Source organism: Haemaphysalis longicornis, unplaced genomic scaffold (genome assembly GCF_048455015.1).
Source record: "Haemaphysalis longicornis isolate Haplotype H1 unplaced genomic scaffold, Haemaphysalis longicornis Haplotype H1 scaffold_16, whole genome shotgun sequence".
Lineage (NCBI taxonomy): Eukaryota > Metazoa > Arthropoda > Arachnida > Ixodida > Ixodidae > Haemaphysalis > Haemaphysalis longicornis.
Window position 1 is genome coordinate 19,265,516 of NW_027526266.1, and position 72,089 is coordinate 19,337,604.

The 72,089-nt window shown below is 45.7% G+C and overlaps 1 protein-coding gene across 1 annotated transcript; it reads right to left on the reverse strand.

The window, feature by feature from the left end:
- Positions 1–15,675: 15,675 nt before the first annotated feature.
- LOC144166054 (uncharacterized) lies at positions 15,676–56,247 on the reverse strand. The gene is made up of 2 exons (XM_077695716.1): positions 55,386–56,247; positions 15,676–15,833 (listed from the first exon to the last, which is right to left on the reverse strand). Exons 1-2 carry the CDS (start codon positions 56,245–56,247, stop codon positions 15,676–15,678), a joined length of 1,020 nt encoding a protein of 339 aa, XP_077551842.1.
- Between the last annotated feature and the right edge of the window lie 15,842 nt (positions 56,248–72,089).

Genomic DNA, 72,089 nt, shown 5'->3' on the forward strand with positions numbered 1-72,089 from the left:
TATTATATGGGCGATTTCAAAATTTCGCCCATACGTGTATGGAAGGCCATTCAAGGTTGTAACAGACCACCATGCGCTGTGTTGGCTCGCCAATTTGAAGGACCCCTCTGGCCGTCTTGGGCGGTGGAGCCTGCGCCTGCAAGAGTTCGACGTTACAGTCGTTTATAAATCAGGCAGGAAACACTCCGACGCCGACTGCCTGTCCCGCGACCCCGTCGACCCACCACCACAAGACTCTGATGAAGACAGCGCGTTCTTCGGGATCGTGACGGAGAGCGACCTAGCCGCCCAGCAGCGTGCCGACCCCGACTTACGCGTCATAATCGAGTACGTCGAGGGATGCAACGTTGCCGTTCCTAGGACCTTCAAACGCAGCTTACCAGCATTCAGCCTCAGAAACTCCGTCCTTGTGAAGAATTTCAGCCCCGGAACAAGAGCGAATTACCTTCTCGTCATCCCCGCGGACCTTCGTGACGAAATTTTGGAAGCGTGCCACGACGACCCGTCTTCCGGACATCTGGGCACAGCCCGCACTATTGGAAAAATCAAGGCGAGGTACTACTGGCCCGGCCTTACCTCTGACGTCACCCACGACGTCCGGAGCTGCCGTGACTGCCAGCGACGAAAAACGCCGCCGACAAGACCCGCCGGACTTCTGCAACCGATCGCCGTCCCATCGAGACCATTTCAACAGATTAGAATGGACCTTTTAGGCCCGTTCCCTACGTCAGAATCACAGAACAAGTGGATTGTCGTAGCGACAGACTACATGACGCGCTACGCAGAGACCGCCGCTCTTCCGAGGGGGACTGCGCAAGAAGTGGCGAAGTTCTTTATAAGCCAAGTTGTGCTGCGACATGGAGCCCCGGAAGTCCTAATCACAGACCGCGGAACGGCATTTACTGCGGAGCTGATGCAAGGAGTAATACGCTACAGCAACACGGATCACCGAAGAACGACGGCGTACCACCCCCAAACGAACGGACTAACAGAACGTCTGAACAAGACAATCGCAGATATGCTATCAATGTACGTTGACGTTGAACATAAGACTTGGGACGAAGTGCTCCCGTATGTCACGTTTGCGTACAACACGGCTTTCCAGATGACGACGCAGCTGACGCCCTTCGAGCTTGTCTACGGTAGAAGGCCGACTACGATGCTCGACGCCATGCTTCCGCACGTAGAAGACGACGACCTCAACGCCGACGTCCACGGATATCTTCAACGTGCGCAGGAGGCCAGCCAGCTCGCTCGAGTTCGTATAACGGACCAGCAGCTGGTGGATGCGGGCCGCTACAACCTCCGACGCCGAGACGCCGAGTACCAACCAGGGGATCGTGTGTGGGTTTGGACTCCCATCCGACGACGCGGACTCAGTGAGATGCTCCTGCGACGGTATTTCGGACCCTACGAGATTCTACGACGTGTTGGCCAACTTACCTACGAAGTGATCCCCGATGGTGACTCCGGCACATCACGACAACGCACGCGGCCTGAAGTCGTCCACGTAGTTCGCTTAAAACCTTTCTACGGACGATGACGAACTTTTATTTTCATTTGTTCGGACTGTCGCTTATGTTAGCATCGTGTCGATGCACTCTTAGAGGGGGGGGTAATGCCGCGAACCATACATTGGGTTTGTTTATTTGTGTTTTGCTTTTACCGCCCGGCTTCGCCGGTCTGTGTTATCTCTGCGCCAAGGGAAGCGCGTGTTCCATTATTTCTTTCTGTGCCGCATGTGTTATCTGTTGTGATAGGGAGAGCATTCCGATCTAACGTGAACAGCCCAGAATGATCTTCGTGGATCTACTATGTTCTCGATGCGAATTGACGTTTCGAGAACCACGCGCTCCAAAAGATAAAAAGCCTGTCGGACGCCGGGGCATTCGATTCGACGACACTCGCCTGTGCAAGTCACTTTGTTGACCGCTGCTTCGCCGCCTCTGTATTCTTTTGAGTTGTTAAGGGAGCACAAGTTCGCCTCAATAAACGTGTTTTTTAGTCAAGACAACTGCGTCGTCCTTGTCTTCGTGACAATATATTTCTGCATACAAAAGTAGCCATCCCACACCAGAATCGCTGAGCAATTATTCATGCTTATATACTTTCGCGCACTTTGTATTCCTTAGATATTAATGGGGCCCTGCAGTAAACCGGTTATAAAAACCTTATTTAAAAAGCTGTATTAAATTACGAGTAAAAGTTAAGCCTGCATTGTGTAATTGTTTATCGGCTTATAGCTGTAACTGCATTCTTCTGAATATGTATCTCTTGCAAATAAAGCTGAAATCCGCAGCACGGAACTGAAGCGTAAATTATCAATTATAAGCGGAGGAATTATAGATATGATGGTAATATAAACATACACAATGATTGCTTAGTTTGTATATTTATGGCTACAAATTTACTGTGCTATCTTCTGTTGCTTCACGTGGAGAGAAATTGCAGAACATACAATGAAAATGCCATAAAATACTTTATGTAGTCGCTACGTTGCTAACATAGAGCTAACAAAATGATATTAACCTACGGACCCACCTTCGAGCCAAAAGTGTATGGGAGATGCCTTCCTCCAGCTGTGGACATAAATAGGCTGATAACAATACCGATAATAATAATACTAATAAAAATGACAATAATCACAATAATGTAATGATAATAATAACAAAAACATGCTACGAAAACAAAGTAAACGCAGGCATTTAAAACATCATAAAAAGTGCCGATAACCTCAAACGGTTCTATTAGTTACTGTATATGTTGCATCATTTACATTTTTCTACATACCGTGCATTCACCTGCGTTAAATAGCAAAACACATGTTCGAAGCGCAATAAATCAATAGCGCCCGTTAAAACAAACGTGTGTAGCCAATGAAGACATTCGATTAATTACCAGATGCTCTGTCGCGCATTCCTTGCATAATTCCAGAGTCAAAGAAGAGAATCAGAATGTAATAAATAAATAGAGCATGTGTATGCTCACTTAAATTATAAACTACTCTTGCAACAGAATCCTGCTATTTCGTGCAAGCGCAGAAAAGCAAATGAGCAGCATGCACATCGTAACTTTCGTCCGCCGAGATGAAAAGATTTTCATGCGGGCTGGCGCGAATAATTTCGACACCACTCAGTACATAACGATCTGTGATGATGCCGCGTATCCATTCATGCGTCTGTTTCGAAGAAACGAACTTTACGGTGGTAAGAACGGCCCTCGCCGCCACAGGAGATCATAGCATACCGGTGGACGCGACAAGCAATGCCCGTTTCGGCGGTGCGAAGTAGAAAGGCGCCCTTGCTGTTTTCCACTCCCGGTTGCGCTCGTATTTTCGCAATCTCGCACTGCAATTATAGGTTCACTTGCATGTTAAAAATTTTGTAATTAATAAGTAACCTGGTAACAAATATAAAACGCAACAACCACGTTCATTTATGCTCGTATGTAGTACAGCCCCCAAACGTTAGCATCGTTGTAGTCACGGGACAGAAAAACACCGGAGTTTCATCCCCCCGGTAATGACCCATTCCTGTTACTGCTGCCGTGCCCAAAGCGTATCACGTCTTCATAATGTGGTTATATCGCCCCCTTCAATTATATTGTGTTCTTGCTGGCCAGTGATTTAAAAAGCATTCCTCGTCCAAACATGGCCGGAATCGGCAAACTCTCTGTCGATATGAAGATCATTACTGAGGAATCTTTGCTGGCCATTCATGGCAAGCTAGATAAACTAACCCAACTAGAAGGAAGAGTAGTAACACTCGACGACCGAACATGGCAGCTCAAAAGCAGCATAATCCACCCCTCACGCCAAAAGGACCATCTTGAAAACTAAAGTTGACGCCCAAACATAATTATCTATGGTTTTCTGGAACCCGACACGAAACTGAGGCTAACCTTTTGAATGAACTATCAGACAATCTTGTGTGAAAGAAACTTGGCGTCATGGTTTCCGGCATTCAGATCAGAAAACACGCCCAGTTATCCTAAAACGCCTTGAATCTTGAGGTAAAGTCGAAATAATTAAAAACTGCCCCGAACCCAAAGGTTCGAATATATCGGTAAGCGAAGACTTTTCGGCAAGGATTCGCAGCGTTAGGAAAAATCTGTGGGACAGTTCAAGCCTAACCGTGACAGAGAAGAGGAGGTAAAGTTCATTTTTGACAAAATTGTGGTTAATGACAAACTTTTTACTTGAGATGATGAAATTAGAGACAAAGTTCCTCTAAGAAAAACATGCCAAAAAACGTGAGTGAGTAATTCAATACATGACTTCATTAGACCTGGTGATCATGAGCATTAATGCAAGGAGTCTGGTTAATAAGGTGTAGGATCTTGAAGCTTTCCAGTTTGAACATGACCCTCAAGTTATAGCAGTCACGGAAACATGGCTTTGTTCCGATATTATTACCTCGACCATATTTCCACCTGGCTACACAGTATTATGCAAAGACAGGGGCTGTAAAGGCGGTGGCGTAGCAGTTTTGGTGAAAACCCATATACTTACCACTCCTCTCACTGATGTAAGTGGCGCAGAAGCACTGTGGTGCAAAATTAAACTTAGTAATGCCGCACTTTATGCCGGACCTCTATGCCGGCACTCCACCCAATTCGACCACTGAGTGTCTCAATAAAATGTCAGATTACAATCAGCACAATGTTCACCCATGGGATAAAATTATACGTATTTTTGACTTTTAGCTAGGTGGAATAATATGAGAGGCTCAAATTGTGAATCGTCAGATAATGCCCTTGGGCAGGCTTTCTTAGACACGAAGGTTATTTTCAACCTAAAACAAGTCATTCTTGAACAAACACGGGTAACGCCCCACTCGCAGAATATTCTCGATTTAAAGTTACAGAAATAGAAATAGAGTACAGAAATACAGAAATAGAAATACAGAAATACAGAAATAGAGTGGGAAATTATTAATGGTATTTCAGACCACAACAAAAGCAAATGCTCTCTAATCTGGAATGAGGGATTGCGCATAGAAAAAAAAAATTCCCCCGTACCTGCCCGAAAGGAATCGTGCAGAAATGCGAATGCATTGGGTGCACCGATGAGTGTGTTGCGAGTAATGGCGTAATTAATGATGAGAGTGTGAACGTAATCATTTATTCATCAGCACCTGTTTGTGTTATCGTTGTACCTGACGGCCACAATGATGCCTTGTGATCGCTAAAGTGCACTGTCAAAGGGTCTTTGAGAAGCATACGCGCGTCAGAGTTTCGTGTAAAGACCAGATCAATGCAACTCCCGTGAATGGTAGTGGGGCACGTGTCGAAGCCGGCAGAGAGACAATGCATAGAGTGCCTGGTCTGCATGTACTCGACCAGCCACTCGCCACTCTTCTTGCGCACGTCAACGTTGAAGTCGCCAACCAAGACTATGGGGTCAGAGGGTTTGGAGTGCACGCGCACACTTTCCATAGCCCCGTCCAGCTGCGCGGCAACGGCGTCTCGAGCGAGGTTGGGCGCGAGGTAAGCGGTCACCATAAAGACTCCGTCTCCGGTGTAGGCAAGGGTGTACAAGTCCTTGTGCGGAGACGTGTCTCGAACGGGAGACGTGGCAACGGCGTGCGATATCAAGTTCTCTCGGGCGTGTCCTCTCCCCTTGCCCTCCGCTACTCCCGCCCGAGCTACCACCTGCTCCGGTTGCTATGCGCGCCACACCTGTTGCTAGGGGCGAGGAGGAGCGCGGAGAGATAACACCTGCGGGCGCACGCCGACGGAGCACGACAACCCCCGACTAAGAAATGCATTCGCATTTACGACGACGACGACGACGAAGGCAGAACTACGAGGCGCGCGCTCACGTGCGCTCGCGCAGGAGGCATGCGGGCGCACGCCGGCCAACGGAGCAAGACAACCCCCGGCACGACGACGACGACGACGAAGGCAGAACTACGAGGCGCGCGCTCACGTGTGCTCGCGCTGGAGGAATGCAGGCGCACGCCGGCCAACGGAGCAAGACAACCTCCGGCTAATAAATGCATTCGCATTTAGAAGAGAGAGCATGGGTATACGAGCGGGCGAATCAGACGATGTCGGTATTATAGATGCTTTAGCCTTATCTCATTCCACTTTCAGCAGCTACTTTTTGAACGTTCCGTATCACCGGATGAGCTTTGGGAATTCTTTCAAAGTACTGTTGAACGCTGCTATTTGACGTATGTTCCAAAAACGTTAAATGAATCAGACAAAATAATCCTTGGATTACACGAGACATTATCCATTTAAAGCGTAATATCTGGCGACTTCGCAAGTTGAAAAATAAATGTGCTTTACCCCTCCATGTGCCAAAAAAGGAACTTTCCATTAAATTAAAAGTTGTCATCAGAGACGCGAATCGCGAATATGCTAATGTAACAATAAAGAACTGTATCGCGTGCTGCCCACAGAAGTTCTGGCGTTACCTCAATGATTAGGAACCCTCCCCTCTACCAAAGTAAAACCTTAGATGAAGCTAATACGTTAATTAATTCTTGAAATCAGTGTTTGCCGTAGATGATGGAAACCGCCCGATAATATTACGGCCAGTACAAGCTACAAATCTGCAAACAGCTAAAGTTACCCTAACTGAATCCGCAATATTTTCTTTATTACTTACCCTGAATCCTAAGAAATCTTGTGGACCTGAACACATAACTGATGCTTTTCTGCTAGGGTATCCGGAATGGGTTTCAAAGTATTTGCTCTCAATATACAAAAGGTCAATATATTTCGGCGTGCTTCCTAAGCATTGAAAAATAGCAATACTTGCATTGGTACCTTTAAGAGCACTGTGCAGTCCCTACAACTGCACAATTTTTTATGCTATTCAGACAGCTAGCAAAGAATTGGCTGTGGCTTAACTCCGTTATGCCTGGGTATGCTTAGCGAGAGGTACAGTTGTTATTCTTTAGCTTGGTTGTCTGTGCGGATACATTTTTTTCGTTCAGCTTGGTACATGAGTGTTTAGGTTGGGTTGCTACCTCTTGTTATGTTACTGTTTGATACGCCAAGACCATTCTTCTTCTGACACCGAAGCTCGTTGCCTGCTCCTGGTTTTATTCCATCATGGAACCGCAACCCTTGTACGAGATGCCGAACGACGAACCATCCTCATCTGAATCCTCTCGCCTCGCCGCTTCGTACTTACGACGCTTCTTGAGGCGTGCGGCTCGCTCTTCATTCCTCTTCTCGTCTCGCTGCCTCCTCTTGGTACCGTTCTGACGAAGGAGCTTGGCTTTTTTCAGTCTCTCCGACTCACCTTTGAAATCTGACGACAAATCCCTCCGATCAACCCCTTATATAAATACGATGTGACCCCGGCTCCTCTTCTGTTGTTCAACGCGGCTTTTGCGTGAAGTTTGTGAGGTAGGAAGGGTACCAAGTCTGCATATCATCCCTAAAAAGTGTCAAGACCTCTTTTATCAATGTAAGCTACGTACCAAAGTTCTACGTCTTCTTCAGCTTGTTTTACGACAGTTTCTGTACTGAAATGCTCCCTAAAAGAAACAAATATGTAAACAAGGAAAAGCGCGTACACATAAGTTAACAGCACAAAATATGTTTCCTTATTTGGATTTGTTAAGGGAATATTTACATGCATCTGCTTGCCTTTTGCTGTCTCTGCCTTCAAGAATGTTGAGCCACCTAAAATCCATGCGTCCTGACACAACCTACATACGAACAATTTAAAACTAACTTCAAGGCGCAGGAGAGACTCGCTCTGATTTGAAGCTATCTTGACAATCAACTTGTCTTCAATTATCATATCTTACGTTGGACCCACAAACTGTTTAAATACCTTCTGTATAGCAAAGACACTCCCGGGAGTGAAGTGCTGGGCAAAAACTCCGGTATAAGATTGACAATTCGGCTGAGATGGCCCCTTTTGGTTGTATGGCGTACTTCGTCTACTAATCAGCTGTATTGAGGCCTGCTGTGTACACGGGAGATCAGAACACGAAAACCCACTGTTGTTAAAGAAGTGCTAGGCACACGCTCCTATGTTAGATTTACTATTTCTCTGGGATGACAGCTATTTTTGACGCGTAGCTTTTCTCGACCTCCCAACGCGCACTTTTGGGGGTGATCTGTGCGTGAGAGATCAGTACACCAAGCACCTCTGTGGAACACCCGTTACCCGTTACCCGTTTCTGCACTTTCTACTGTTGAATCCGTCGAAGCTTATTTTATCCCAAATGCTACTGTACTGAGCTGATGCCTTACCCTTGTTAAATGCATTGTTCTTTCCTGTATGTTTTTTGTTTTGTTTTTATCTTTATACCTTTTATTGTTCCTTGCAATTGTGACTCAAGTATTCTTGTATTTTGTAGTTTCTTGTCCACTCCTGCTTGGGCTGTCAAGCCTGCAGTATTGAAAAAAAAAAAAACACGATGCTAGCTTCGTGATGGCAAAGCTACCACCACCCGGCTGTGCTCCTGTGGATGGGATGATGCAACTGCACACCACATGCTGTATTTTTCTTAGAAAATAACTTTTCCGTGATGCCTATTCAGAGTTTGGAATAGGTATCCTGTTACCACACATGAATGTGTTCTTCTGAGGTGAGAGGAATGAAACTCTCGCCTCTCGTGTAACTCATCTAAGAACTCATTTTTTTCTTAGGACTAACGCTTTGCTTTATAGTTTGAACAGTCCATTGTAAAATGACCGCCAAAGGAAGAAGAACTTTCAACGTGAGGCTGAAGCTGCTCGCCTCACACAAGAATAAACAGCTAATGTAAGCCAAAACCTTTCTTACAGTGCCTGTGTTTGCTTACCTAAAAAACGGTAATTAAAGCAATTTATTTTGAATAAGGAACGTTTTTGGCAGCACGTTTTACATATTCGACTTTTTTAATTTTCTCGAAACGTTCAATGCTAGTGCGAAACTCTATTTCATATTATAGCCGTTAATACGAACAGTGTTGCTGTCGAAATAATTTTGCCCTGCAACCAGCACACTTCCGGAAAATATTTTTTAAATTAATTTTGCAGCCAATGTTGCCATGAGCAGCACATGCCGTCGCAGCATCTGACGTCATGGCGAAGAGTACCTGCCACAGAGAAAGAAAATTTAGAAGGCGACATAACGTCAGGCAGCCAGCCTTCAGAAGTCCATCTCCTTGGTTACCGCTCTCTCGAGGTTTCCCTTTCACAAGCCACCGTTTCCGCCCAACATGTGGCGTGTACGTGTCCCGTGATGCCCTTTTTGTAGCTTCATGCAGGCGTTTTTTAGGTTCTAGCCGGTTCACTCTCAAATGGCGGTGAGATGTGGCACAGTGACGTCCAAGCCAATATTTTTTTTAGACTGCACTTCGCGCTTTTCCAGTGGCGCCGTCTCGTATCTTTTTCCCCCTTGGTGTCTGCCGTCGCACTCCGCCAGATATTCCATGACATACCATCATCTCCTGCCAGGGAGTAGGAAGTCTACCAGCAATTACCATTACTTCCCAACGTCTCTTCCAATACCCTCAATGACAGTACATTTTATAAGCCGGCTTACAGACACGACCATCATTTCCGGCTGCAATGAACCTCAATAGAATTAGCTACAGAAAAAAAACAAGGCTAGGCCTTTTGCGATCGACTTACTAGGAGTGTCCCGCCGTGGACGTGAGGTTGTTGAGCTTTATAGGGACCGGTCACTGCTCAGAGGGCGCGACAAATAAGTTCACCTAGCGCCGCCACGAGGAGGCTTGAGCTAACTTTATTTATTTATTTATTATACCTCAAAGGCCCCTGTACAGGGGTTTTACATGAGGGGTCGCTGACAGCCAGACCGCGGGCGCGCGTTCATATATTCGGCACCACTCGTTTGTTTGCTTCTACAATTCCGTAATTGTTTTTGAAAAGTGTCCTGTGCTTGAAAACTGTTCCAGCTAATAGTTTTCCCATATCTCAAGTGCTTCTGTGCGATTTTAGGACAATTACGGGGCTGAACTACTACTGTCGGCCTCGCATGCGCGAGAAGCTGGAGAGATTGCACGTTCCCGTGCGCGTGTACGCCGTGAAAGAAATTGATGGGACAGACATCGTTGCGAATTCCAATTCTCAGCAAGGGAAGCTTATTTACAGCGCCAACTGAGGTGAGTATATAACAGCGCTCCACGACAGAAGCGTGCTTGTGTTGTTTCCTTTGTTCGCGCAACCACACTGCAGTTACTTTTGGGTTGCCCTTCTTCAGCTCGGTTGGTGTTGTCACTAATTAACAACAGATCCCAAACGTTATTATCAGATGACATAGTAAACACAGTTCCACACAGTTGGAAATCTGCGGTGGAGCTGCGGTTGTCTTTACGAAGATTTCGTTCAGTTTCGGATTCTATCTTGTCAGTATAATGTTAGAGTCACCTTAGCGGTAATTGTGATACAGCTTGTTGAGGCCGTTCAGAATTCTCCAAAAAAGCATTTCTTCTTCTTCCCTATCCTTTGCTCAAATATAGTAACCTCAATTTTCAGAGTACGCAAAACGCATTAAAGAAGTAAGCGCGAGTGAATGCAACCTTGCCTTTGATAGCCTACCACGCCCTCGCTTGGATTGCGTGGCCGAACTCTGTGCACTTCGGGGAACCAACTAGGGCCGTATGCGGGTTGCGTATTCACCATCTTGACATTGCTTTTGGCATCATTCGCGAAGTGCTGTTAACGTATTCTTCTGCTACCTTTTGGCATCCATTCGGTGCCGTGGATGTCGCTAAAAAATGCTACTGCTGATAAAACAATAGTGGCGGAAGCCGTACTACCTTGCGTTATACAAATACCACGACGGTATGCGATTCATCGCGGCACGCGACGTGTATGGAACACTGACAGCGAACTTTTAATTTTTATGGCACTTTGTGTCTGCGCTGCGCCTAAACAGCAATCGTACTAATAATTTTACTCCTTCCACTGAAAAAATTTCATGGCTTTCTTAGTGCTAAAATTCATTTCTTGCCACGCCTATTCTCCACGGCTGCCTAAAAAACCTGTACAGAACGATGGCAGGCTGCCTTTCGCGAATTTGGCAGCCCTTCACGAGTATAGCGGCGCTGCCAATAATTCTTTGCTGCAGCATTTTGATCTTTTTGGACGTTGCCACTTGCAATTATAACTATGTTTCTTAAAAAAAAACTTCCGTCACACAACGTGGAAGCGCACGCAGCGCACGTGTTTTTACGCGCGCTGAACGGCCGGTCGCGACATTCACCAACCCATACTTGCTAAGTGGCGGCGAGAGGTGGCGCGGCAGTCGCGCGCAAACTTCAGGGTCCGGTGCCTATTGAGCTCTGCAGTTATCCGGAACGTATGAATGAAAAAGACAAAAACGAAGGCTTTTGGTTGTATCTCCAAATTTACAGTATTCCAAAAAATAAACATAAGAATAGTGCAACATGAAAAAAAGCCACAGTTTAATTTCTCTGATGCGAGTTTGTTTCAGAGGGAAAGCTTAAAGCATCTCTTAGTTCCGCAGCTGTTGTGACCGCTCAGCGTTGGTTGTAGTGTTCCGTCGTTGAGCCAGCATGCGGCGGTATGTCGATCACTCACGAGTCGAAGGTACTGCTTGGACGATGTCCGATAGGCTGCACAATCCCTACACCAGGAGTCAGGAGTATGCTCTAGCCTGGGCCACAACCACGAATCTAGTCAAAGTAAAACGCCCCGTCATCTCCGAGTCCCGCAAGGAAAGCTGGGCGGCGGGTCGTGCGTCCACAATCGCAGGTGGTCTCCTTAGAAACTTTTAGTCTTCTCCACACATTTACAGATCGTTCCAGTTCCCGAAGTCATCTCGTATAGCGGTGAGTCGGCGCCGAATCTTCGTGCTGTGGGTCGTGCGGCCTGACCATGGTAAGTCATGCCCACTCACGGGGATTTACTGGGCAAGGGGCTCTCGTTCAGACAAACTGTATGCTCAAGAAATGAATACGTTTCAAGAATGCATATAAACTAGGCGGTTAGGTGTTAAAATATGAACAGAAAACAATAAACTGCTCGTATACAAAATATCGAACCATAAAGGGTTAAAACAAATATAAAATCGAAACTTCAAAAAGATAGAGGGGACGAAAACAACTATCACATTATGTAAGGAAATAAAACAAAAAGAGAAGGTAGCCCAGGAGAGGAAGAGGGGAGAAGGCAATGATAGCAATGATCATTGACGCAGGCCTGCTTTGTAATACTGCCCGGCATGGCCATTTGGTGGCTAGCACGGCAGACGGCCAGATTACGAAATGAATAATTGTACGGTACATAACGATCTTCTTGGGTAAAACATAGCACCTTTGGGAACACACATTGGGAGGGAGAATTAATTAAACGTGTTTTCCAACTACCTTTTTTGTATAGAAGAGCACGGTCGGCAGGAGAGCAAAAAATGGTTATTGTGATTAATTCTTCACAAAATGCACATAATGGTAATTTTGCCAGTTTCAAGCGGTTACAGCAATATTTTAAACATTGTGCACCTAAGTGAAAACCAATGACGTAACTTCACAAGCCCATGAATTACGAATATGACTACGAATATGACTTTATACATGGCGGAGATGCTCGTGGACTGAGCTTGTGTGCGCAGATTCAGCCATGCAGTGTACGAAGGCTAACCTTCCAAAGCATGCCGAGGGGAGAACATTTGAGGACAGTCGAGAATCCACCACCGGCCATCCAATGCGATTCCCGCCAGAGTGTCTTCTGATTCGTTGAGCAACATGCCCGTGGGTCCGGGCACCCACAACAAACGAAGTGTTTGCAAAGTTTGAGGCAGTACACACCCCAGGGGCTCGACGTATGGGTGACGTTTTTGAGCGTGGTAGAGCAGTGCAAACAGAAAGAGAATTAGGAAGCGCTATTGCATGCTGCGTAGCGGAATATAGCTTTGCATCAGCATCGAAAAGTTCCCTTCGCCCCGACAGCACACCTTCGTGTTCTTCACACTGCGGCGGCGCGATTTGTTACCAACATTCCGCACTCTTGCGGCCAATTCTAGCATAATATCCGAAATAAATCTAAGTCAATTCAAGGTTTATTTTTTTTTCAAAAGCTCCGAATAAGTGTAAAGTAGCATTTGGAAGCTAAACGTATTTCGCAGGAGTCGCTATGCTCATGGGTCTAATGTGGACCCAACACTTTTGTGCAGGACCTGTGAACTCGGGCTTCGAAAACCTCAGGTGGGCTTGGTTTTACTTCGTGTTATACGCGCAAGGCTAATCGTAGTTGGTGGAATATGATGAAGATCATGAGGAGGAGGACGTAGTGATCCTTTATTGGCGCAAGGCCTAATCAGGTGAAAGACCGCCAAAACAAGTAAAACCACCGATGTACAAACAGAATTATGTCTGATAATGGTAAATCGAAGGATCAGACTAATGATAGGCGGTATATTATACCGGGTTGTACTGGGTGTGGTTTCAAATGAGCTGTACAAAATCGAGCCTCTGACAAATACTTGAAATACGGTTCATAAAAATGTGGCGTGTCAGCTAAAAAGAATATTGAGGGCAGGGGGGAAGTGGTGTGAAACATGTTGTCTGTATAGTTGCCTGGTGTTTACGTCGTGTTGTGTTGTGTGCCGTACATTTTGTAAAAACGTGAATTACAGACAGCTTATCTCCATAGCTGGTACACAAGAGGGATGGCGAACACGCAATTGGTACAAAGTATCTTGGACCCGTTGGCAGTTTCAAAAGGCAATGATGTGGAGTTATCACTGAGTAAGTTATAAATAATGTTTAAAGCTTTTTGCTTACGAAAGTATATTTTCTCTAGATTACTGTTTGTAGATGTGTCGCTTGCGAGAGTAGAGTAATTTTATTTTGAACAAATTATTGGCTCAAATAAAAGCAATTTTATGCTAATTGGAAATTGATTCACTCAGTTCAGGCGCGTAAGTGGAGCCCATTTGTAACGTCGAGTATTTTAATGGCGTGTACTGCAGTTAAACAGAGCCAAACTTCAGCGAAGCGACTAACAGCCAAAACAAATAATTATTCGCAGGGTTCTTTCTCGCTGTTTCGCATTCGAACCGAGATAACCAACACGCGTAGAAATAGGGTACAGGGTAGAAGGTTTCCGCGGCAAGTAGGTCCCAATGGGTTTCGGCGGGATGGCGGCGAGGCAGACAAAGGGGCAGATAAGTGTTGTCTGTGCTCAGTGGTATCGCGGCTAGAACGCGTTGTAGCGGATAACTCGGCGCTAGCTAAGCGGGTTGCAGGACTAGCGAGCACGAAGTAACGAAAGCGACAAACATAGGGTCCTCGAGGGAAAGTTAGAAGCATCTTAGAGGAAGGCAGAAAGGAGCGTCATTTCGCCAACAAATGACGAATGCCTCGCCTCATGCAGGAGAGCGTAACCATGCACCGGGGTGGCACACGGGAAGAAAGAAAGGTGGCCACTATTTGCACGTGCTGCAAGATAGGCCTGCCAATCCAATCAGAAAGCAGGGTGCCAGTAAAGAGCAGAACGTTGCAGAACATACCGCAGTAATAACAGCGGGAGATTCAAACCTGAAGAGGAGCAGCGCTGCTGTAATGGAAAAGGTAGAGGGGGACACACGTGGGGAGATCGGCTGTTTTCCCGGTCAAGTTATGCACACGGCGATAAAAAAAGCGAAGAGGCAGCTAGCCTTGTCGAGTAAAGCTAGAAATCTTTGGGTGACGGCCGCGGGGCATGACGATGTTCTCAAGGGTGAGAAGAAAAAAACGTCGACAAGAGAAAGGGAAAGAGGTAAACGACCTGCCTGCAACGGCCCCAAATGTGCTGATTGCAGTCTGCACCGTGCCAGAGGTGACAATCCAGAGCGTACACACCAAACGGGCAGTGCTCGCTGCTAACAGCAATATACAGAGTTTCGTGGGCAGCACGGAACAAAGTTAAGCTTTCCAGTGGGACGGGATTCTCTTCAGCCCCAGTATACAAAACAAGTCTGTGTGGCGCTTAGCTGGGTGAGCGGTAGCCCTTTTACAAGCCCCGCGGAGCTAAGTAAGGCAAATTTGGTGACTTCTGGGAAGCGAGGGAGGTAGGCACACTCAATGCTGGGAAGCAGACAAAGCTAGAACTAACCGGAGAACACATAGACACAGCTGAGAACGCCGACAAAGACGATTTAAGTAGAAACACGACCGAGAATAATTTAGCGAAAGATAGAAATAAACCCCTAAAGTGGGTAGCTAAAGGGTTAATAAAGGGCAAGAAATATTTATGTAGCTACATAAATATGCAGGAAGGCAGAAACCTAATAAGTGGGCAGAAATCCAAAACCATGTTAAATGCAAAAAAAAAAGAAATTTGCATGCCTTAGCCAAGACTCATCTTCGAGACCTAGAAACCCCACCTGCCATAGACAATCATGTCTGGGAATGATGCAACAGGACTGCAGGAATGAGGAAAGCGTGGCGTTGGGAGCTTATAAAGAAAGGGAATGGCGGATAGAGAGTGCACGAAAGCTGGGAAGAGCACCAATGCATAAATGCACCATAGCGGGGGAAATGCATGTGTTGCGCAGGTTGTTTTGTGAAAGAAAAGTTAATTTTATCAGGCGGACCATAGTCATTACGATTTCGCTATGTACGTAAAACAAACATTATGACTGCACAAATTAGACAGTAAAGTGCACAAATGAACATCAAGCTAATCTAATAACAACAGTCGTGTGAAAAAACCTCCCATGATAAAAGTCCCACTGCCAATTGTTTGCGCTCACGTGCAGGTCACTGTCAATGGGCTGGCTCGGTGCGCACGGCTTGGTTTGCTGGGCTCGGTTCCCTTGTCGATGCCGGTGCTGCGGCCGATGGGAGATTCGGCCCGGATGCTCCGTGGCCAGTATCTGTTGAGCTGCCTCGACGTCAACGGGGAAGCTGCGGCGCGTAACGGATGTTCCCCGAACGTACTTGTCCCGCAGGTCGCTCCCCGAATTTCCTTCTTCCAGCTCTCGTGCAACGACCGTCTGGCTTCCTCGTCTTCTAAGTTTCTTCCCACACACTATCTTTTTTGCCACTACACGCCCACTTCTTGCTCATCACTTCGATCCGCTGACCCCTGTCCGTTGAGCAGCGCCTCCGCACAGCCTGGTTAGGAGTTGTGTTTCTATGGACCGGCAGAGATGTTACGGAGGAAATTGAGGAAACAGTAGCCTGTCTTCGAAGACATATAAAGCAGTTGAAAAATTCAGGTGAAGTAATCTTAGTTGGAAATACATATCATAGTGGTTCTCTAGTGATACTTGCAAGAGCGGAAGCTTGGGCGAGTTGGTAATACATTGCATTGGCGGGAAGCGCGAATTAACAAGAGCACAGAGAAGAGAACAACAACATAGACAAGCTTCGTCTCGTCTGTGTTGTTGTTCCCTTCTCTGTCCTCGTGTTGATTCGCGCATCCCGCCAATGCTCTAGTGATAGATCTATGTCAGAAAAACTTGCTAGTAATCGTAAACAAAGAAAACAAGGGTGATGGACGAATAGCGTGGGACCGCTATAACAGACTTCCCAGCATAGGTTGTAGCCTTATCTTCGAGACAGTATCACAAAGGTAACGGGAAACGAAAATACATGAAAACGGATCATACAGCTTAGGAAGTGACCACAAGCGGCTGAATTTAAAGTTTAGAAGCGCAACTCGGCCAAATTTACAAATCGGTACAACCGGAGGGAATAATTTAAACAATAAACAGCGCAAGATCATCTCCGATGCGATAGAACACAAAATGAATAAGTACCGGAAAAAATAGGATTACGACGAATTTATAGGGTTCATAAATCCATAAAGTAGAACATGGATGTAGCTATGCAACGAAACCGATGGAAAGGGTAATAAAAAGCCGAAAAGCTGGTAGATTTGCGAAATAGGAAGGGCTTTTCGCCAGCGTAGAAAGCCGTTGAGAGAATATTTCGAGCAAAGAGAACTGGTATCCAACACGAGGCAGTGAAGGAAAAATGGGATATCTACCGGGAGAAAAAACTATGGTGCAAGCGAAGACCAAACAAAAACGCGAACATTGGGTGGCCGAAATGCGAAAGGAAGAAACTGCATCCGAAAAGTTTAGAAACCCCGTAAAATCACTTAGGGCGCAAGGAACGAGATCTATCAAAAATTCTCCATTGATTACGAGGGGAATTATTTACAAGGAGAACAGTCATTGGCGCATATCCACGGAGACAATTAGTGACAAGTTTACGGAATTCGAGGAAGTGATGGCTATACCGAGGACAACAGCGCCATAAAATGCGGCGGAAAGGGATATATATTTGAGCACCCATAATTGAAAAAAAAAAAACCGTCCAAATGGTTTCCCTCGAAACCACAGTGGACCCGGACGGGATAGCAATGCAGCTGACAAACCTGCTTGGAAATAAATATAATGCTTTGTTAAGCGGGGCAAGAGATAAAGTGATCAAACCAACTAAATTCGGTGCGGTTGGCTAGAATAAAAGAATAACTTAATAGATAAAGGCACAGGCCACAAAGCCAGCAATGATTCATACAGACCACCCACTGTAAAGTCAGCGGCGCATAGATTCGTATTCTAGGCGGTAAAATGAGAACTTCAAGCAAGCATGGAAGAAAATGAAATCCTTGGGGAACTGCAGTATGGATTTAGACAAGACAGGCGCTTGGATGATACATTGGTTATGGTAACACCGTGCATTGAAAATTGTAAAAGCCCAGAATAGACCAATGTGTATTATGTTCTTGGACAATAAACGTGCATACGACAACGTGCTTGAACTCAAGGGCCTATAGGACGAGTTAATAGAGTTTCTTTTAGCAATCGATAGAGATAGAACAGTGCACCTGACCTAGAAAGTGCAGAAATACGCACAGCTGGTCAACACCAATCGATGACTGAAATAGGGATGCCCTTTGGACACAATACTGTTTATGCTTTACAGGATACGGTTAGAAAAGGAACTGGAAGAAAGACCATTACGGTTCAACATAGCGTATATGCCACACGACGATATGGTACAGCAGCGTATTCTGGGAATGTTATACCCAGACGAGATTGTTCTTTCTTTTAATAACCAAACCCATATGACGCGGCTCATAAATATTACTGGACAGGAAGCCACCGAGCTCGGGTTAAATTTTAGCACTAAAAAACAGGGAACAATAGATTTCAATAAAACCTGGGCCCGCTTGCATAAACGCACGTGCCTATTGGCAGTCTTATTCACAGTGTAGTGTTATTCACGGACCCATAACATTCGGACTAGTGCACTTGCTCGAAAGCCCTCAATCAGGCTACACAGTGGTCCTATTGAAGACTATAGGGACAGCCGGTTCCTAGACGAGCACGAGAGAGGCCCCTAGGTAAAAACGCGGAATACGCCGCAGAACTGCTTATTGCCATCGCCGGCATTGGGCAAGCGTTTATTTTCAGCCATGATTGGATAAATTCAAGAAATGCTCACCATCAGCTGGCATTTGGGCCTTATCACAAATACGTTACAATGTCCCGCCATCCTTGATAGGCCACTCAAGCGGCCGGGCCTCCGTCGCGCGGACGCGTGAACGAACACATTAACAAAGATGGTATGCTACGAAGCGTGAGCCCGATAAGCCCACTGGGCTGATGCGAAAAGCAACCATGTGGCCTAACGTTGTAGCAACACGACTCATGCTTTTTATTTCACCGTGTATTAAACAGTCATGAATTGGCTTCAGGTTCATCGTCATAGACTTAGATTCAACGAGCACTCCAGCGGCTCACGCAGAGGGGAGCTGAGATCCCTTCGCAATAACCCGGTGCCTAGCCGGCAGCTCGCTCTCCGAAGGATGCTGCTGTAAACAATCGCGCTGTAGAATATAGAATATAGCCGAATGCTGATATTATGCATGCTTTTACGCGCAAAAGATTCTGACGGTTGTAATGAAAGTACAAACCAAAGCACTCAAGCTTCGTAACTGCCACTTTCGTAGGGAGTGATAGAAAGACGCGAAGTATGCACAACATCTCTTTGAAAACGCGATTTTCTGTTAGCGCTCTCACGCAGAGGTATTACAGGCGGTTACGTTTTGCTGTTCTGTGTAGTTTTTTTTTTTTACATTGCAGCTCTGTTGTGAACGCCAATTTGTTGTTTCTGGGTTAATGGGCATGATTTTATAAAAAAAATTCTTTTTCGGCAATTTCCGTCCGCCTTTTCATAGCCACCGCGGTGAAAGCCGATATAGCAGACGATCACACATTCACACAGCGCGTTCGTCCTCCCGATGTCTGCTCGGTACAAATACCGGGTTGCCGATGATCATCCCTGTTCATGTTTGTTTGACGTGAGGGAGAAAAAAGGCAGGCTACCCGGGAAATACAAACACACGCACATAGCGCACAGCGAAAGTTTAAAACAGTGGTTGATTGCAGCCGTCACTGCAACATCAAAGTAGTTAGGCCTGGCGGCTTCCGGCACCACTGTTCTCTAGCCCTTACCACTGCTCTCCCTAGGGCTTTTGCAATGGCGTCTATCACTGCGTAAAATGCATTTAATTGTTTAAAGGAGGCGGTCAAGCGGCTGGCGCGCGTCATCGGTCAACACTTCTTGATTTGTGCACTCTTTTTCACAATATGAAGGTCTATCTTTATGATGATATTACCAACCACGTCAGAATAAGACCGTGAATAAGACTGCTCCGACCAGGCTTATTCACAGTCTTATTACGTTCTCATTTAGAGTCTTATTGGCTTTCATAAGTTTTCGGAAAGTCTTATAGCCTAGGGAACATAAGACCCCGAATAAGACTGCCAATAAGATTAAACTGCGAATAAGGCGGTCTAATCGGGCTTCGAGCAAGCGGGCCCTGCACTGGCTCAGTTTCAATTCAGCATGGCGAATTACCCTGAGTGATAAATATAAATATTCGCAGTGTGTGGATAACTGACGGGAGCAACTAATTAAGAACTACGAGGAGCAACCTAAAAATAAAGGAAAGCGCAACGTAGCTATAACGAAGCATAGAGTACTGTGGGGGTATAACAGCGATGACGTAGTGAGATGGATGTGGAAACGAATAATTGTTCCTGGCCTCACATATGCGAATGCAGAACTGTGCTGAAAATGAGACACTCCTTCTTGCCTTGAAGTGAACCAGAGTATGGTAGACCGTTTGGCCTTAGGAGGATAGGGTGAAACAACTAACGAAGCAGCACTAAAAGATATGCGCTGAGCGGCGGATGAAGTTTGAGAAGCTCACAGTAAAGTATGTTTAGAGGGTATGTTGAGAGCCATAGATCAACGTACCTGGATGGCTGCTGGTTTAGGTACCTATACGTGAAAAGCGTGGACACGCAGTGGTTAAGGCATATTAGAAGGCTAAGGATGAAATACGCAAATAACCGTCGAGAATCGAAGACAGCCAAGGCAACTAAAAAGAAGAAATTGAGATAGAATCAAATAAGTGGAGAAAAAATGGATGCTAAACCATCGTTAGAGATGTACAGGGCAGACAAATATTACACCAGAAAGAAAGTGTGTACGATAATTTCAAAGGCGGTGCTTTAATTTTTCAGGATAAAGCAGGATGCTTGATTTCTAGGAACGTTTTGGGAACGTATACAGAAAAAGATGAGGTGTGCGTGGCTGCGTAAAAGAAATAGAAACTATACGTAATAGTTTTAGAATGAGAGTGTATCCATCAAAATCTTCAAGAGGCAAATATTCGGTTTCCAGAAGCCCTAGCATATAATGGTAGAACAGACGTAGTTACCTTAAATGCTGTTGTGACTACTACTAAAAGAACATTACAATGCTAACAAATGAACAACGTACAGGGGAATATTACATAGGACAGCTACCACCTGCAACAAAAAACAACGCGTTTCGTGCTTGCCCTCGATCAGGGCTAGTAATAAACCAAGAGAGTAAACATAGATATAGTAGTTTTCCTTGGTAAGATGACACGTCATCACAACGTCTCAAAAGACATACTACTCGCAATGAATCTATAAACCATGATACCAATAAGAATTTTACAAATATGAGCAGACATAGAGGTAGAGGAAACAGGCTCTCCAAAGTAACAAGATGGGTAAACGCGGCGGCGGCGTCAGCCCCGGGTGCACTAACCTGGCAGTACTCTAACACAATGGCGGTGCGAAAGGCCAACTAATCCTGAAGCTTAAAGCGCACGTTCCCCAGGTTTTTTCCCGTAGCAACTTGTCTGCAAAGCTCACGCGTATTGTTTTGATATATTGCGTCGTTTCAGTGTTCGGAGAGCCGTGTTTAAGCCACGTGCGAATAATTATGGTTTTTAAGTTCGGTAAAACAAACCCCTCGGTTTCTTAGACCCTGGTTTGCATAAAATCTATATTGCTTATTTCGCGAGTACAAAAAGTGCTTGATTTGATTACCAAATATAACATATTGGTCTGTACAACTGACACGTGCGATTAATCATCGGTATAAACTAAAAAAAACACACCTTGATTAACCTTAATTACATCGTGCATGCAGAGCGTTGAATTTCATTGATGCCAGTATGATCCCTGCGGTGCCCCGCACGGAATTACTAATCATTCGAATGTTTTTACAGCGAAGCTGCTTAGAAAATTGAAAATTTTTTGTGCGCAGTTAAATGACAAGGAATGTCCGAGCGCGCCCACGTAAAGCGGGCATCACGGCGACCACCAGGCAGTTACCAAATCAAGAAGATGCCGGGCGTTCGTTTGCTTGCCTCACGACGACCGCCCAGGGTTCCTTGCGCACATTTGTCACTTAGTGAAATTAGGCAAGATTGCGGCGATCACCTGGCAGTAAAAAATACTACGAAAATACTTAGCGGTCATGTGTAGGTGGCCGGCTGCGATTCCCCAGTGTCTTTAACACACGTTTGTCAAGCCAAGCATGGCCATGCACTTAGGGAAATTGTCCAGGATGGGCCAAAAAAATCTCCATCGTTCTCAGTAGTCAGCGAAACCTGTGTGCGGAATGAGAAAGACACGTCATAGGGTACGCCCCTCCAAGGTGATGTGCAATGATTATCACTCCGAAAAAAAATGAAAGCTCACACTTATAGCTGCAATAATAATGGAGTAAAGGTCATTGTTGCAGCGACGAAGCAAATCGGCTGCAATGGTGAACTGAAACTTTCGTTATGGTTGTGAATGTTGAGTTCAGCTTGGCTATCTTTAGGTCTAACGCGTTAGTGTGGGCTAATTTCATTTTTTTATTATCGCAACACATTGGCAACAATGAGACAAGTAGGAGTGTGTAATATTCGAAGCTATATTTCTTACCCCATACTAAAAAAAGAGAATACTTTAGCTAAAAGATAATTTCGCTTGTGTATGTTTATTATGAGAATTTGTGAAACAGTGGCGAGCTTCTGACACCAGCGGTAAACGTTACTGACCGAGCCACAACAGTGTGTGTGTGGTTAGGCCTAAATTTATTCATAAGGTGTTGTAAACAATAGTTTGGAAACAAATCAACAAAGAAGGTGAAACTGTTAGTGCATATTTCTTTGAACCGTCGATAACCGCATAACCTCAGCGCAACGTTGGACATAACGTGGGATTACGTATGCGAATATACCCACATTGAAGACACGCAATCTTTGCCAATAAATAAGCGCCCAGTCAGTTACATACCCGCCTTCACAGCAAATTGAGACGTATTGCTGGCACAGACCCCTTTTGGAGCACCAAGCACAATACGCTTTCGCGACATATAGGACAATTTATGCACTGTATATAAGGACAGCGTAACCAATGATATACCTGGTACTACTTTGGTCACGGCCTTAACTGTGACCACGTGAACACCAAATTCGATGCTGTATCATCGCGCTAAACGAGATGAAAGGCTATTGCTTTTAAATTGTATAGAAGTATGTAGGTTAAAACAGCTATACTGAGTAACAAACAGAAGAAAAATAAAAGAACTTTTTCTGTGCAACTCGCAACGCAAAAAGCGATTGTGTAGGAAAAAACCCAGAGCGTTCCATTGTGCCAGATATATCAAATGGCAACAGAACCGAACAATTGTTTCGCCTTTGATGTTTTATGATTGCAGAAGCAAAACCATTAGCATCTCTTGTTTTTTCACTGAACTTGGGGCACTGTATAAATAGCGAGTGTTTTCCTGGTTTCAAAACTTTTATGGCGTTCCTTCGTTGTTAGTAGCAGGTCGTATTTCTAAAGTTACTATTTTTCTAATAATCACTAATCACAGATAACGGGCATGGTTTCACAAAAGGTGCTTTGTTTGGCGTCATTATTATTTGCTGCTCATCTCATGTGAGTACTTATTGCCTTCTTACGTAGAACCGATGTATTTTATCAAATTTTAGTAATCAAAATTCTGCTCATCTACTGCTTAGTTTAGGGACACCTCAAACCCATCCGTTGGAACACGAGAGTTGGAAGCCTTGCAACGTAAACGTAAGCATAATTACATGATGCTTGTTTCACCCTTTTATTCTGTAGAGGACAATTTCGGATAGTGTTATGTGGCTGTTTTAGCGCTAACAGTTAAGGTGACGCTTTCGCCTGAACACCAAAGGAGTAGTGACGCACCCGAGTTTCGTAAAGGTTTGTGTGATATCTACGTAAATCATTGAGCAGTTGGGTACTTCGTATTTTATTCATGGTTTATATGAAAATGTTTGCAGTGTCTTTGCCAACAGTATTGGTTCTCCATATAATATCCAATTTCAACATGCCTACAATGCACTGCTTTTTCACTAGTTTTGGTAGTTTATGTATATAAGTACACTCTAACTAAATGCTCTTTTGTGTATAAAGCTAAGCTCTAACTAAACGCTCTCTATTTTGCTAAGCACTTTTAGGACAAGTGCCTAAGGTAAATATTTATATGTTAAGAACCAACCACTTACAGAAAATTTGCTACACTTATTGCTGGGCCTAAGAAACTGACATCACAGAAGGAAAAAAGTTACTGTGAGTGTACACATTTCAACAAAGGAATCAAAGCATTACTACAGTTCTGTTTTCCTTTAGGCTTACGTGTATTGACAACTTTAAGATACTTCTGCTATAGTATCACAAGGCCGTAAAGCATTGTAAGAAATATTTTTACAGTGAGAGTTAAGACTCACAAGAGTTGTTTTAGGGAGTGGTTCCGCAAAGACAGCCGGGCCCCCTTGGTCGAAGCCCAGTAAGACAGTCTTATTTGAAGTCATATCTTATTGGCGGTCTTATTCGGAATCTTATGTTCCCTACGCTGTAAGACCTTTTATGGAAACCGATAGGACAGCGAATGAGACTCTAAATAAGATTGGGATCAGCCTGAATAAACTTGCTCCGAGCAGTATTATTGACAGTCTAATGCTGGCGTGGTCGGTCATTTCATCATAAAGATTGACCTCCGTACCGTGAAAAACGAGTGATGCAGCCGTAGAAGGGCGAACTATGCCGAGCGGCGGCCACTTGACCGTAAGCGTCGGGCAAATAAATACTTGTTCCGCGGAGATCGACCCGTTGGAAACGCCGTTGGGAGAGAAGGTGGGTAGGGCCAGATAACCCCGACGAGGGAAAATGCATGGCCTAACTACTTTGATGTGGCACCGGTGTATGCAGCCAATCGATTTTAAACTTTTGCAGGGCGCTGTTGGCGTGTGTGTGTTTCTCTCGGATGGCGCGGCTTTTTTTTCCCCTCACGTCAAGGACGGACCGAAATGATTGTCTGCGGCCCAATATTTGTTTGTCCCGAACAAACATCGGGCGGCCGAGTACGCGGTGTGAATGTGTGATTGTCTGCTACGCCAGCTGTCGCCATAGTAGCTATGAAAAGGTGGCACCGACGTGACGGAACAAATGTATTGTTTTATGAAATCGTGCCCATTAACTCATAAACAGTAGATAGCCGCTCACAATAGCACTTCTATGTGACATCAAAATTATACACAACAGCAAAGCGCTAGCAGCCTCCAATAACTCTGCCCGTGAGCCTTAAAATAAATTTGCGTTTTCAAAAAAAAAGCTGCACACCCTTCGCATCTTTCTGTCAGTCCGTTCTGAAGTGGTGGCTCCGATGCTTGATTTTTTGTGTTTGTACTTGATTGCGAATTCTGCTTGTGCATTTGGGATCTTTTGCGCATAAACGCAACATGCGTGATATCAACATTCCGCTATATTCTACAGGGCAATTGTGAGAGAGAGAGAGAGAGAAAGACTTTATTTATGGCCAGCAGGGAGTGGGAGGTAGGGATGCGCAGAGCCTCCACATCCCACCCACGTTCACGACGTCTTCGGGACTAGGCCCCGCCGGGGTCGGCGTGAGCGGTGCGCGAAACGTACTCGGGAGTTCGTCCCTTTCCCCCCCGTCTGCGACTCGCTCCGCTTCTGCCTGGCGAGAGCAGCCTAGAGCTGCTGGACGGCTAGAGTTTGTGCGTTCAGGTCCATCGAATAGACGGCACTCGCTATGGTGTCCGGCAGCCGGCCGTAGAGGTCGGCAGCTTCCACGAGGTGCACTGCACAGTCCCACCGGATGTGGGCCAGAGTTGCGCGATGTTGCCCGCACACACTACACACGTCACTACCGTGAATTGTGATGTTGCGAATTTGCTTCGGGTTCATCGTCGTAGACTCGGGTGCAACGAGCACACGAGCGCCTCACACGCCTGGAACGACGACACGATAGCAATAACCCGCCACCTAGCCAACAGCTCTTTTAGCGAGGGCTGCAGATGTAAACAATTGCCCTCACGTGTGCCAGGGCAATTGTTTACATCTACAGCTCTCGCTAAACGAGCTGTCGGATAGGCGGCGGGTTATTGCTATCGTGTCGTCGTTCCAGGCGTGTGAGGCGCTCGTGTGCTCGTTGCACCCGAGTCTACGACGATGAACCCGAAGAAAATTCGCAACAGCAAAATTCACGGTGAGATGAAAAGCACGACTCGTGCTGCGACAACGTGAGACAACGTGGATGCAGGTGAAGACAGTCGCTGCAGAGGATCTTTGTTTATGAGTTTGTTTACGTGACCGGTGACCAAGGCCCGGTGGCGTGATTTGGCCTATCAAGGATGGAGGATCATTGTAACGTATTTGTGACAAGGCCAAAATACGCTGCCTGATAGTCAGCATTTCTTGAATTTGCCTAATCATGCTTCTAAATAAACGCTTGCACAATGCAGGCGACAACAACAAGCCGTTTGGCGGCGTATTACCCGCTTTTCCCTAGGGGCCCCTCTCGTGCTCCTCTAGGTACCCGGTGTCCCTATAGTCTTCAGTAAGATCGCTTTGTGGCCTGACCTGCGTACTTTCGAGCTAGCGCACTAGTCCTAATCTCATTCACGGACCTATTGAAGTATGTGAATGAGACTAGACTCTGAATAAAACTGCCAATAAGCACGTCTGCTCACGCAAGCGCGCCCAGGAAATTTGCCAACCTTGCACAGGTGGCGCAAGGATGAAGAAGGAACACAGCTAGCGGCTCCTCTCTTTTCGATGGAGACGCGGTTGTTGCACCTCACTATTATTTCCAAACTTACTGCTGAAAATTCTATATGACTGCCAGGCCTGGATCGTTTTGTCTGCGGGCTTTCACGTCTCTCCCGAATTGGACAATGTGAGCACGGGCTAAAACTAGCGCCCACGTTAACATTCCAACGCCTGCGGTACTAGCCTTAAGGAAATGTGCACCCTGAATGGGACGGCAGCTCAATAGGATGGACGCCGATTTTATAACGTCAGGGACCTACGTTCGATTTGGACCACCGGAAGCTTTTTTTTTCTTTCTGATTTGGTGCGTTTCTTACTGTTCTCTGCAAGGGCTAACCCCGTACACTTCGAGCTTTTCAGGTAGCCCAGTGGTTCGATCGCGGGTTTTACGGCGTAAAGGTTTATAACCACATTTGGTTCTTGAGAATTCGAGCGTTTGTGATGCGACGGACGGACAAACAATGGTCTAAACACCTGTCTGTTAGAAATATATCGGCCCACATCCCCCGCACTGCATGCAGCGACAATGGCATGGTGAATAATGTACCTGCAGTGCCTCCTTAAAATCCTTAAAACGACTACTTAAAAAACAAATTTAATAATTCCTGTCTGACTGGAGCTGTATACACAAACCAGGCAGTACTCGTATAATACAGTATGATACCCCGACATATCTACACAGGAACACATTTATTATAATAAAAGCTACAAATAATATATTGCAAATAGTTAAAAAATAAAAAAAGTAAAATATCGCAGTTAGCAGAACGGCCTAATTCTTCATCGAAAAAATTCATTCACCTGGAAACGTCATCAGCAATACACGTCACAGCGTACCCATAAAAAACAAAGAAATACACAAGAATTACACACAAGAATGTGAAATGTTCGGAATGCGAAAGCAAAACGATGTTGCCTGTACGACTTGCAATCCCTTGTTATTGTTTTTCTATAGTTCTGTACTTGATTGTAATGTTTAGCGTTGCACTGTGCAATTTCCGAGTGTAATTCTTGTATTATTGCTGCTTTTTGCTATTCGTATTTTTATATAATTGTATTTTTGTGTGGTATACCTCCCCCCCCCCCTATGTAATGCCCGCCCGTGCCCTTAGGGTACTTCAATAAAAAAAATCAATTTTTTAAACTTCGATGAATGCGACTCATATTTTTGCCTTCCGAGTAAAATATTGTGAGAAATTGCCAAAGAATGTTTCTTCAATGTCCGGGTTAAGCCTTCTTAATTAGGTCAAGTCACTTCGGTCTAGTCCACCTCAGTGGGTATGCCACCACGCTGGTGCATATTTTATCAGAACCACTAAATAGAAGTCCCCGAAGCCTACATTGCCTAAGCCGTTAATGCAAAAAAAAAATCGCGACCATATATTTTATTAAAGGTACAATCACGGTACCTCCCGCGCATTTCGAACCATTGATCCAACGTGTTAAGCTGCGGCCCTAAGACAAACCACCCTAAAAGATAACATACTACCCTTATTTACGAAGAACAAGCCCTGATATAAAAAACAATAAAATATTTAGAGACCTTCCACCACTGAACAAACGAAGACCGGCGACGCTGGAGTATTGGCAGAATTCTGTGTTTTGGTTTAACGATATTTAGGATTCGCTATACATCGGCCGCTATCCATCAGCCACTATCACGTGGTTGTCCAGCGAGACATCTCCACAACGACTCCAGTCACGTGCCCCGTGACCAGCCAGACAAGTGCGCCTCTGAGTCCTCACATCCAGACCGCCTCGTCCCTGCGATCGCCGTCTGTGACTTCCTTCATGACTTTGTCCGCAATTATCCGCCCCCTTGGGTTTCCGCGTGTAGTCCGTCTGTGTGTTGTAGTGTGTATTCCGGCTATGTACAGTACACAAGTTATTATAGTTGCAAAAGGGTATAGTTGCGAGAGGGTAGTCCAGGCTCGTGACTTTCTACGCGGTCCCGCCAAAGATTCCTTACAAAAGGGGCGAGTCTCTCAGGATCCGCAGTTTACCATCTGTAGCCTAACTACTGTTTCTCTTTGCATTTCATTGATGCATCAAAATGTATATAGCCGGACTGAAAAAAATCATGAAACCGAACAGAGGCTAGGCTTTACTTGCGAAGACCCGCGAAAATATTTCGACACCGAGCAAGAGAAGCTTAAGGCCGAGTGTTCTCTGAACAGGCAGGCAAGGCGACTTGGAGTTGACGTTGCTCTATTGAAACAAAGTGGTGAGTTCAAAAAAGAGCCCGCGGGACAATGTAAGCAAACGAGAGATGTAGGGGAAACAGAAGCCCTCAGGTAGTAAAAGATGAAAAAGGAGGCGGAGGAAGGACGGATAGCCGCACTCAAGCAACAAACGCTGTTGTTGAATCTCGCTTACGTCTCATAACTCCTGATGGTGAACCTGAAAATATGACAGTCTCCAGATGTGGGCACACGTGTTTTACGATAGTGTCTCATCGAAGTGAACCTGAGAGTAACAGTGCGCTGTTGCAAACGACCATTTTTGTGTAAAAGAGAGACAAGAGGAGGCGGGAAATATATGAGTAGGCAGGTATGTGCTACCATTTCATGTGGCGAGTCTGCTACCTGTCAGGAGGCCTTCTAGAACTGGTTTTTCTTATTTTTGCTGTACTAGACCGAGAGGCTTATAATGAGAGTTGGAGGGGTCCTCAGGCGCAAGGGGCCTAATTTTTGCCTACAGTAGAGACAGATCTTGGGACCAAAACGGTCATCCATCCGGGAGGACCTCCAAGCGTAATTGAGCGCTTACCCTGCTTTGAAAAGGTGTCGTGGAAAAGACAGACCCGAAAGAAAACCGCGATTGTATTATGAAGAAAAACATCCCGTTGCTCCCATTGCAGCGTGGCCCAACCACGTGCGTGATGTGTGTTTCTTAACCATCCAAATTCTTGGTGCTTCAAATGATTCAGGATAAAGAGTGAACGGCAGCCAGTATTGAACACGCCATCAAATCTATGGTGTTCATCGCTCCATGCGAACCAGCGCTTGCACAAACCTTGCATCAACCCATCCTCCGATATCCACATTTCCGCGGGAAAGGTCCCTGTGGATGTGAAATCTCCAGCCAAAGATTCGCGTAAGTGAAAACAACGCATACCGAAACAGTCGAGAAAGGGAAGAAAGTGGAAAAAACACTTGTTTTTACTTTCAGAAAAGGCGTGGTAGCCTAATTTTCTCGAAAAGTGATAAAATGGCTGTTCTAGAAGGCGCAGGCCCCGATACTGCAGCGTCTTCAGCAGCAGGGGTCCATGCTGCCCCCCCCCCCAAAAAAGGCACCGATATGCTTACCGAACAACCTTTGGCTATCCGCAGAATAAACGCGAGTAATTGGAAATTTTCTGTAACCTTTTTTTGCACTAGGAGAGGTAGGGGTGTGACGTCTTCTAGGATTTTTTTGTTGTGGTGCACGTAGGCACAGTAAAATACGCCGCGGACATTTCCGGTTTTAAGACATTGTACAGCATAACCACCGTACAAAAAGGAGTGGCATTTGTGGAACTGTTTTTGTGAACCTTTGCAAACCTACCATAACTACTGTGATGTTTACTGTGTAAAATATTATTGTTTATTCTAGTAGGACTCGTTTACAAAGCTTACACTCATAGCCTCTCAGGACTTCTGATGGACACAGTCTACCTTGCCGGCTGCGACGTTTAGAATAGTTCTCCAGAGAACGTTCTTAAGACGGCGGCAGAGTACTGAGGTGTCTGCAGAAATTTCAAAGCGGCCAATCTACTGATAATATAGGTGTGACCCACGAGGCAGAAGGAGAGGAGGGAAAATGAAGCGGTTCGTTCTCGGAGGCAGCAAGACACCCACCCTCGCGGAAGTAGGCCGGAGGACCGTCACTGGCTCTCCCAGCTGAGCCACCTCCCAGGCTGTCAACGAGTCGACTGCCGGCGAGACGACAAGAAGCTGTTGCAACGAGAGAAGCTGTTGTCGAAGTGAGCCGTGTTCCGATGTCATGGAGCGCGGGTAGCGAGACCTCGCCGTGGCACAGACCTAAGGCCTTCTGTCTTGCCGCTAAGCATCCGCCACCGTCACGTGGCTGTACAGCGAGACACCCCCACAACGACTCCATAACCTGCCCCGCAGCCAGACAGAGAAGCGCGTCTGCCGGTCGTCACATCCAGATGGCCTCGTCCCTGCTACCGCCCTCTGTGAATCTGTGACTTCTTTCATGACTTTGTCCGCAACCATCCGCACCTTTGTGTTTCCGCGTGTAGTCCGTCTTTGTGCTGTATTGCCTATTTCGGCTTTGTACGTCAATCAAGTTATTATAGTTGGTGTGTGTGCATTTGCAAAAGCGTAGAGCAGGCTAACGGCGTTCTACGCTGTCCGCCGCAACATTGAATACAAACACCAAAGTACTTCACAAATTCTAAATATTATCAACAGTTGCTTATAAAGCAGTATGACGTTATACTAGCCGCTGTATAGCGCTTTTTATGCTGATTTATCATATCTCTAGGTAGTCTTCAATAATTCATTTCAACTACTCAATGCCACCATACAAAGTTGGTCCCCATTATGGGCACCCATTAAAATAAGGCATAAGTTTTTGAGAAGAGTTTTATGTATTATCACGAAAGATTGACACAAACGTTTGTGGAAAAAACATCGTTGAATAGAGCACATCGCTATCAACTACTCAAACGCAATGCACATTGGTTCACGCTGATAACTGCTTTGAGTATGTGAATTGGAATTGGTATGGTCACCGGTGACGGACCAGAGGGCGACACGGAGCCAGCCACACCAAGCGCCGCCTTCGGCAGATATGTGCAGCACTGGGTCGGTCACCGTGCGCGAGAACATTCCTGCATGGGGCGCGCTTCTTTTTTCCGGGCCCCAGTGAGTCATACTATTGCCCCCTGCTGTGTTTAGAATACATTGCGGTATTCTGTAATATTTCTACCAGATAGTGCAGGAGAAAGAAGACGGATTCGCTCGGTTGAACTGGCCTATGGAATGACAGGTCGAAAAAAATTGGCGTGACGCCCAGAAGGGAATTCACACGTGGGATAGCCCACGCGTGTTCCGAATTATCCGCTCAACTTTCTTATTATCCGCATTTTTTTTTGTTTTAAAGAAACCACTTTTAATTGTTTCCGTTTACCCAAAGATGGTGTTTCCTTCTGAAATACGATATAAGCCTTCGCGCGACGTTTAAAGACGAACTCCTGCCGATGCTCATGCCCTAGAGAGGAGCAGTACATATTACAAGGGGCCTCGATAGGATCAGACGCCACGCCTATGATGTCCTACTCGCCTGCTCAAACAAGAAATGGGAATACGTAGTAGAGGTGGCCAACAGCAGCAGAGAGGCTAGTCAATACAGCAACCTAATTGCTTTGACTCTAGCAGTTTAAGAGACCATCGCCTCAGCCAGATCAATCCTTGGTTTTACATACGAAAAGAAAATATGCTGAACGCACAAAATGGATCAAAGCCACCATTTCCCTGAAAGCATGGGATCAAGCTAATGCTGCGAAGCTTGAAGCGCCGCCTTCAAGGGCCTAGAGAACAAGATTTACGCGAAATATTCAAACTTTGTGGTACTTACGTGCCACGTAGGCATGGCCTTTGAGCACCTTGTTTAGACACAAGCCAGCAAAATAGATACGGCCATCAGAAATAGAATCAGCAAAGAAATGGAATTGCAACCTAACGCCCCTACAAATAAATAATGACAATGCTTTCCCCAACACCCTTGAAGAATAAGGCTCAGTTTACTATGAAGCGCTCCAGCATCGTCCGACAACTTCAATGCAGAGGCAAAAAATTATTCGCGCCCTCGCCTACCCCCCGATAACCTCCCACCCATCACCCATCCACCTCCACAATGGGAGGGCATACCAAGAGTCAAAGTGCTACTCATGCCAAAAAATATGCGCCCATCTGCATATCAAGAACGTAGAACGTCTGCGCTCAACACATATAGAAACTGATCTATGACACCAATCAACGGGCCCTGTTTTGTAAAGCCTACCATGAGGAGAGCATCGGTTGGCCCCCGCGCTGGCCATGTATGGCATCACGCCATCGTCCGCTCGCCCACAGCGGTAAAGCCTCAAGCCATCGCAGAAGCCCTTACACATTACCACAATTAAACTGAACAGAATACAGTTTGCACAGACAGCCAGGGAGTTATGCGAATCTTTCCCACCAATGATATTCCAGAACGAGCCAGCGCTTACCAGACAACATACATGCAAGCTCATCCCGACATACAGGTTTTACTTTAATTGATTTCCGGTAACTAAGACATAGAGGTAATAAATAAGTTCACCCTTTTGCTCATGATGCTCATTCCTATTCCAGGCCACAGCCGGGCCCTAAAGAATATATTTTAAGAAGGATTTGGCGATGCAGCATGAGGGGCCCGCAAACATCTCGGCAACCTCCGGGCACTCAAAATGCCCATTTCCGCAGTGTACCGGCCCTCTCAATTACCGCATTGCTTTCCAACAACTTTTTTGCACCTAATATTCCCTACTCTTGTTCGAGCTGGGCCGCTCTCCTGAGAAATGCGCGCCCCTTTGGGGTCGCTTACCTGCTCACATTAAAAGTCTGTGCACCTCTGCAAAGCTCATCACCTTCCGAGTACCATGGAACGCTGTCTTTCTTCGACGACTCATAACTACGCTACTAGAAATTTCTTTGGCCAATGGAGTTTGCTCTCTCTATTTCAAAATCTTGGGTATTTTGAGTGGGAATAAAAGAGGGAGAATAAAAGAGGGAAAACATGGACATAAAACGAATAAATAAAATGAATCATAAAACCAACAATACCGCGGCGAAGACTAAAACTGTTAAAAAGTAGTAGTCACGATGTTATAACCTGAGAAGTTCATGCAGTACTGATCCCAATAAAATTGAATGTCTTTGCGAAAAGCCCGTCTGCAGACCAATGACATCAGATTTCACGCTCAAGAACCCAGCCCTGTTTACGTAAATGAACACCTCACAGTTGCAAACAAGAAGTTGTTTGCGATGGACCTGAACCGAAAGAAGGAAATAAAATGGCAGTATTCGTGAACGGACGATTGTCGGATCAAAGCACGCAGAACGGATGATAGCTGGGTGTACGTGATAGGGGACGAAACGGACGTACGCACTTTCTACCACACGGAGCACTCTGCCGCCGCGCGTCCTGACACTGTGCGCCCTGACGCTATGCGCAGTGACACAACTCCTGGCACGGCATAGACAGACAGTACACGTGCCACCGTGGCTCACGTGAACGCCTGCGAACTTCCGTCTTTATTGTCAAAAAACCATGAACTGTCCATTCATTTTAATGCCCGAAGCATCAGAAAATAGTTCGATGAATTTTAGTGCCGCCTAAGCACGAGAAGACACCCAATTGCAATAATTTGTATCTCACAAACTTGGCTCAGCAACGCCGATAAGAACATTTATTGTTTTCCATCATACTCATCCGAATATTGCCGTCGAGACACATCCATACACGGCGGGCTGCCATTTTTGTTCATTCAAGCTTAAAGTACAAACGCAGACTTGATCTTGCGGTGAATGTCACAGACTGCGAATCAGTTTGCGTAGAAATTGCAAATCAACATTTGGTAGCCTTAACAAAACACCTTATTTGGCTTTATTTATCGATTCCCAAGTTCCTATAGTCAAAAGGTCAGCTCCGCTTTTGACAAAGTGCTGCAGTTAGTAACTGATGGGAGAAAAAACGTGGTAGTATTAGGGGACATAAACTTAAACCTTCTCGATGACTGCTCAAGTGTAAACGAATACTCAAACTGCGGTCAAGCTTTCGGCCTTGAAACATTATTGAAGATTTCAACACGATGTTCCGAATAAGGCACAAGCACCCTCATTGATCATGCATTAACTAACATTTGAACTCCTCCTGAGGCTTTCGTAATGCGGGCGAATATCACAGGCCACTTTTTGATCGCACTGCGTTTTCATTCGACCAGACCGCATAAGAACCCTCCATCTGACCATTCCGATTTTCACAAAAAACTGTTTGCAGAACAAATGAGTCGTCGATTGGTGTCGTGTTACCTTACAGATCCTAAAAGTGTTTATGAAAATTTTATTCAATTCTTAAATCCGCAATACACTCTTCAACCTCGGTCAGATTATGTCCCAAGAATTATATGTCGCCGTAAAACGCGTGGGTGACGCACAGTTTACTTAAAGGAGCCATGAAGAGAAAATGCAAGTTGGTTTTATTCGAAATATTTCGTGTTTTATAGTGCTCCCAGCGCTTGTTCGGATACAAACGGTGCTTTATTCACTGAGAAATCAAACAATTTAGGTTAAGGTTTTGATTTTTCCGCTCAATCGTGCGTTTTCGTGGTCCCAATTGACATCACAGGAACCGACCGCTCTGCAGCCTAGAATACCTTCATTCACGCATCGGCAGTACAGGGTAGAGACACGTATACGCTGGCGCCGCCGTTTTCGGTTGCTCGCTCGCCGCCGAAGCAAGTCATAGTGTCAAAACCGCGCTAAAATTATCGCCGCAACGCGGTTTACTGAAGAAATTTGAATCATATTGTCTGTTTTGCGTTGCTAGGTCTCGTGGGAAACGAAAAGAATAACGCGTTGAGCCCGCTGGCCCAATTGCGGCGGCACGGGACCGTTCAAAGGTTGTCTTCACCCTGTACAGCAGTGTTGGTATGTTCCCGCGTTTCTTTACATTCCGTAACCTAGATGGCGCCACCATACCGTGGCAAGCGTTTGGTTTGTTTTTTCCCGCATTTAAACCTGGCTTGTTTTTGTTCTGGGAGAAAATATTCGTTCCCTGAAACAGTGCTCGCTCGACAAATGGGGCCACGTAAGACACAGTTGCTTGCGTCAATCAGCCAGTGTCGTCTGAGACAACCCCAAGCCCCGTAGTGCTGTGCAGCTAAACCAAGCATGCTGTGCGCAGTACGAGCAGCAGAACGCATCAGTTCTTTTATGTTTACATGTGCTTTCGTAACTTCCACTGTTTGTCCCATCATTCTTATTGCTTTGTAAAGAATGTGCCCTAAATTTAAGCGCAAATCGCTCGTTCGTCTAGTTTGTAAGCTCTACCTAATTTGCGTCTTCTTCTGCCAGCCTCCGCCAATCGCAGAGCTTAGCTCATGTGATATCATAGGTTCTGTTGCGGGAAATGAGCTGGTGGGTCGCATGACCATTCCCGTTTTTCCTAATTATGTAGCTTATTTGAGCGAAGTTTACGTTAAAAGTGGTGTCAGGATGATTCGAACGAGACAATCTTTTGAATGAACCAAATTTTTGTTTTCTCTTCATGGCTCCTTTAACAGCAGCCGTAAAAAAGAAAACTTGTACCGAGAAATGAAATGGAGACCATTCAACGCCGTTTTAAAACAACGCCGTTTTAAAAAGCCGCCAAAAGAAAATACCTGAAAAAACAGATCTCTGATGCGGGCAATAATGTTCATAAGCAATGGCGCATACTGAATACTTTTCTGATCAACACTACATCTAAAAATGAAATAAGTGAAATTTCTGAAGACGACAACTTATTCCAATACCCGATAGACATCGCGGATGCTTTTAGCACGGCCTTTCGAAACCACCGAACACCAACACCGGTAATCTCACTGATAACCATTCTTCTATAAGTAAGGTCGATAGTCTTCCACGTGTTCCGAATAATTCTTTCTGTTCTCCTGTACGCATGTCGACGTTACAAGTGCTATTCCTATCATTAAAGATACTAGCAGTGGTCTTGATGATATCGACGCCTTTCACAAGAAAGAAATCGATGAATATATAGTAGAACCTTTCGCCTATATTGTAAATCTGATTTTCAAAACTGGTGTTTTTCCTGACCAACAAAACCAAAGTAAAGTGATTCCAATACATAAAAAAGGTGACAAGACAAAAATAACAAACTATAGACCAATATCTATACGTTTTTTTTTAGTAAAGTGGTTGAAAAATTAATCAAATGCTGCATACTAATCAGTCAAGTGTCTCGTGTCTCCGAGAAACACAATTGAATTATAAACAGGAAAATCTTAAATAGGTAAAGATTATTTAAAAAGGACAGAAATAGCTGCACACTCTTAGGACAATGTGACCCTATCCCGGAAATTCGTAGCATATCATCACATGAATCTGAACCCTGTCCTTTGAGGCTTTCGCAATTCGCATAATAATACCCACTCCCCACAACACACGCCAACCAAATAGTAAACAGAGTGCTTCCACAATCATGGCTGCAGCATCGGTCTGTTTGTTTTCATCACGTTAATATGTAGTCAGTATTTTTTTTCTTTTGTGTCGCTTTTCGAAAGATGGACGCGATTTTCCCCCGCACTTTTCAAGCTAACTTTATCACATTCCCGCCATGAGCGCCCTTATTTACACACACCCAAATTAAACAGGCCTCATGATTTGAGGTTGTACGTGGCTCAATGTCTTTCTGAATACGTTTATAATTTTGTTATGGACACCGAGTTCTTGGAGTGAATGGCTGCTTTGATCAGGTTGCCCGCGAGACGGCCTTCAATCAATACATCTCCAGCCGTCGCGATCCTGTTTACTCACTTCTTTTCATTACATTTGAAGCAATCTAATCACCCACAGCATGATTCCTCTTCTCCATAGTAAACTTTCCCACATTAGGGAAACCGGTCTTCGGCAAAAAAAAAAGAGCATCACTACGCACACCAAGTCGACATTTAAGTGAGAGGAGGCTAGACACCTCAGCCCACACGGCATCTTTGCCTCGGCCGATTTACAATGACCATCCCTGGGGACCTCCTAAAAACCCTACGCAGCTACACAAATAAACTTGAGGCAGCATAGCTGGGCTCGAAAGTCTTCAACAAGAAAATCTGGGTGCTTGCGGCTTCTACCTTATCAGCCCTGTCGTAGACCGTGACGGTTGGTTAACGCTCACCACCTTCTGTTCAGTTCAGGGTGTGTACTTCCTTCTGCTTAGATTTTATTATCTCAAAGCCTGGAATGGGTGGCAATTATATTAAATCTACCTAAACCTATTGTCAAGTTGCTTAGGCCGGCTCGCAATTAATTGTTGTGGTATTACTTGATTTGATTGATTATAAGGTGTAACGCTCCGACGCAACGCAGGCGATGAGGAGTGCCGTACTGGAGGGCTCCGGATTAATTTTCACGGATGTTTACGTGCGACCAAGTCTCGTACACACGGGCGTTTTTTTTCGCCTCCATCAAAAAAGTCGTTGCCCCACCCGGGAATCAAACTCGCGACCTTGTGCTAAGAATCATTGTGGTATATCTTGCAGTTATGTTAAGGTACGTTTGGGTTGAACTTTAAGCTTCATGCTTCACGCTTTTGCTGAACTTCATGCATTGTTTGTTAAAGGCCAGCGTCAAGAAAAAACGTGGAATTCTTACTTAGGTTTTGCGACGGCAGTACATAGGGTGAAGAGACAGTGTTGCTAGTCACAAAGCTGATCACAGTAGCTTTTATGCGTATATCTAAGGCCTACAGCCAACATTTTTTCAGGACCATTTTCAGAAAGTTTGTGAATGCTCAAGCAGTATTTGTATTCTTTGAACACTACTGCAGTGCCACCTTCGAAACAATGGCGAATACAATCCCAGATGTCCTGATGGATGTCAATGCATTGTGGACACCTACGGTGGAACTACTGGTGCTGGGACATGTTGGAGAAAAGAGAGTGGACATCGTTGATCATCATGAAAAGTGTATTTGTTGTGGTCTGCAAAAAAAGTCAATAAACAAGTTGACGTAATTTAGGCTACTTACGGTCACTTCTATTCTAGAGTACTTTGTGCAGAAAAAAATAAATTTCTTGGCTACTCGTGACAGGGGTAATGATGACTTCTGTAATCACTTCGTGCAAAGCGAGTGTGCGAATTCCTCTATGTTTAACTCTGAAAAATCATCCCGATATTGAATGGGTTTTACTCCATTATTTTTTAAGTAGACACGATAAAACGTCAGCCACTTGTCTCCTCTGTAAAAACAAACAGCATGAATGTTCAAAGACTGATTCCCTTCATACATGCTCGACAAGAAGCAAGCACGCAACGCGGAAACACGACGCAGTTATTTGGAGGCGGCAAAACGTTTAGTTGGTTTATATTTAAACTATCCCAAACTAGCACGGACACAACATGAAAGTAGATAGCGCTGCGTATGTTTAATTCAAAACCTAAACACACTTAAATTCTAACAACCGTTTACCAAAGTTACCAAGTCACCACATCATACTGACGCCGGAAACATTCGTCTTGTTTCCTTCAGTGCGGTCCAAGGACAAACAACGCCTCCTGCTGGAAGGTCTCATTTGTTGTGACCTGCCTGGAAACAGGTCCTAGCGCAAAGTGTAACCTTCCTGACAAAATCTCGGACCATTGTGAAGCCCGACCTGCCGGTGTGAAGTGAAAGTCACGCACCCCGTGTACTCGAACTCCTTTGCGAAAGAAACAAGATGAGGGACTTGCTTTGAAAATGAAACACATCCTTGCGTCGCTGGGAGCATGGGAGGGACAATTCCGAAAATACAAACTTTGGCAGGGTACAGGTTACTGAAGCAACAGTACCTTAATGTGCTCCGTCCATTGAAACTTCACAGTGAGGACTCAATATACGTCACCAACCCATCGTTCCAGAGGTTATGGACACCGCCCCTGCTACAAAAGATGCATAAAAGGTTGCTATATGGACTTCCTCAAGCCCAAAGTAGGCCTCCAGCTCACAGTGCTGTGCCGGCGCCCGCCGAGACGTGCTGCTTTAAACCATCAGGCAGCCATAACATCGGCACTACGCAGGAAGCCACAGACACAACGCTGGGCTCTCCGGTGCTGGGGCACTGAGAGGCCGCGGTGCTTTTAGTGACCACAGCAAAGAAAACTTCCTATGATCACAGAAAATGCAGCTGTGTCATAACCCTACAAGAATAGCCGCACAGCACTATCTCAATCATAGTTTCATTGGAAGCTAACAGAAGCTAATAACGTTGTTAAGTGAAACTGCAGACGCCTTACACAGAGTACAGGGAGTATTTAAGACTTATTGTCACCACAGCAAATAAGTGTTACATGTCTTCAAGAAACAGTTATAAAGCAAAGTCGCGTTAAATGAACCTCCAAAAGCCATTCTATGTCTAGAAAAGGCTTGTAGGGTTTCATGGAGAGACCTGGAGGAGTGACGATTGTAGTGCAGAAGTCCGTATATACCCTTATATACCACTACAGTGGTATATAATGCAGCCTGTATACATAGGAGGCATTATTGTAGTGACATTTTACCAGTATACTCGTGTTGATACCTTCAAGCGAAGCCATTTATAGAATAAAGTTTCAAACAATAATTTACCAGTTGCCAGAGCGCCCTATTTTATGATTCGAGACGTTACTGCTAACCATTGTCTGAAAGTCAGCAGGAATTAGGGTCCAGGTCTAGTAGTTTTAAAAGTACTTGTTATCATAAGGAGCCGGTATATCGAACAACACACAACATACTGTAATACAACCCATACTACATACACTTCTACAGATATTCTCATTCCTTCTCCAGTTCTGATTCGAGCTTGTGAGTGGATGGGCATTAACATCACCGAAAACTGAGCACTTTGGAAGCAACCCTAAATGTATAGACAATAAACAAGCCTGTTCTGCGCATCTGTGGAGGGCAAGGATGATGCCGCAGAGTAGGCAACATCACATAAACTCAAATTTTGGAAGCTTTTGTAGGCCACCTTGGCATCAATGAAGATTTCGATACATTTGTCATCATATAACAGAAGTTTTAAGAAAATTCTTTCCCTAAATTTTTGTCTTAGGAATAATAGGCCCAAATATTGGTGAAGTGTTTTTTCCAGGCAGGTTGTGAAGAACACAATGAGGCGTGGGATCTCTTAGCGAGGTTCCCGCATTACAAAAGCCTGTTCCTTTGGAGCGGCAGAAGTTCAGTGGTACGGCGATTCTTCGTACCTCGTAGAGAAATCTACAGGAGTATTGTGTCAACAGCCCCATTAAACAAGAATAATAAGATAGAATAGAGTATTTAGGCACTCCGAGAAAAGAGCAGTGTTACGCGCACTCTTGTAAGCAAAGATAGAGGCACCTTAGAAAGCGTGCGAATGCTCCAGCCAAGTACTTTGAGAATGTATCGAGCTGAGCTCATTGTACTAGCAAGTTGTGGAGATACCAAAAGTAAAAACAAGGAAATTCCATACGTGACAGAGACAGTATGATGTTGAGTGTAATGGTACCTTCACGCCGCAACAGCTGATAGTTGCCCTTTCCACTTCTCAGAAATCAGCACAAGGTGAAGAACAAATACCGTTTCGCATTTATTATGCACCAGCACTATCCCAGGCAGCGCAGGACTGTTCGGCCTAAAACAGGCCGGTGTACTTTGGCCGGTGATTTTCTGTCCGGCCGTTTTCCGGCAGCCATGTTCGGCCCATGTCCAAATGTGGGCCTTTTGGCCGTATACGGCCGTACTCCCATGGCTGTCCAACGGCCAGTGTCCGTCGGCCAGTCGACCGGCTTACGGTCATACGGCCAGATTCCAGCCGTAGGGCTCCGGCCATTCCAAAGCCACCCGTGTACGGCCGAAGTACGGCCGCCGGATTACAGCCGAGATGCGGTCGTCGGACTCCAGCCGGACTAAAGCTACCGGAAATACGGCCGTGCTACGGGCATTGGAGTTCAGCCACAGTACGTTAACTGTACTGAGGCCGGTCAATGCATGTCGCGAAAGCCGATGACTCATTCGCGCAGTGCAGAAGCAGCTCAAACCCAGCATTTTGGGTCCAATGCAGCCACATGAAAGTGAGCTCGCGAGCAGCCACCAGCCGTCAAGCTTTCAGCGCAGCCTTGCTTAATTACCAGCCTCAGTTGACAGCAAAATTCATTTATTAAACAGTGCTCACAAATTGTCGTTCCTTTAATTGCTGTGCCTCTTTTACTGCTCAACCCAGAAAATATTCAGTTCTTTGTAGAGCTTGAATAGATGTATTGTCCAGGTCCTGATATCCTCTGTGGGGCGGCTTACCTGTAATAAACGGGGAAAGAGGAGGGGGGGGGGGCGCGGCGGAGGGCGCATACTTTAGTGGGTTGAATTTCAGAGAGATAAATTGCGCCGCTTTTAGCCAATTTCTTTTAGGGCAATATTCCGGAACACTTTCATGCTATGACTACATAAACTATTTTTATAACAGTTGCTTGACCAATTTTGCTGTATATAAAACCGGCGTGAATGCCTTTACGAAGCGTTTTGGTTCTCAACAAAGCACTCAGGAGCATTTAATATAACTCCTTCACGAAAAAAGTATGACCAGTTTTCGCCTATTTTTCTTGCAAAGACATTTCTACTCGATCAACTTTTCTGATGATCTTGGGCAGGGCTGATCCTAAGAAGGAGCGAACAGGTACTTTCATTTTCAATCTATTTTAATGTTGTTTTCACGAGTATAGGTCCACACCACGTAATAGTCCAAAAGAACTTAATTTACTTCTAATGTCATACTACGTTCAAAAAATTCTAGACGCGTTGCGAATGACGCCCTGCTTCAGGTGGCTGCAGTTGTATACCTCTGTGATCACGCTAAGAAACGCGTAAAATTAGAGTTACATAATTCGTTTCAAACCAATAACATAGCAATGGTAGCATGAATACAGGAAACCTTGCATACTGCAACGAATAGGGCAATAAATATTTTATTGGTCAAGGTTGAATCCGTAGGGTTCTCAACCCGTAGGAGGCAAACTTGCGCCTCTGGAAGTTTATTTATTTATTTATTTATTTATCTTTTTTATTTTTATTCATTTATTTATTCATTGTTTTATTTATTTATTATTTATTTATTTATTTATTTATATTCATTTATTTATTCATTGTTTTATTTATTTATTTATTTGATGCCTGCTTGCCTTTGCATGCAATACAAAAGGGAGATACATAACACTAAGCATTAAATATGAGACAAAATAACAAAATAATGCTACAAAGCGCGCTGAAAATCGTCAATATAAACAGTTAATGCAATCATAGGTGGAAGATAATTACACTGCAGTATTGATGTAAAATAAAATGAATCGCGCAAGGCGCCACTTTTTAAGGAAAGTTAATAATTTGCTTTAAGCTAGCGGTCCCACTTTGCGATATGTAGAATGGCGCTTGGACATACTTCTCCCCTTCTACTTCAGTTTTCAAATGATAAATATTACGAAAAAAGTTCAACCTGTGGTTTCGTCTGTGATCTTTCACGTCCTGCCATTTTAGTTTACTTTTAAATTCTCTCATGCTAAGTTGAGCGTGACAATTACCTAATACGAATCGCACTACATATTCTGTATGTTTTCGAGCGTATCAACCAGCTCTTTGGTGTAGGGATCCACGAAAACACATGCGTACTCCAAGATTGAGCGCACATGAGTGAAATACGGTTTTTATTTTCAGTTAGATGGAGGTTCACTGAAATTTCGTCTCAGAAAGACAAAAGCATATGCAGCCGTAACGTTTATGGTGTGAACCTGCCTATTTAACCTCTAACCACTCCCTAAATAAACTCCTAGGTATTTATATTCCTCGGCCGTTGTCACAGCAGCATAATTTACGGTATACGTATTCAATTGGAATGGAGGTTTTCTTGTAAAGGTGCCACGTTAACACACTGTTTAACATCCAAAAACTTTTCTGAATCAGCACACCAGGATGTTATTAAATTCGAATAAAGCTGCAGGTATAAGGAATCACGTTCATTCGCTATAGTCCGGTAAACTACACAGTACTTTTTAACAAAGTTATAGGGCCAATAGTAATAATAATGCAAAAACCGATTCATTCAGTTCATGGGACGAAATGTACTACGCAGAAGGGGATATGGAACACCATCATTTCCTTTTTTGCAGTCCAAGAATATACAGTCAACCACTGTAAGCTTATAGGAACCAAATCGTGCGTGAACTCATCAATCTGAGTTGAGCAAGAAAATCCTGACAAAATCCGAGTTTGCTAGGATGCTGGCGATTATGTTTAACCAAATGAGTCATATCCCAAGAGTAGCTAAGCTCACCTTCAAACATCGGAACTAAATTAACAGCTAGGCTTCGTCAGCTACAAGGCTCTGTTGTTATCGCAAATTTAAAATAGTTTTTTTTTCTAAATAGGCAGTCGTAAAATCCCATGAAGTAACATAGTGCAGGGCATGAAGTTGATCCTACCAATGCGCGAGCGAGTCTCTTTTACGATTATCACCAACAACATAGTGCAACATTGCTTGTCCTAGTTTAATTGTACGCAGAATAACTTGCGCTTTTGCTCGCACTTGCCTTTCTTTGGTGGGGAGTCCTTAACATGATGGCGTTTTAGCTGCGTGGTGGCCGCTTGCTCGACGCCCTTGAAGGCCAGTTATTCTGGTGAACCATCTTCATCTCGGATCGGACCTCTCTGCCGGGTCGATGTCTCCAATGCTCTCAATTTCTTGAGGGGGCGAATATCCTCGAGCTGATGCGTCGACGAAGCCGGCGGCAGAGGCGTCGTAGCGGCGATGACTGGCGAGGCTTAGCTCACCCGTCGGTGTGGCACAGTCTTTTTGTGGCAATAAATGACATTTCGATGGCCTAAAACGTTCCCTGCTAATGTCCAGTGAGTCCTTGCACCTTGCCCGTTCACCGAGAACACTCATTACTGTTTGAAAAACGATGTTCCTTCATTTAAAACGTAGAAACACGGAGCGGATGAAAAATGCGTCCCCGTCGTTCGGCTCCCTAACGGCTTTTTCTGCCCCCAGAAAAAAACCAGTCGGTCTCCTTCCAAACACGTCTTTGCATGAATTCTCGGCGCCCAGGCGCGTGCCGTTGTTCGGCTGTATGCCGTTTGCCGAAAAAACGACGTATAACCAGATACCTTACGTAGGCCGGTCTCCTCTTGAACACCGGTTGCCATATATTCGGTGGCCATTCGCTTGCCGTAATTCGGCCGAGGACAGCTAACCGAATGAAAAACGTATATTCTGGGGCCGTACGTCGGCCGGTATCCTTCATAAGACTGGTTGCCCGAAGAAAACGAATATTCTACCGCCGGGCGCGCGGTTCACCGTTGAAACAACGAATGCACGGCAGCCGCGCTCCGGCCGGTCTCCTTTCGAACACCAACTGCCGCAAGAACACGCATATTCTGTGGCCGGTCGCTAGCCGTGCTTCGGCCTGTTACCGCTTCCCGAAAAAAAAACGGATGCCCTAGGGCCGTACTTCGGCCGTTCTCTTTCTCAACATCGGCAGCCGTAAGAGAACTGAATATCTGGCAGCCGGTTAGGTGCCGTTGTGCGTCCGGACACGGGCGGACGCAAAAATACCGAAGCGCTGGTTGCCGAATGCTGGCCGTTCAACGCATGATCAGTGGCTGCCAGAACCTGGATGCTGGCCGGACATGCCAGAAAGCGGCCATAGACGGGCCGGTCTTCGGGCACACGCCTCCTGAATCGCTTTTACTGTTCGACATCTGGCATGCAAGGCAGTTTTCAAAATAATTTGGTAGGTAGCGTGGTGCTTATTGTAAAGGAGGGGAATGATTGAGCTCTCGCGTCAGGTTTTGGCAGCTTGGTTAAGCAGTTTCAAAGTCAATTTGGAAAAAAGCATACCCGCTCTATGAATTCTATTATTTACCTATTTTTTTCTTACTGTTAGCCCAGGTCGCCGTACAGGGTAGAACAACCGACGAACATGGAGTCTACTAACTGCCGCTACAGATACGAGAGCAACGAAAAAAGAGTGCTGTACATTATGTCGAACAGGTATAGTATACGACCATATTGTGCACAGGTACAACATGCAAGGGTACAAAGCACAAGGGCACAAAGAAATGGCCGCGTATCTGCTCCTTTCGTTGCAAATGTCGACGAAAGACGATAGTCGACTGGCGCCTCTAGCAAGTAAATGCCTCCCTGCTCTTCCCCGCTCACCTCTGATGCTTTTCCTATACCGTCTCGTTCCTGCTAAGGTAACACGCTTAAGGTTTGCTCAAATTATTTATATTTGTCTCGTTCCATGGCCCCACGTCGGTTGCCTGGATGCCAGCGCTGCCGTACAGTGGAGACACGCCGGAATAGAGGTACCTGCAACAACGTTTACAGTACCACGTTTCCCTACTCTATGAGCGTTCCGAGCAGAACGTTGAACCTATCTAGTGTATCCTCTTGTGGCTGCGGCCGTTTGACTTTATAAAATGCCGCCAAGTAGCACGGACAACAGCAGGCAACGATTTTTTGTAGTTGATGTAATATTTTATTTTATGTCGCAAAAACCAAGCATCCGTGCTTTTTTTGATAAAGGAACACTGCAAATGCGACTCATGTATTGATTTTTGCCTTATATATTCGTAGTGTCCTGCTCTTGCTCAGCAATGTGTGAAAGTATGTACATTAACACCGAATTTAGACGTTTAGTTGTGACTGGGGGTATATAAGACTATCGGGCAGTCTCTTTTTCACGTTGACCGGGTTCAGGCCGAAGTCCTCTCCCAATGACCTCCAACTACTGCTGCCCTAGGCTGCTGGAGTCCACAGTTTAACCCGGAATTTTTTTTAGATGCAACGCATCTCTTTTCATCGCCTTGTGCCTCGTCGTTGTCGCGGCGTAGTCCGCATTCCTCCCCCATTCTCCTCGCCGCGGCAGCTGCACGCTCTGCCGCTCTCACCGCAGCGCCATCTGTGCGTCAGCGCGGTCAGCGCGCAGCTTGCGCTCTGCTGCGCTCGCTCCCGTCGCCGTGCCAGCTGTGCGTTAGCGCGCAGCTTGCGCTCGGTTAAAAATTGACACTATCTTCATGCGAGGGGAACCATGGGGTAGATGCGACGCATCGCGGGTGAACATGGTGCGTAAATAGGGTACGCAACAACAGCAATCCACGCGCTGACATCGCTAACATAACGGAAACGCAACGGCAACCCCCGATGCATCTCATCTAACCCATGGTTTCCCTCGCGGGAAGGTGGTGTAAATGTTTGTTATTGATGCTTATGATTAATGGCTTTCTCATTCTTTTGCAACCATCTCTTGGCATCCACTGTGTCATCGTAATTGCCAACCGGTTATCAGTTCATCTGACTACATGACCATTTCAAGTCTATTTATTTTCTTTTGTTTGAACTGCGATATTTTTTTTTAGTGTGTTCTCTGATATCGGTAGCTTCTTTCCTGTCACTATGTGTTATTCCTGGTATTATTCTTTCCAAAGCCCTTTCAGCCAACCTAAGTTTGCTTGCTAGCTGTTTATTAAGGAGCCAAGTTTGAGCCGCGTATGTAATCTCAGGCAGTAAGCGATGGTCCTGTATTTTTCTTTTCAGCGGCAGAGGTAGCGCACTTTTTATACCGGGAGTGCTTGCCAAGTCCTCCCCAACTCATACCTATTCTGTGCCAAAATTCCCTCTCGTGGTTGTGGTCAGAACTAACCATCTTCCGGAGTTGTTATATTGCTTTTTGAAGTGCGAATGCACTTCTTAAGCGAGCCTGAAGCGTCCGCCGCCGTCCGCATAGCAACAGCTGCGGGTGCGCGCGCTCCTCGTCTTCCTTGGCAACGGGGGGAGATGGGCGCGCGCTGCCCGGCCGCTGACATGGCACATACCCACGTGGGTTATTGGCCAGGAATCTCCTCGTCTTCTTTGGCAATGGGGGTAGATGGGCGCGCGCTGCCTGGCCGCTGACATGGACATACCCACGAGGGGGATTGGCCAAGAACCGGGCGTGAGAAGGGCTAATGCACCCGCTTAAAAGAGTACTGACACGAAATTTCAAAGCTGAGATCCGCTCTAGCAATCAAGTACAACGACAACACAAATAGGTGTGTGTGAATAAATGCATCTTTCTTTCTTTCTAGTTGTGTGTGTGTGTGTCATCTCTCTTTCGCGAACATTACCGAACCGCGGAAATTCAACTCGTGCATTCGCACTTTCACATTCTTCCCCTCGTGGAAATGCGGGGAATTTTTTCTAGCGTTTTGTTTCCTTAGCTGAAGAGGAAGTTCTTTGCATTATCCTTCCTGATTACTTTAGATTTACGTATATTGAGAGACGTCAACCAGAGGTCGTGGCGAAGCCTTTATAGCGGGATACAGCGCGATCGGCTTTGGCGTGAGACCAGCCACAATAGAGGCCGAAAATGAACGCTCAAGTCGGCGAGATGATGAGTGTGAACCATACGTGACTTAAGATGAAACAAGCAATTTGTGTGTTCCTGGCTTTTGCAGGTTATGGGGAGGTTGACCAGTGCAGGACATGATTTCCGATAAAACTGCGAGATGGTGCTCACACTATTTCTCACCCCGGGCGGTGAGGTAGCCAAACTGGCCGAAAGTCATGTGGATGGAAAACGGTTACGAACGACTTCATACGTGATACGTCCGCAAACCTCTGTCCATTGAGTCCCCCGCCTCTCTTCTACATGTAATTAACCACGCCTTGCGACATTCGTGGGTCCCACCTGAGTGGCGCCTGGCAAAGATTGTTATTACGAACTTCATTCCTATTACTAACTTCAATTCTACCGAGTAATAAAGATGGGCAAAAAATGTGGTAAAATTGGTAGAAAGAATTTTACTCAGTATAATTGAAAATTAATTTTCTTGTTTGGGTCTATTTATTGTTTATTGACAAAAACAGTGTTCAATGGCGGTCTGTCTTGGTGGCAAGGCAAGAGACGGCACTGAAAGCCACCTGACTGGGCCTTCGACACCAGACAATACACGCACCAGACAACATGAGCGCAACATACTTCAAACCAGATTGATGGATCTCAAATGCTCAAAACACACTAAATCAAACATTACATCAAATAAAATATAAAATGTTGAAACGCATTGCAAATTCTCAACCGCATACAATAAAAAACACATACAGAGTATCAAACACAATACGGCAATATAGATTACCAAAAATTACAGGATTTTTGGTGAACACATACATCACCAACATTGTGACACATAACTATTAAGGCCAAAGAAAGAACATGTTTTTTAGGACTGAAAAAACAATATTGTACAGAAAAATCATGATTGTTCGAGGAAATCAATTTTACTCAGTTTTCTGAAGACAAGCAGGGAGGGACAGCTCTCTTGTATCCAGAAATGATGGGTAGCAATTCTAAAGATTCCAAGTTTGCCATTTTTACAATTGCATGCCATATTTAGTTTTCATTTTAATTTTTACAAAGCTTTTATTTCTGAAATAATAAGGTGTCTCCGTATTTTTATATGTATCAAAGAGCTCACGATTTGCTTTGAATTAACGAAAAATCTTTTCCAGCATACGCTGTTTATACAACATTTCTATATGAAGGATCCGGTTCTGGAAAAAGTATGGGAATGCATGATCATGACTAGATAGCTATTGAACGAATCGTATACCTTTTTTCTGCATTATATATAGTTGTTCCAAATTATACTTCAATGTAACCCTCCAGACTGATAAGGAATATTGTATACGGGAATGCACTGTACTAAAATAAAGTTGCCGTTTTATGCGTATTGGCAACAACGTCCGAAATCAATTTAGCATACCAAGTGATTTAGCAATGATACCTTTTATAACCCTTTACGGCCCGGCCCACACAAACGTGTTGGTCAACAAATTCATTTACTAAGTGGCACCTGTTTCGGTTTCACAGCCCCGAGTAGTCGCTGCGAACGCTTCTGAGACCTAATTGTTTTCGGTAGTGCACTCAGTTCGCCACCATGGGGCGAGAAATCGCGCATTATAAACGGCGCCCCAGCCGGCGCGATCCCGCTAGCCGCCTTCAAGATGAAAACTGATATTTATTCTTTCTATTCTCGTATTTTCTGAACAACAAGCATAAGACACGACTTTCAGGAATTCGAAAAACACGATCAGCTAAAAAATACACCCGTTCCCTTCTTGTGCGTATAGTCATCACGCATGAAAAATGCACCCACACATATGTGTGGGCTGGGCTTTCGTCGTCACGAAAATTTCGCTGGTCGGTACAAGGTGGCGGGCTTGTGCACTGTTGCGCTAGTGATATATAATTTTTTCTTGCTTTCTTGTTGTCTCATTTATTCGCGGTTTTGTGCTGGCTCGTTGGGAATGTTTTCCGGCGCCTTAACCTTGAACTAGTTCCGTAATTACTTGTGATAATAATATTAATTATAAATAGTCATTATAATAATTAAAACTTCATTATTATTTTTTTTTTCACAAAATCCCATCTATATTGTACATACTCCTGAAATCAATATAAAACTTGTAAATAATGCGTGAAAATGAAGTTTTTCGGCGCCTGATGCCGTTTTTAGTGTATTTTTACTGCCCGCAGATCATACGAATAGAAAGAAGCCGAGCCCACACATATGTGTGGGTTGGTTTTCTGTGTGAAATGTCTGAGCTTTCCATTTCCACCTGTAGAAGCAGCATTAACAAGGAGTAAATACACAAAGTTTAATTACTTGTGGCCATTTTTTCTAAAATCGTTTTTTTAGGCAGGAAAGGGATAATGTTTACGTGACTTCTCCATCGAATATTTTCATAAAATAGTACCCCTAAATACTTGTATTTTGAAGGGTGTTCTAGTGGACATGATTTAAACGTTATAGAGCTATTAAGGTGAACTGGTTTATTAACGGCAGAGAAGACAGTGTACTTGGTTTTCGTAACATTCAATAAGAGTATATTTGTATCTAACCAGCAAGACAAATTTTGAAGCCATAGATTGACAGCAGGAGTGAGAGTGGAAAGGTTATTGAACGCGAAAAAAACATTCGTATCATCGGCGTAAAGGACAATGTCTGAGGTCAAAGGGATGTTGACAGTATCGTTTATATACAGTAAAAATATTGTTGGTCCTACTATAGATCCTTGCGGGACTCCATAATTTATTATTATGTATCTAAATGCAAATTATTAATCACAACGAACTGTGTATGATTATTGAGGTGGCTATTGAGGAACTAGACCAGCGCCATGGCTCTGCTCAGAACACCTCTTTAATCTTCTCCTCTTTACTATCTAATGATGATGATCTGTACATTGGCAAGGGGTCTTCTTCCTTTTCCGCAACATCCTCCCGCCCGCGACAGCGACGCATCTACGGATAAAAAGGACTTGAGTAGAAAAAACATGCCAAAAAAATAAAACGATGGTCAGTTCAGCAGCCTGGTTTGAATTCGTCTAGCCGTTCGGTGACCGTTAGTGAGCAGCTTAGTTTTCCACCGGTGCTTTGTCATCCAATGGTGCTTTCTAATGACGGTCTTCGTTAGGATCGGCGATGAACGTACATCAGCACTCTGTTGTGTTGCAGGGAAGAAAATTCGGGCTGTCTCGCGCCCAGCTGGTCGTTCACATCGTCTTGGTAGGGATCGCACTTTCCTCGACCGAAACTCCCGTGTCTGAACACGCCTTTTAAAGGTGGAAGAACTAGTTGCACTCCGCCTGACGGAATTGGGTCGTAGCTTAGGTGAATGTCCACAAACTCTGCGTCTTGTCTTTAGTGTGGCAGTCCTTGTCCTTTTGCTGGGCTTGTCCCGAATTCTTCGCTTCTTGCGCCGGTTCATGTCGGTGTTCATGGCATCAGTGTTCGTGATCAGATGGATTGAAACAACGGGTTTCTGATGATCGGGATGGGACTCTGGAGGTTGTGTTAAGCGTTCTTTACTCTGTACAGAATCCATCCGTGATCCCAGCGTAGCATTTGTGGACGCGCTCAAGGCTTTTACTGGCAGTGGGATGATTTCCGCCGTTGCCGTATTCGTTGTGAGTAATGGGTCTTCGTACTTAGATACTTCATTACGGGAAGCTGTAGAGGTAATCAACGACCTACATGATGTTTGGACGGGTGCGACTTGAGTGGGTTCCAAATTCGTGACGCACTGCGTAATTATCTTTTTCCGCATCAAGCTCATCTTCGATATCTTATCAGTAAGCAGCCACTTCGCACTGAAAATCATATATAAGTACTTGTCAGATTTTTCGTAATCCATTTCGTAATCCTCGATATCTAGGAGGTCTCGTATCTGTCTGTCAAGTATATTTATGTTTTCAAGCACTTCTGTAACCGATTCCAGGAGGATTTTAAGCATACTAATTCTCGGAGTTGGTGATTCTACAAGGTTGTCTGTTGTTCTGATGAGTTCGGTAATCTTAGCACGGAGAGTGTCCCTCAGCTCTTTCAGTTCACTCACGGCCTCCCTGTGCTCAGTAGGCTGAAGGTCCACAGGGAGGGTCTTCTGTATACGGTGCTGCTGCTGGACACTACCGGGTTCCCAGTGGTCGGTGCGGTGCGTCGAGCAGCCAGCCATGGGGGGCGCCGTTCGAGGGCAAGGCCCACGGGATCAGGAAATCAAACGGTTTCCCGGGCCTCGCGTGCCTCGAAGTCGCTGTGCGCCGTCATCTCGTGTCCACCAGGCCGTTCCTCCCGGGTTTCATGGCACCAAAAGAATTGTGTAGCGAAAGAGAACCAGTAAACCAGACGTCCGGCTATCAGCGATGCCTACGAACGACTGCCGCGACAGCCGCGCTCGTCGAGCGAGCCCCCGCTGCCTGCCTTGTGGCGCGCTTCTTTCTCTTTATTCAACAATGGCTCTGCAGTAATTTAAATTTAATTGGAAGCCATTTAAATTAATTGTACGGTAAATTTGCAAACAGTATTGGATGTTTATTAGAATCAAAAGATTGTTTAAAATCTAAAAAGATACCTATTGTGTACGCTTGATTTTTTATATCAGTTGCAAGTTTCTCTCTGATGCTGAACAATGCTGCTTCAGTATATTTACCTTGCCGAAACCCATACTGATATTCAGTTATTAGGTTGTGCTTACAAACATGCTGAGTAATTCAAGTATTTATACCTTCTCTGCTATTTTGGAAAAAGGGGAAGTACTGATATTTGTCTGCAGTTAGAATTACAGTCAAGAGCACCGCATTTATGTAAAACCCAAACAGTGGCAGTTTTCAATTTATCCGGAAATAATCCTGTGAACAAAATGGTATACATTAGGTGGCAAACTACGTCGTATAGCAAATCTGTTACCGTTTTAATTGCAGCCACTTTATTACAATCGAATCCACAGGAAACATTACTTTTAAGGTGTTAATTAAACCCACAATTTCAACTTTGGAAACAGGAAAAGAAATAAGGTCTGTGGCAGATTGTGCTACGTGATACGTTTCAAAATTCTCACAAGTGGTCACCTCCGACGCTTCAAAAGTCAAAAAGTGGAGGTTGAAGTTGTTAGTAACAGCCTTATTAGTATTATCTGCCCATACATTTTATTTCCTTAGGAGCGGCAGTTCGCAGCTTCCGTAGTAGATTTTTGGTGGTGCGCCACGTTTTACAAGGGTCAAAATATACCTCGGCAAATTTATTAGCGCAGTAAGTAATACGGGTCTTTTTAATATCCGAGCTCAGCCTATTTCTGACGTTTGTGTACTCTATAAGCATTCTCAGGTGCCTGTTTTTTATAAATTTATGAAAGAGTTCATTTTTTTATTTTATTAAACGCAAACGTTCATGGGTTATACAGGGTTTTCTTGCTTTCTTACTCTTCTTATTATTTTGTTCGGAAACGCATGATCGTGTGCTCCAATAATTTTACCAAAAATACATCATAGATGGCGTTAGGATCAGTTTCTTGCCTTAATCTACCCCAATCTATAAACGATACAAGCTGTCGAAAATTACCAATACAACTCGATGTTATAGGCCTAATGCTATAACTTGTCGCTATTGATTTCGCCCTGTGCACAGAGTGTTCCGGAATAAAACATTAAGAGACATATGGGAACTTATAGCCGTAGTAAGTACACCAGCATTACCATCGTTTTTATTAAGATTTGAGAGACAAAAAACAATCATACTCCAAGAAGTGTCTGTTATGCGTGTGGGAACATCAATATGATTCGAAAAACGTTTTAGTAATATAATATCTCAAAAATTTTCAATCTAAATTAGTTTGGTTTAAAATGTATATATTTTATCAACTAGAATAATTACTAGAAATTTAAAAGATGAAAAATGTTCCAACATTGGCTCCAAAGAGTGGTGAAATTTTTCTAAGGATCCAGAGGGCGGCCGGTAAATTACTCGAAGCGTGAATACGTTAGCCGTAATGAAGAGGGACTCAAAATGTGGAATAGTAACAGCGTATTCTGGCATAGCTATATACTAAAATGTATTTTTGACATAAACGGCCACACCGCCACATCTCCTATCTTTTCTACACAAAGCCTCGAAATTGTAGCCATCGAACTGTAGGACATCAGAGTCAGCGCTAAACCACGTTTGACAAAAAGCCAGCACATCGAAATTATAGACTACGGAAGATAAAAAAGAGTGCAGTTCTTCCTCTTTGTTCCGTAAGCTCGGCGCATTTAAGTGCTAATAACGAAAAAAAACCTGATCGTTTCTGTTGCACAGATACAACATTACCGAAAGTTGCAATATCATGAGAGCAGTAGGAATCCTTTGCGACGGGCATTGAAAATCGCTATCGCATTTTTAATCGGACGCTTAACCACCTACAGCAGTTTTTCGAGATCACGTTCATCATGTATACGAATACACCATCGTCCTCGTCCTTACGGACCAGCAGGTGCCCATTTGTTTGCCACACAAAGCGGTGGCATTTTCCTTCCGCCTTCTTTCGCGCATGCCACAGGAGATGTTTGTTGAAAGCAGTCAGGTCATCGAAGATACGCATGTCAGGCATTTTTAGCTTAAGGGCAGGCTTGCTTAAGGGTGGTTTAACGAAACCGAGCAATTCCAACAGACTCTTTACCGGCACGTGCTGGTGAAGGGCGTCAATGTCAGAGCTTGTTATTTCGGGCCGTTCCAGTGTTCGCGCCAACTCGTTCATTTTTTGCAGCACGTTATCATTCTCAGTTGTTTCGATGCCGTGAATTTCAATGCTCTGGCGTCATTGAGCTGATGTCATTTCAGTTCTGAGGTCATTGAGCTGATACTTCATTTGCGCAACAACTGGCGAGGTGCCCGATTCAATGCGTTCTACCCTCTTCTTCAAAAAAGCACTATCGTTTTCTTGTTTGTCAAGTTTTCATTATTTTGTCATGCAGATCAGAGGGGTGGGCGATTGATGATTTAATACCGGTCACTTTCGTGATCAGTTCCGAAAGAGCATCTACTTTTGCGACAACCGGAAGGAGCACGGAATACTTATCGTTAGGTTAAATTTCTTTTGCTCAATGTTGGAGGCGTTCGATTCACTAGGAAAAGATGCGCCTCTGCTACTAGCCGTTAAACAGGTTGCACAGTTTCAAGCAGCTTTCAAGGGGCCCTCATGTTTGTGGAATTTAGACACGCTAAGGCCAGAGCAACCTCTAAGGTGGGAAGGGTAACCTCCAGAGCAACCTCCAAAGTGACATGCTATGAACATGTCACTTTTGGACACTCGGCCATAACATTTAGGCCCTCTATAAAGCTTTCCTCAAACATCGCTGAGAAAAACGACAGTGGCAACAGCAACAACACTAGCAGCAGCGGCAGCAACGGTAGCAGAAGAACTAACTTATAGTTGTTGGTACAAAACCTACACTCGCCAAAGTGCTAAAAACAATAGGTAAAACAAATGACGTTTCGGGGCCCGTACGGGTCCCTTGTTCACATATGAAGCGAAAAATGGCTCGGCCGTAATTATACATGCTTAGAACGTTGCAAAGCGCATGCGTATGTTGTAGGCATAGGCCCACGTGTCCGATTAAGAGCGTGCGGGGTTGATTGGATGTGGAATGATTCTCGGAGAAGGCGGGTTGATAGTATTTTCTCGGTGGCAATGATGTTGGCCGAATCCCAAGCGATGACATGGTCGGTTACGTTTTGGTGTTCTGCCAAGGCGTTTAGCTGGGTGCGGCCGTTAGCAACGTCGTTTTTGTGCTCCTTTAGTCGCCTCTTGAAATTCCCAGTTTCACCAATGTAGGCTGCGTCGCAAGTCTGGCAAGGAATCTTATAGATCACCCCGGGGTACCTTTCGCGTTCTAGCGCATCTTTGGCATTTACGAGTTGCTGTCGGAGCTTACTTGTGGGCACGTGGCAAACCTGGACGCCGTAGTTATCGAATATTCGTGAAAGCATTTCGCTTACACCAACAGCGTAAGGAATGGCGGCGCGCTTTCGCTCCTTCCTCGGTGATGTGGGTGGGTTTGCCGATCTGCGTTGCTGAGCGTTTAGTATATGGCTGGGGTATCCGTTGCTAGCGAGGTCCTCTCTTATCTTCTTTTCTTCCGCCCTCCGCGCCATGGTAGAAGAGCACAGGCGTTGCGCGCGTGTGAAGAGTGCCGAGGCCACAGAGCGCTTGTGTCCGACCGGGTGCGCAGAAGCGAAGTCCAGGTACTGGCCGGTATGCGTGGGCTTCCGGTAGACCGTAGTCACAAAGCCGGTATTCTTGCGCTGCACTTCCACATCCAGAAAAGCGATACGACCGGCAGCCTCCTCTTCCATCGTGAACTGGATTGTTGGCTGGACGGAGTTCAGGTGTTCCAAAAGTACTGGCGCGTCTTCCCGCTTTAACACACAGAAACAGTCATCCACGTAGCGTACGAATATTTTTGGACGACGACTTAAGAGGCTTAGTGCGGTCTTCTCGACGGCTTCCAAAGCGAGGTTCGCACAAGTCACAGAAATTGAAGCGCCCATCGCAGTACCAAACACCTGCTTGTAAAACTCCTCCTTGAAAACAAAATACGTGCTCCGCAAGCAGAAGCCCAAGAGGCGGCAGAGGTCGGCATCTTCAATCGGAGTGCGGCTGGCGAGCGTCTCGTCGTTCTCGAGCACCTGCTTACAGCACTGGACCGCGAAGTCCACAGGTACACAAGTAAACATAGATTTAACGTCAAAGGACACCATTACGTCGTCGTCCTGGATGTTGACGTCGCGTAGCATCGTTACGAAATGGCCAGAATCCTTCACATAAGTTTCTGTCGTCCCAACGAGAGGCCGCAGGATGCTGTGCAGATACTTGGACAGGTTATACAGAGGGGATCGGGTGAAGTCGACAATCGGCCGTAAAGGAACATTTGGCTTAAGAATCCTTGTGGATTCTCCCCGACTTGTAACTCATGGAGAAGTCGCACTCCTGCAAAGCAGTATCCAGCGGGCAAGACGTCCGAATCAATTTGTAATCGGCGATAACCAGCAAAGGGCGTGGTGGTTTATTACTACTGAGAAATGCTGCGAGTACAATTAATGTCGAAATTTTTGCACAGCCGAGACAACGGCAAGGCACCCTTTCTTTGGTTATGGCATACTTTTTTTTCAGCAGAGGATGAAGTGTGGCTCCCGTAGACTGCAACGTGTTCCGATGAGGCATGGTAAGTTGGAGGAGGACAGCATCGTGGACGTGCCCACTGGCTTCCGTTCGAAGAATCGTCGGGCGGACTTGCCAAAATGTCATAGTAGAGTTCCAAAAGTCAGTTTTACTTCAGGGTTTTTTTAGCTATTTCGCAGTCTTAAGTCAAGAGAAATTGGGTTCCGGATGTGAGCAGCTTGTTTAGTGGAGAAGCTGTTGGTGCAGAATTACGAATGAATCGTCGAACGTAGGAAGCCAAGCCAACCAAAGTGCGTTGTTATTTTTGAAAAAGAGGCCGGGAAAAATTAGAAACTCCATTGATCTTCTTAGGGTTGGGGCGTATTCCTTGCTTGCTAACAACATGGCCCAAGACTTTGATTGACGTTCTGGTGAAATGGTGTTTTTGTGTTCAGCTGGATGTTGGCTTCGGCTATACAGGCCAGTGGGTCGTACAAACGTTGAAGATGTTCAGTGAAAGTGGCATAAAATATAACAATGCCATTAAGTTAACAAAGACAGGTTTTTCATTTCAAGAACGAAGCACGGTATCAGTCAAGTGCTCCAAGGTAGCCGGAGCGTTGGATTATCCGAACGGCATCACGTTTAACTCGTAGTCTCTCTGGTGTTGCAAAAGCTGTTTTGTCTTTAGCGGTTTAATTCTTGGATATCTGCCAATATCCCTACCGATGGTCAAGACTCGAAAAGTATTTTGCGTCATGTAACGTGTCGAGGGCGTCATCGACAAGGGGCATATGGTAAACATCTTACCGAGTTATTTTGTTAAGAGCCCAATAGTTCACACAGAAGCGCACGGAACCGTCTTTCTTGCGGACCAAAACAAGCGGCGATGTCGAAGAGTTTTCTCAAAGACGAACGATAGCACGCTGAAGCATACAGTCAACGTTTTCTTGGATGATTTTGCGATCCGGCGATGAAACCCGATATGTCTGACGGCGGATAATGCAAAACCATCTGGGTCGATGGGTGGGTAGCCGTTGATGTGTGTGCAAACTGAGAGGAATGCGAGTCGAATAAAGCGTCTTGCTTATTCCTTAGTTCCTTCTTTTCAACGGGGAGCTCAGAGCTGATAGTGGAAGTGAGGCAGTAAACCGTAAGTTCTAGATCATAAGTGCTCTGAACAGGCGCAACGGAGCAACCGAGAAAAGGAACAACTGCGTCGTGAGACACAGACGCAATAGTCTTTTGAGGAAGCAGAATGGGCTGAAAAGTAGTGTTCGTAGTGGCAATAAGAGGTGATCTGCGTGAAAAGCGAATTACACATGAAAGTATTACAACGAATTTGCAAGCGAAGGTACCAGCGGTCACAGCAACCGTCGGGAGTACTCGCACAAGTAACAGAAAATAGTTTCTTGACCGGGAGAACACCATCAGCGGTTGCGACCAACAGTGGGGATGGGACGTCTGATCAACTTGCTAGGTTGGTGTCCGAAAGGTGAATAAAGCGTTGACTCCAGAAATTACCGCAAACGATGACACGACAAAATTACACCCCAAAATGGTGTGAAGAACACATGGCGACAAAACTGCGAACAAAATATGATGAACTCGTCTGATAAGAACGCGTGCCGGGAAACGTCCAGAACACTTCAACATGCCTTTGATAGCACCGGTTAGGATTGGACCAACATGGGGAGTTGCCCCTTTTCGGAGCGCAGAACACGAATCTGCGTTGATAATAGAAATTCTGGGACTAGTATCTGCAAGGGCGTGTACGCAAAAGCCTCCAACAAATACAGCCAACGTGTTCGATGTTTAAGCAGGAGGATTTGTAATTTATAGAAGCGACACAATTTCCCCTCCAAAAAGGGCTCCTTCTAGTTTTGCGGATTGTTTTCAGGCTGTCGAGAAGCCGGGATAAGGGGCGTTGTAGATTCACATGAGGGGAAGGCGAACAGCACCTGAAAGAGGTTCAGCTGCGCTGTTCGCTCAACTTTTCTCGACGGCGGGAAAAGGAACGGCATGGACAATGCGGGAAAGACTCCTAGTAAAGGTCGTAAATTTAGCTTTGTTCATTGTAAAAAATTCAAGGTAGGCGGCACGTTCATCCTGCTGGCGTCTCCGACAGAAGGCACATATATGGCCTCGAATACCAAAATAACACGAGGAACGAGGGTGACGCCAGTTCGAGCAGAAGAGGGACTGTGCAGATGCTGTAGACAATGGAGCCAGACGTGGATGGCAAGGCTGCGTGAGAGATGGAGCAAGAGGAACAGAAGCGGCCCAGTGCGGTGGCCGAAAAACAGCGCCAGGCGGTGCCTCTGAGGCAATGTCTTGCTTCGGCGGCGAGCTCTTCATGACGGACGGACAGTGTCTTCGTGACAATGTCGCGTGACGCAGGCGAGCTCTTTGCCGATGATCCCACGCAACCCAGGAACGGGTGACTGAGGGTAAACACCCGCGTAATGAGATGACGGCTATTCAGAAAGTTCGTCAATGATGATGGACCATATAAGCGCCCGTAGGTCGGAGTCATGGTGAGACCTAGTGCTCAATTTGGTTTGTTGCAACCGCAGGGACTCTAAATCGTCAAGGCGCTGACAGGTTCTGATGACCTGACGAACACTGTGCGGTTTTGCACTGCGAGCGTGTTTAATGCAAATGAGTTAATTCCTTTCAGAATGTGGCGAACTTGGTCTTACTCAACCATGCCGTTTTTGGCGCGTCGACAGAGAGCCAAAACGTCCTCAATGTATGCGTATATGACTCGCCTTGCTGTTGAAGGCGGCCTTATTATTTCTTTTTATCCACTTCTGAACTTCGAAAGGCAGTCCCGAAAAGACGACGCAGTTCAGTTGAAAAGCGGTCCCAGTCAGTAAAATCTGATTTGTGTTTATAAAACTAAGTTTCTGCCACCTGGGCAGGGACCACGACAAGTTGTGGAGCTTGAATAAGTCATCCCATCGAATAAAGGCACTGACACCGTTGTAGTTGTCAAGGCAGTCCTCTGCGTCTTCCCCATTTCATCCCATTAAAATCTGGTCCTAAACACACCAAAAAAAACAAACATATACGAGGACAAAACCCGCACCAACAAAGCTACCGCAGGTTAAAACCAATTCAAAATAACTTAGGTAGGCATTCGTTTTAAAAAACTTAAATCCGACCCGATGTTAATTAAAAAAATAAACAAATATTATCACTTTTCACATTCAAAAACGCTACTGTCTACATCCACACCAAAATAATCATATATCAACACTAATTCTTAAATCTAACAATAAGAAAGTCAAGATGCGGAAAACGGTGAAGGGCGTTATGAAATGAGGACACATTAAAAAATACATGCAAAACCGTAAACTAACAATGTCATTACAGCAAGTTCTGAAACTATGCGAACTTGATGCATCAGTCACACTTTTCTCATCACATGCAGGTCCGTGGCCAGAATAATCACACTAAAACGAATCAATCCAAAACAAACAACTAGAAGTGACACAAATTCACATAGTTCAAAGAAATAGTACTCGGTCGGGAAGTACAGTAAACACTTTCGCGCACTACACATTGCAAGGTTTTTCATATTGTAAAGTTATTCACTTTAAATACACTTCAATGGGCTCCCGTGTTTAGGTCACTAAGTTCTAAAACTAGAGTTCATCATTCACCTAACCACACTTAGATGACGTAGAAGCCACTATCACCCCAAATTACCGCAATTTTGTATTACACTGCAGGGCAAATATCAGTACACAAGCCACACCACCGGGTCTGACTTCGTCTCTTTACGAAGTTGGCTTCCAGATAGACAGGCCAGACAGTCAAACTCCACGTAAACACCTAGCCACGTACCTTATGCGTTCACTAAGGACTTTAATTGCAGCGTTGTCAATAAGCACTGGTCTTAGGTGCGGTGGTTCAAGGGAATGCTTTGTGATCTTCCGCAATTTTTGGATGTGGGGTCTCGTTTTAACGCAGTCCAGTAAGTAATCAGCCACCGAGGAGGCACTGTGTCCTCAGAAACACTGGCAATGGTTCTGTAATTGCAGGCAGTAAAAGTAGTTCGAGAAACGCCAATGACATGTTAACAATGTGGTCAGCTTTTTGGGGGGTGGGAAACACCTCGATATGTCCAAAGCACTGGGGGTCAATCTATACCGTTCGGTACTGCAGTGATTGCTCGACAGAGGTCGGCGAACTCACTCATGAGTCCACTCACTGAGACTCATTTGAACTCAAACTCACGCGTGAGTTTGAGTTTGAGTGAGTGCGCGGCTAGTGTGGCATGGTGAGTTTGAGATTGAGTGAGTTTGAGCCGAGTGACCCCGACTTAGTTTGAGTCCGATTGAGTTTGAGTACGCCTGAGACCTAGTGAATTCTGAGTCTTTCTTCCAGTGCGGTGGGAAGTGGCCGAGGTGTAAGACGCCATTAAATATCACAAGCATAAACGGAGACGCAAAAAGATATCAGCCTTGCATCATGTAGGCCGTGATACAAGAAAGGCCTGCAGCAGCGTTGGGCTTCAAATCTCTGATTGCGTTTTGATGTTCCGCATTGGTGAAATCATCATCCCGGAATGATGTGGCATACGTGCTTGTGGTAACGAATATTATCAAGGCACGCTGAACGAGCGTGTCATTTTGAATGAAATCAGTTGGCAGGAGCTGCTCCAGGAGAAGACCTGATGACTCCAATATGTTGGTAGTTAGGTTCCCGTTGGAAGTCACTTAATGCGGAATTGCCGTTCGAGAGGAATATTTTTGAAATGGAATCTCAAAAGGAGACCAAAGATAATTTTTTTCGGCACCGTTGTGCAATTTCTTTGAATTCCAGTTTCTTTACTTGCTCTTTTCTGCTCCTATATCTCGCCAGAGCCATATAGTATGGGAAAAAGAGGTCATTCCTTATTAACGGATCGCGGCATCTTTAATACCTTCGGCGTAGTGTGCGAACAGTACATCTTTCTTGTGCTAGCTCATCAGTCCACCAAATATTGCCATTGAATTTTGTAGGTGCACGTTCATGTTTTTATCTTTTGGTGATACTTTTTTTGTAAAAACAATCTAAAGTTTTATCGAGTAGTTGCGGTACGCCACGTGCTGCGAGTTCAAGCCGTTAATTCAAGGATCCTCGACGAGCTCTTCCACGAGCCGTCTTTCTCCAGTCTCGTCAGGCATTTCTGATGACTATCGAAGACGATCGAAGGGAAGACAATCGAAGGCCAAACTCGATATATCTGTGTTGCGAAAGTGAAGGGGTGTCTTGGCCACCCATAAGGTTTCCCTTGTTCAGATAGACCCCGCAACAAGAATGATGTCAAACCAGGTATGTTGGGTATGTTGGGTATATGTATACCCAACCAGGCGTTGGGTATGTCGGTATAGATCTTGAGTCATTCAAAAGCGGTAAATGCCGAGCATGAATAAATTTTGCGAGCTCATCTTCACGGCTGTCCCAAACAGTGCCATCCCCCTACGGATTTCTCGCGTTAAACCCTTTGGCGATAGCAACGTTCACCTTAGGATTACTGTCTAAAATTCTTTCTATTGATGTTAATATGTAAGAAAGGGGTACTGACGGCACTGCATCAACTCCTATTAATAATAAAGCCATCTGGTAAGTCTTCCGCTGCAGAGCCACGATGTATTGTGAGATTAAACTAAGAAAGACATCAAACTTCGGCCGTTGAATAACCAACACGCAACGGGATGAGTGAGGAAGACAAAAGGAATGCCAATGCTCTGGTGTAACCCGAATTGTCGATTCACGAGCATAGAGATCACACATTGCTTTGATGTTAACGTCATTCAATTTTATGAAATCTACGAGGTGTCCGGTGGCAGCACGGGTGTGGTCAAGGTTCACCTGAAGGATTATCAATAAGGCATGTTACATTTTTGAAGGTGTGGGCGTTATAGCAGGAGATAACAAAATGGTTAAGGTAAATATCTCTAGCATAATCACAGTGCTTAGTGGGCGAATAAAAACTGTAGAGCAGGTTTTCGTTTGAAGGTAAGGGAGTGCCGTCAAATGAATGATATATTTTATTGTGATCTTTACGAAGTTGGGGAGGAGACTGAGTGGGCCTGTCGTCCTCATAAATTGTTTTTGCACGCAGTCTTTTTATGCACGAGGCAACAGTTGAACAGCTCGGTGCATTGAACGTATGATCAAGGTGTCTACCCGCCGCGCGGCACTCACGGCATACCGGCTTATTTTTATGTGAGCATGCATTCTGCTGCGGAGTGGTCTTGAACGCAGTAAAGGCAACAGATCGAGATGATCCGAAGTACAATGCGTATACACATGGCCACAGGAACTGCACCGGTTACAAGCCGCAACGTAAAAGTTTTCTTTTAAAGAGCAGGATGTCTAACCAGTAATGAGACGGTCTCGGTCTTTCAGTAGTTTTTACACAGAGGGGGGAACCTCGAAAATGTACACATTATTGCCAGAACAATCTTTGAAGTAGGTGCGATGTCTAAAGCCTTCTTTGGGTGTGTTCACACAATTTCGAGCATTGATGTTCGCTGGCAAAGGGCCAGGAGTTCTATTGGGATCTACTGCAGATATCTTAACCTGAGGCATACGATGGATGGGCGGGCGCGGTATTCTGTGCACAGTTTTAAACTGCGTGTGGTTTCAGACTGCCTTTTCAGATGATCTATGGAGGTGCGGTCGGTGGACACGACGGTCACCCTCGATGTTGTAGGGATTAAGTTTACTTGTTATACTCCAATTCTGGATGGGTTATTACCAAGCGTAGCCTCGAGGAGCGATATTGTATCAGCACTGGGATGAGCAGAAGGCAGAACAGGAGAAAGAAAAAGAACATGACTGGGGTCGTCCATGAATGCAGTCGTCTGCTGCATGTGGCTGGACTCACGAGTGCTATTTGCCTCCAGAAAGTTGGGACCTAGAGGCGCACCGCTCCGAGCCATTTTATCCTTTCCGAGAACGTCCACATGTGAAACGTGCGGCGGTGTTGGCAAGTGTGAATTAGGTGCCCCATCGTGTTTAGCGTATTCCACCTGAGTGCATAGCTCTTGAATTCTAGCCTCGGTACGAGAGAGCTGTGTAGAGAGAGCAATGATCCAGCTCTGCATAAGAAAAAACACTTCCATAACTTTTTCTCGTACCGGGACGTTGCTCTTATTCCAGGAGTCAGACCAAATGTTCATTAAAATTCTTCCCACTTTGGTAACATTGCCGCGAACCACGTATACATTTATTGTTTGTTTTTGCTACCCAGGCAAGCCCGGCTGTGTTATCTGCGTCCAAAGCGAAGCGTGTCCTCTATTCTTTATTTTTATGCTGCCTGGGCTATCACATTGAGATAAGCAGACTGTCTCGCCCTAACATCACTTGCCAAGAATGATCTTCTTTGATCTACAATGTTCTGGATTAAACCGACGGTTGCAGAAACACTCTCACCAAGAGATGAAAGCTTGCAGAGCAGGCGCCTTGGCATTCGAATCGCCGACATCAGTTTCCGCACGTCACTTTGTTGATTGCTGTATGGCCGCCTTATATTCTTTGAGTTGTTAGGGGAGAACAAGATCGCTTCAATAAACTTGTTTTTCGTGAAGACAACTGCATCGTCGTTGGCAACGTGGCAATATCGATGCGATGATCACTGGAAAATTTGGCACCATCAGTGACTAATGTCCCCAGCAGCTGATTGCAGGAAACACGAGAACATGACTGCTCAGTGTCAACAGCCAGAGGCTTGTCCACAGCATCCTGATGTGAATCATGACAGGGATTGTAACTACAGTTAAAAGGAAGTGGTTGGAGCCATAGTCAGCGATTTCAGCTACCGTAACACTACTCTCTTTAAAATTGACAGAGCTTCGGGACGGCACGGATTGAACCATCTCCTGTCGCAAAGATTAGATCGTCCAAATAAAATTCTTACTGAAGGGTCAAATATAAATGATTGAGCTGAGAAATACTGCTTGGGCCACCAACAGCTGTTCAGCCTAAGCGGGCCTCACAATCATTGCAAACATAACAGTTCTCCAGAATCAGTAGCAAACGTTCACCCTCTTGGCTCCAGATGTTCATAATCCGGACGCCATGGTTGGAGCAGAGAAGAAACCAGTGGAATAACTTGAAAAGGTCGTAATAGGACTGAACGGAAAATTCCGTAGCTCTTCTTCACCTGCCTCGAGGCGAAGTCCCGAGTCTTCCCCGGGGAGTCCAGCTAAAATCGGGGAATCACTGCCAGCATACGAGAGTGCAACCACAGTTTTGATTGCTAGCTGTCGTCGCACTGACCGTAGTAGTTGTGGCAAGTCACCTACACGAACGGAGCTTAAGCAAAACTGCCGGAACGGGTCGAGGTATGAGAGATCGATGTCGGCAACCTCTACCACTTCCACCAGTTTACGCACGTCACTTTGTTGATTGCTGCATCGCCGCCTTTTATTCTTTGAGTTGTTAGGGTAGCTCAAGGTGACTCCAATAAACTTGTTTTCCTTGAAGACATCTGCGTCGTCTTTGGCAATGTGAAAAGTCGTCAAGCAAACCGAACTCGTCCCAGCTGCCGACAGCAAGGCCTAGAGCTGGAGTTTAAGCTACTGCCAGGTAAATTGAATGCGGAAGACGTTACGGCCGTTGCCATGAAAAGCGGATCCACGATCACCACGAGTCATCTTGTAGTTCTGCAGCAACTCCTGGAACCACCATCATTTTATGGATCACCCACGGAAGAACCTGAGTACTGGATGGAGAAAGTGGTGCGTGTTTGGATATGTAACAGGTGGGATGATGAAGAAACGTTTCGGCATGTCTTCTTCTATTTGGAGGATGCAGCTCGAACTTGGTTCGAGAACCATGAAATCTCTTTGACTGACTGGACTCTCTTAAAGAGCGAGTTCTTTAGAACATTTGCCACTGTCGTGCGAAAGGAACAAGCCGCACTTTTGCTAGAAACGCGCCCGCAACACCCCAATGAAGGGGTAGTGATCTTTGTTGAAGAGATGAAGAGGTTGTTTCGACATGGGAATTCGGAGATGGCAGAAGAAAAGAAACTAAGGTTTCTCATGCGAGAGGTAAAGCAGCAGCTTTTTGCTTGCTTGTCTGCAACCCTCCTAAGACGGTGACTGAATTCACGTCTGAGGCGGCCGCGATAGAGAAGACGTTGGAAGCTCGAAAGAGGCATTACGATGGCCTTGTCAATGCGCTGGTTCTAGAGACGCTTGGTGCCGGAGCTACAAGCTCCGACACATGGCGCGAGGGTATCCGGGTAGTGGTCAGGGAGGCGCTTGGGAAACTTTTTTCGACGACATCGCAACCTCAAGTCTTCCCTGACTGACGTCATCCGCAAAGAGGTTCAACGCGCTTTGGGCACTTCTATGCCATCGAGGCACCCCGCGAGCCACAGGCGATGACTTACTACACGGCTGCTCGTCGAAACCGCAATGCTCCAGCCCGTCTACAAGAAGCTCCGCCGTACCGCCATCCACTCTCGCCACCGTCCTAACTGTCGCCGCAGTCCACCGTACCGCCGTCCACAGTCAAAAACCAGACGCCGAGAAATACCGACGTTTGGTGAACCGCCGATAACAGTCCGCTGTGCTACAACTGCGGAAAGGCCGATCACATCTATCGTCGTTGCCAATACAAGAAACTCGCACTGTGTGGTTTCTTCGTCGACGCACCAAGCCCTCTACCTGGGCAATGACCACGTGACATCGACGACTACCTTTCTCAAACTAGCCGTGCCACAGCCCGTTTCAACCGTTCCCCGTCGCCCTACTCATACCAATCGCCGACCGCCGTAGCAATGCTGACTTCTCACGTAGACGTTCTCCCAGGCCACGCAGTGGAAACTAAAAGCAGCATCTTCGGGAGGTAAAGTTGCACAACGGCAGAAAAATGAAAACCTTCCAACGACGCAGCGACTCGCTGAACACAGTGCTTCACGACATGCCCTCATCCCGACGACCCGACCTAACCCTGACGACACTCCCGAACACGACGACAGCCACACCACGCTACACGTACCCGATATGACCGAATCTGCCGCTGAGAAGACGACGACAAGGACGACGCACAGTGCGCGACCGTAACCACGCACAAGACGAGATGCGACGCCCCGACGCACCCGGAACTCAAGGTAGGCGTCAATGTGTCTGACGTCAAGGTGTCCATCGACGGCTTTGACGTACTCGCCCTCATAGAAATGGGAGAAGACTACTAAGTAAAGAGCGCACGATTTGCGTCTAAGCTGATTAACGTTATGACCAGATGGGAACGTCCAAACCTTCGCACAGCAGGAGGCCACCTCGTGACGCTAAGTCAAACGTGCACATACCGCGTCACCATAGACGGCACAACGTACCATGCGGCGTTGGTCTTTTTGCCTAGCTGCTCCCGTGACGTCATGCTTGGAATGGACGTTTTGACTGACAAAGGTGCAATAATTCAGCTACCGGCCAAGTCCAAAACTTTTACCCACGATCACTCCAGGACGCCGGTACCGAACCCCGAACACCGTGCTTCTGTAAGGATCGCCGATGATCATGTCAACCTTTACCCCCGCGCAAGCTTTATGATCGCGGTTTACTGTGAAGATGCGGTTCCAGACGTCGACGCTATCGTAGAGAGTGATCAAAGGCTGCTCCTCGACCACGGCGTCTCCCTCGCAAGAGGCATTTCGCGCTTTAGGCAACGCCAATTCCAAGTTTTGGTCACTAATTTTAGCAAAGAATACCAGCATATAAACAGGGGCGCTGCAATTGCGTTCTTCGAAGAAACGCAAGAAACAAGTGACGTTATCGCGGTAGCGGTCTTTGAACGCTCACCCGAAGATACCTTCAATCTTGCGAATGCCTATGACAAGAATCCGGTGTTACTGCAGGAACAACAGAAAAAATTGTTGGATTTGCTGCGTCGCTACAGCGAGAGTTTTTCGTCGAACTCAAAATTACGTCAGACACCTCTGGCCAAGCACCGGATAGTAACCGAAGATGGAGCCCGACCTACCTGACAGTCACCGAACCACGTCTCTTCACATGAGCGCGAAGCCATCCGGACTCAAGTCGGCAACATGCTCACCGACGACATTACACAGCCATTGAAAAATTCCTGGCCTACGCCGGCCGTACTCGTGACGAAAAAAGACGGCACTTTAAAGTTCTGCGTTGAATACCAGCAGCTAAACAAAATCACCAAAAAGGATGTGTGCCCACTGACAAGAACTGACGACGCCCTCGACTACCTCTGTCATGCGAAGTACTTCTCATCGATGGATCTGAAGACCGGCTACGCGCATATTGAAGTGGACGAGAGAGACTGAAAGAAGACTGCATTTATCACCCTGGATGGTCTATACGAGTACAAGGTGATACCGTTTGGGCTTTGCACGGCACCAGCAACGTTTCAAAGACTTATGGACACCGTGTTAGCTGGCCTGAAGTGGCACACCTGTCTCGTATACCTCGATGGCGTTGTGGTATTCGGCCGAAATTTCGACGAACACCTCGCAAGATTGGAGTCTGTACTCGAGGCTATTCGCATGTCGAGGTTAACGCTGAAGCCTGAAAAGTGCCGCTTCGCTTACGAAAATCTCTCGTTTTTGGACACGTCGTCAACGCCGCAGGAGTCCTGCCTGACCCAGCGAAAACATCAGCCATAGCGAACTTCCCTAGACAAAAAGACAAAAAGGCCGTGCGAAGATTTCTCGGACTGTGTGCATACTAACGGCGCTTCGTCGCAAACTTCGGACGCATTGCAGAGCCACTCACGCGCTTGACGAAAGATAGCACTCTTTAAGCGGGGAAAACGGCCAAGAAAAAGCGTTCTGCGAGCGGCAAAAATGGCCGCAAAACCCGCCCGTGCTCGCTCATTTCGGCGAAAGCGCCGAAACGTAAAGTCACACGGACGCCGGTGATGTAGGTTTGGTGCAATCCCAGTCGAAAAGCAAAGCGGTTTCGAGAAAGTAATCACCTATGCAAGCCGTGGTCTGTCGAAGGAGAAGAAAAACTACTCAGCCTGTGAGAAAGAGTTCCTCGCTAATATATGGGCGATTTCAAAACTTCGCCCATACGTGTATGGTATACCATTTAAGGTTGTGACAGCCCACCATGGGCTGTGTTTGCTTGCAAATCTGAAAGACCCCTCTGGGCGTCTTTGGCGGTGGAGCTTGCGCCTGCAAGAGTGCGACGTTCAAACCGTGTATAAATTCGGCAGGGAACAGTACGAAATCGACTGCCTGTGCTCCGGCCCCAGTGACCCACCACCACAAGACTCCGATGAAGACAGCACGTTCTTCGGAGTCGTGACTGAGAGCGACCTGGCCACCTATCAGTGTGCCGACCCTGATCAAGGCGTCATGATCGACTACCTCCAAGGATGCAACGTCGCCATTCCCAGGGACTTGAAAGACCACTTACCTGCATTCAGCCTGAGATACTCCGTCTTCGTGAAGACGACTTTAAGTGCCAGAACGAGAAGGAACTATCTCCTTGCCATCCCGGCAGATCGTCGTGACAAAATTTCGGAAGCGTGCCACGAGGACCTGTCTTTCGGATATCTCGGCATAGCTTGCACAACTGAAAAAATTAGGGTGAAGCACTGCTGGCCCCGCCTTACATCCAACGTCAGCCCCTACGTCCGGAGCTACCGTGACCGCGAGCGACGAAAAATTCCGCCTACGAGACCCACCGGTCCTCTGCAGCCTATCGCCGTCCCATTGAGGCCTTTCCAGCAGATAGGAATGGACCTTCTGGGGCCGTTTCTTACGTCACGATCAGGCAAAATATAGATTGTAACCGACAGACTACATGACGCGCTATGCAGATACCGCTGCTCTTCCGAGAGAGACTGCACACCAAGTCCCCAAGTTCTTCATAAACCAAGTTGTGCTGCGGCATGGAGCCCCTGAAGGTCTTATCACGGACCGCGGAACGGCCTTCACTGCGGAGCTTATGCAAGGAATCTTACGATACAGAACACGGATCACCGAACAGCGACGGCGTACCACCCCGAAACGAACGCACTAACAGAACGTCAGAACAAGATGATCACTGATATGTTGTCAATGTACGTCGACATTGAACATAAGGCTTGGGACGAAGTGCTCCCGTATGTCACGTTTGCGTACAACACGGCCATTCAGGAAACTACGAAGAGGACGCCGTTTGAGCTTGTCTACGCAAGACTGCCGACTACAACGCTTGACGCTATGCTTCCTCATGTAGAAGATGACGACCTCAACCCCGACGTCCAAGGATACCTTCAGCGTTCGGATGCGTCCCGCCAGCTCGCTCTAGTTCATAGAACAGACCAGCAGCTGGTGGATGACGAGCGCAACAACCTCCGACGCCGAGACGTCGAGTACCACCCAGGGGATCGTGTTTGGGTTTGGACTCCCATCCGACGACGCGGACTTAGTGAGAAGATTCTGCGACGGTATTTCGGACCCTACCAGATTCTACGACGTGTCGGCCAACTAACCTACGAGGTAATTCCCGATGGTGATGTCAGAACGTCACGACGACTCACGTTGCCCGAAGTCGTCCACGTGGTTCACTTGAAACCTTACTATGCAAGATGACGGACTTTCTTGTTGTTGTTCTTTGGACTGTCTTTTAATTTAGCATCGGGTCGATGCACACTTAGAGGGGGTAATGCCACGAACCATGTATAACTTTATTGTTTGATTTTGCTGCGCGGCCATTCCAGGCTGTGTTATCTGCGTCCCAAGCGAAGCGCGTCCTGCATTCTTTATTTTTATGAATCTCGGGCAATCACATTCAGATAAGCAGACTGTCTCGCCCTAACATCACTTGTCCACAATGATCTTCTTTGATCTACAATGTTCTGGATTAAATCAACGGTTCCAGAAACACTCTCGCCAAGAGATAATAGCCTGCCGAGCAGGCGCCTTGGCATTCGAATCGCCGACACCAGTTTCCGCACGTCACTTTGTTGATTGCTGTATCGCCGCCTTATGTTCTTTGTGTTGTTAGGGGAGAACAAGTTCGCTTCAATAAACTTGTTTTTCGTGAAGACAACTGCATCGTCTTTGGGAACGTGACAATATCGGTGAGATGATTACTGAAAAATTCGGCACTATCAGTGACTAATGTCCCCAGCAGCTGATTGCAGGAAACACGAGAACATGACTGCTCAATGTCAACAGCCAGAAGCTTGTCCACAGCATCCTGATGTCCATCATGACAGGGATTGTTCACAGTTAACAAGAAGTGGTTGGAGCCATAGTCAGCGATTGCAGCTACCGTATCACTACTCTCTTTAAAATTGACAGAGCTTCGGGACGGCACGGATTGAACTATCTCATGTCGCAAAGATTAGATCGTCCAAATCAAATACTCAATGAAGGGTCAACTATGAATGATGGAGCTGAGCAATACTCCTTCGGCGACCAACAGCTGTTCAGCCTAAGCAGGCCTCACACTCATTGCAAACATAACAGTTCTCCAGAATCAGTAGAAAACGTTCACCCTCTTAGCTTTAGATGTTCATTATCCAGACGCCATGGTTGGAGCAGCGAAGAAACCAGTGGAATAACTTCAAAAGGTTGTAATAGGACTGAACGGAAAATTCCGTGGATCTTCTTCATCTGCCTCGAGGCGAAGTCCCGAGTCTTCCCCGGGTAGTCCAGCTAAAATCAGGGACTCACTCTGCCAGCATACGACAGTGCAGCCAGAGTTTGGATTTCTAGCTGTCGTCGCACTGGCCGTAGTAGTTTTGGCATTTCAGCGACACGAACGGAGCTTCAGCAAAACTGCCGGAACGGGTCGAGGTATGAGAGATCGATGTCGGCAACCTCTACCACTTCAGAGACGTCGACCCGGGGTCGCTGTGAGGCGCCCATTGCAGGGCATCGGCGCGACCGGCTTTGGTGTGAGACCAGCAAAGATGGAGGCCGAAAACGAACGCTCAATTCGGCGAGATAATGATGGTGAGAGATGGGCGAATGAAGACGAAACAAGTATTCGGAGTATGCCTGGCTGGTGTAGGTTATGTGGAGATTAACCAGTCGAGGACATGATATCCGATAAGACTGAGAGACTGTGCTCACAATATTTATGTTGAGTGCCACCGCCATGTATTCTGATTCTAGTTCCTCGAGGATTTTTGGCATGTGTTCTGCCCTGAAACTCAGCAAGGTTATCTTGTCGGCAAACCTCTAATGGCCTACGTATTCCCCGCTATTCCTTAAATATTCGTTTTCCCGCTAAATGTTTAAATACCACCGAAACATTTGCGGTGAATAGTTTTGGCGAGATGGTATCTCTCTGTCTTGATCTCTTTTAAATCGAAAGTTATCACTCCCATTTGGAGGGTTACCTTGGTGCACATATTGTGTATGTTTTCTAGAAGTTTTTCATAGCATTTCAATATTCCCTGGTCTTTTAGTAACTCAAGCACAGCTGTGGTGAGCACAGAATCAAACGCTTCCTAATAGTATATAAATACCATTGAGAGGGCTCTGCGTATTTTC

Bases quoted from the DNA above. Each gene is read 5' to 3' on its own strand.
- LOC144166054 (XM_077695716.1), bottom strand. From the start codon at position 56,247: ATGCTACGCGACGTCAACATCCAGGACGACGACGTAATGGTGTCCTTT. The intron at 15,834-55,385 runs GTAAGCTCCGAC...TACGCGCCGCAG, and splicing joins GGTTTGCCACGTGCCCACAA to CTTCCCCGTTGACGTCGAGG.